This window comes from Oreochromis niloticus, unplaced genomic scaffold (genome assembly GCF_001858045.2).
Source record: "Oreochromis niloticus isolate F11D_XX unplaced genomic scaffold, O_niloticus_UMD_NMBU tig00002624_pilon, whole genome shotgun sequence".
In the NCBI taxonomy this organism is placed as follows: domain Eukaryota; kingdom Metazoa; phylum Chordata; class Actinopteri; order Cichliformes; family Cichlidae; genus Oreochromis; species Oreochromis niloticus.
The window spans coordinates 6,745-72,493 of NW_020327679.1; the positions used below are offsets into that span (position 1 = coordinate 6,745).

The 65,749-nt window shown below is 40.4% G+C and overlaps 2 protein-coding genes and 1 long non-coding RNA gene across 3 annotated transcripts; 1 reads left to right on the forward strand and 2 right to left on the reverse strand.

Annotated features, from left to right (window-relative positions):
* Nucleotides 1-23,985: 23,985 nt before the first annotated feature.
* On the reverse strand, nucleotides 23,986-25,905 carry LOC109200747 (uncharacterized). The gene is made up of 3 exons (XR_002060882.2): nucleotides 25,380-25,905; nucleotides 25,222-25,241; nucleotides 23,986-25,133 (listed from the first exon to the last, which is right to left on the reverse strand). It is a non-coding gene; the product is annotated as an uncharacterized LOC109200747 (long non-coding RNA).
* A 10,935-nt stretch (nucleotides 25,906-36,840) lies between these two features.
* On the reverse strand, nucleotides 36,841-40,812 carry LOC109200746 (uncharacterized). Its single transcript, XM_019356347.1, has 5 exons — nucleotides 40,744-40,812; nucleotides 38,068-38,109; nucleotides 37,758-37,813; nucleotides 37,280-37,662; nucleotides 36,841-37,182 (listed from the first exon to the last, which is right to left on the reverse strand). The coding sequence occupies exons 2-5, from the start codon at nucleotides 38,091-38,093 to the stop codon at nucleotides 37,042-37,044; spliced, it is 606 nt and encodes a 201-aa protein (XP_019211892.1). The 5' UTR covers nucleotides 38,094-38,109; nucleotides 40,744-40,812; the 3' UTR covers nucleotides 36,841-37,041.
* A 7,205-nt stretch (nucleotides 40,813-48,017) lies between these two features.
* LOC109200748 (uncharacterized) lies at nucleotides 48,018-54,297 on the forward strand. Its single transcript, XM_025904596.1, has 6 exons — nucleotides 48,018-48,466; nucleotides 48,566-48,705; nucleotides 48,841-49,045; nucleotides 49,123-49,224; nucleotides 49,310-49,500; nucleotides 54,220-54,297. The coding sequence occupies exons 1-6, from the start codon at nucleotides 48,250-48,252 to the stop codon at nucleotides 54,295-54,297; spliced, it is 933 nt and encodes a 310-aa protein (XP_025760381.1). The 5' UTR covers nucleotides 48,018-48,249.
* The last annotated feature ends 11,452 nt before the right edge of the window (nucleotides 54,298-65,749 follow it).

The window sequence follows — 65,749 nt, forward strand, 5'->3', positions numbered from 1 at the left end:
GATTTGTAAAGAAAACAATTTTCACTAGCAGTCAAAAACGAATGTGTACGTTTTTTTGCCTTTTTATTTTGTTAGATATGAACAAAATTATAGCAGAAGTTCTCCCACATGTCTGGCCAGAAAGAGAGTACCAAGCACTCGAGCACATACATGCTTGCTCATATTAGTTAATATGCTCACACATAGTCAGACTTATGGACCATCTCGCCACACATTTTTCCTCTCTGTGTTTACAAACAAGTGATGTATTTCCATTTTCCTCACCCGTGTAAGCGACACACGCAGCATGCAACATTAGCCATACACACACAACTTTGGACACACTAAGGTTGTCACATGGGATGTGTATGGAGCTGGCACCAGAGAAAAGAGGTTAAAGTTGTTTAGCCAGCTTAAAAAAGCTACAGGCAGACGTTGTTCTGTTACAAGACACTCATAGGCCTGCCACAGGTGTAAATGAACTTAAAACACCTGAGTTTTGTAATGTGTTCTCAGCCCCCTATAACTCTAGACAAAGGGGAGTAGCAATTTTAATACACAAAAAAGATCCAGAGGGTATATTCCTAATCCAACATGTTCTCACTCCTAACTCGTCAAATGTGCAACGCATGGTCAGGGTCCCTTTGCTTCACTTATCGACGTACCGGGTACCCCCCTCGCGTCAAGAATTAACATGCAGGGCACTCCTATTGGATACTGTAGAGCTCCCTAAACGTTGTTTATTGACGACAAGAGATTGCCGTGGAAGCGCCTGTGGTTGGGATATTTATATATTTTCAAAATCACATTGTAGTGACCTATAGTGAACACAATAAATTATATAAAGCAAACAACTACCTGAGAGAAAACTACATCAGATAAAATTAATTGCAGGCTATTATTTTTGTATTGCTTATTACATTGATGGAGTGAGTGATGTATGCTGGGTAATGTCACTGCTAGCAATTGGGTGACTTTGTTGTACCAGTTTTATTAACTGTTCTACAATCCTTTTCATAGTTGGAAATTCTTTTACATTTTTAACCATTTTTAACACTTTAACATATCTTCTCCAACTTCTCTGAATACATGCAGTCATTTTACCATTTACCGCTTTGGATAATCATTCTCTTATGTATTTTTTTTTTCAAATAAAATCATAAAAAAGAACAACTTTAATATATACAGCAAAACATTTTCGGTTCTGTTAAAGAATACACGACTCACTTTTTTTTTATTAAGTGTTTTTTCATAATAGATCAGCGGCAGTGACGTCATCGTGCTCGATCGTACCACAGGTAAGTAAGAATCTGAATCTGTAGATTCTGTTCTTTTATTTTTGTAATTTAAAACCCAAAAAACCCAAAAAGGGTCAGCTCACAAAGTTGCTTTTAGCAGTTCTAGAGGTGAAGGTTAGCAATTTCGTGGAACAGCGAATGACTTAAAACATTTAAGTGTATATATCTTGCCACACCACGTGCGGTAAGCTAGCTAAATTAGTTTCTGTTAGCCAATCAAGTCAAGCTTATCATATATCATCATCCAGGGTACAGTGACAGAGAAGTGTGTGATCATGTTTGCTGCTGTTGTCTCTTTGTAAAGTTTAAGGGTTCTAATAAGGGTCAGTGTTGCCAGATTGGGTTGATGCTCAAAATCAAGCCAGACGTTATCTATCAATCTAGCTCTCTCTTTCTGGGGCGCTCTCTCTCTCTCTCTCTCTTAATTAATAACTTAATAACAGCATTACATAATCATTAAATAGCAGACCAAGCATCTCTGCTGCAAATGCAAATGAAATACAAATGGACAGTAAACAGGGTTTATCTAAATCCTTACACTACAACAACCCTAGGTAGTTCGCAAAGGGTTTAATGTATATATTCATTTTTACATTTTATTAGTATACTGTACTACTTGTTCTATTAAGTCAAATTTGCATCAACACAACTAAAATCCTCTCCACCTGTCTATGGTAGCCAGTCCTCAAAATATCTCCCAATGTGGCCCAGCAGCCACCAGGCCCAGGATCCTCCAGCAGGAACCAGGCCCAGGATCATCCAGCAGTCACTAGGCCCAGGACCCTCCAGCAGCCACTAGGCCCAGGCTCTTCCAGCAATCACTAGGCCCAGGATCTTCCAACAGCCACTAGGCCCAGGCTCTTCCAGCTGCCACCAGGCCCAGGATCTTCAATCAGCCTCTAGGCCCAGGATCCTCCAGCAAGGCACCAACAACTAAACAGCAGCATCGGGTCACCTTCTGAAAGGTTGACACCGCCATACCGACAGTGACTTCAATGGGCCATCACAAGGTAACACCAATATTACCATTTTCAAAACCACCCAGAAAACCAAACCCAGGAGTTGAAGAGGAGTTGGAGGAGATTAGGAAATTGCTTAATTTCATGTCCGATGAGCTGAGCAAAGTGGCTAAACAACAAGGTATGCTACATGACAAAATGGATGAGATAAAACAACTAAAAAACTTGATAAAGGAGAAGGACAAGAAAAATAGATGACTTGGAACGGTGAATCGAGGACCTTGAACAATACACAAGAATGGATGACTTAGTCATAAGTGGACTGGAGATGCAACACCGAACCTATCCCAGAGTAACAGCAGGCGGAGGTAAAGACGATGAAGATGCCCCGGCAGAGGAGCTGCAAACGCTTGAACAGCAAGTGATAAAATTCCTTCAAACGAAGAATGTAAGTATTCAGAGCCATCATATCGCACCATGCCACACGCTCCCCAGAAAAGGCAGTAAAACAAAGCCAGCAATTATTCTTCAGTTTGTGAGTCGCAAAACAAAGATTGAGTTACTGAAACAGGGAAAGAAGCTAAAAGGGACCAGTGTGTATTTAAATGAACATTTAACGAAAAAGACTGCTGAAATTGCAAGACAGGCACGCAACCTGAGAAAACAAAATAAGATACAAGCAACATGGACGAGGAACTGCAAAGTAATGACAAGACTGAATGGCAATCCCAAAGAAGTGAACGTTGTGATGATAAGAGAACTCAAAGACTTAGAACAATATAAATAATCAGGAGTCTACTCTCTATCGGAAAAGTGAAAATTGGATAATGAACAAGGGTATGGAAAGTGTTTCTGGCCTTGGTTATTGGTTATTGTGGTTATTTTTCAACACACGTTGAGAAAACGAACTTCAAAACGTTTAACTATGCAGAGCACAACATGCATGACTCTGAAAGTAACATTGACCCAGTTAACCACTTCTATAATAACAACAATAACACATGTGACTACTATACAGACGACCAATTCAATATGAATATTAAAATGGAAAATGCATTGTCGGTCGTGCATTTCAATAGTAGAAAACTATTATGACTATGTTTCTAAAATTACAGAATGTTTAAGTGAGTTAAAAAGGTTAAATATAATTACAATATCAGAAACATGGCTTGATAATTAGAAAGTTAGTGAAATGGGACTGGAAGGATACAAATTATTTACAATGAACAGGGTGAATAAAAAAGGAGGCGGTGTTGCTTTATATGTAGATAAAGTTTTGAAATGTAGTCTGATTGAATGTATGTCAAGCACCATAGATAATGTATTGTAATGTGTTACTATTGAAATCCATGTTGAAAAAGCTAGCAATATAATTATAAGTTGCATCTATAGGACACCAGGATCATGCCTTGACATATTCAGTGAAAAACTTGCTGCAATGTTTAGCAATCTAAATGGTAAAAAAGTGCAAATAATTTGTGGTGATTTTAATATAGATTTGCTAAACCCAAACGGACATCAGAAAACAACAGATTTTATCAATACAATACAGTAACTGCCTTTTGCCTATAATTATAAAACCAAGTAGAATAACAATTGATACAGCTACACGGATAGATAATATATTCACAAATAAAATTGACTATGGAATAGTAGGTGGAATTCTTATATAAGCGATCATCTTCCTGTTTTTGTCACGGTACTGGGTCGTGAGGCCCAGTGTTTGAGTTCTAATGCATATTTTTGTATTCACATGTTGTAGTTAACGCATTTAGTTGATTTCTAGTTTGCAGTTTAGTCCTTGGTTAGTCACTTTTGTCATCTCTCCCTGGTCCGTGTGTCTACCTGTCTTGTTTCATGTCTGTGTGGCTCTTGTTGTCAAGTTCGTGCCATGTCTATGTCTCTGTGTTTCCTGTTATATTTTGGAAGAGTCTGGTGTTCTTTGTTCATTGTAGTTAATGTTACTCTCCCCTGTATTGTCATTATGTTTCATTCTAGTCAGCTGTGTTCTCATGTGTCTCCACTTCCCCTGATCACCTCATGTGTATTTAAGTCCTCAGTCTTCCTTTGTTCATCGCCGCGTCGTCTGTTCAACTTCCCCCATGTTACGCCAGGTTTCAGGACTCTGTGCTGGTCATGTCCATGTTGCTTACGTGTATACGTTTCATAGTTCTTTGTTGTTCCAGCAGAGAGTCCTGTTCGTAGCTGTCTCCGGTTCATAGCTGTCTCCGTCATATGCATCATTGTCACCCTGTCTTAGCCTTCCCCTGCTGTCTGAGTTAAGTGTCAGTTCTTACTTTTCCCAGTTCAGCTTCTAGTTCAGTCTTGCCTCAGTGCTTTCTATTGTTTGCCACGTTAATCAGCCCAAATAAAGGCTCGCTTTACGTTTCAAATTCAGTAATGTCTCCTCGTCTGTGTCTGCACCTGGAACCTCGCACTCCCACACACGGTCCGCCCACCGCAGAACGTGACAGTTTTTGCAATTTTTCAAAATTATTTTGGGATCAAAACTAAACAAAAGAATCAAACATTTGACATGATACGACATAGAAAACAAGAGCCATTGCTGCCCTCCAGGTGGACTTTAAAGAACACAATTGGAATGAAGTTTTTGCAAATGAAGATCCTAAGAATGCATCATGCATTCTTAGGGTCTCAACTGTAGTCTCACTAAATGAAAAACATTGTCCTTTAATGAAAATCACTATAAAGCATCACAGATCAAATAAGACATGGATCACATGGATAGACTTGATAAATATATTGAAAAGCATAATCTCCTAAGTGATAACAAATATGGCTTTAGAGCGAAAAGGTCCACTTCGATGGCAGTGATGGAACTTGTAGAAGGGATATCTACTGCAATAGATAATAAGGAATATACTCTTGGTGTTTTTATAGACTTAAAAAATGCATTTGATACAATTGATCATTCTGTATTAATGAATAAACTAGAGAGATATGGTATAAGAGGGATAGCAGGTAAGTGGATGAAAAGTTACCTGAATGACAGAGATCAATATGTCGAAATCGATAATGTAAAATCTAATCAGTTGAAGGTAACTTGTGGTGTTCCTCAGAGCTCTGTGCTGGGCCCTAGATTATTCATATTATATATAAATGAAATATGTAGTGTTTCCAAACTGTTAAAATGTGTATTGTTTGCTGATGATACCACTCTGTATTGCTCAGGTAAAAACCTAGAACAGCTTCTGACTACAGTGGAAAAGGAGTTAAATATATTAAAAAACTGGTTTGATATAAATAAGTTATCATTAAATATAAACAAAACCAAATGTATTACTTTTGGCACTAGACAAATGAAAAATGTATCTAAAATCAGGGTTAATGGAATTGAAATTAAAAGAGTATACGAAAATAAACTTCTTGGAGTGATAATTGATGATAGGCTCAGCTGGAAGTCTCATATAAACCATGTGAAAACAAAAATGTCGAAAACCATTGCTATTCTCTACAAAACAAAGCATGTCCTGAACAAGAAATCATTATACACGCTTTATTGTTCTCTGTTGCTTCCATATATGACTTATTGTCTAGAGATATGGGGTAATGCATATAAAACCAATACTCTTCCTATTTTTAAGTTACAAAAAAGAGCCATAAGAATTATAAATCAATCGAACTATATAGAGCCATCTAACATTTTGTTTATTAATCTGAATACCCTGAAATTCGATGATTTAGTTGAATATAAAATGGCACAGATAATGTATAAAGCACAAAATAACTTGCTTTGCTGCAGTACTCAGAACCTGTTTGAAGTCAGAGAGTCAATATGACTTGTCCTTCTCTTGTTTTTTTTTCAAAAAACAAAACAAGATAAGGACAAACATAAAGCAGAGATGTGTTTCTGTTAGAGGAGTTAACTTGTGGAATAGTTATGATAGTGATTTAAAAAGGTGTAGTTCATTTTCTTTGTTTAAAAACATGTTTAAAACTAGATTATTGGAAAAATATATAAATCAAGAATGAAAAGGACAAAAATAATAATACTGAAACTCTTGGCTGTTTTGCTTTGATTATTGTTATGAAATTTAATTCAATGTATTTACTTATCTAACGTGGAAGGGGTTGTTTTCTTTTGTTTTGTTTTTTTGTTTGTTTGCTTGCTTTGTTTTACTCTTTTGCTTCAAGCCCTATGTACATAAGCTGCATGCTAAATGATCTTTTGTTAAAAGATGTTTTGTTAAATCTTTTGATTAGCCTTGTCTCATGCTTTTGCGCTTTGTGGTAGATCTTTATTCGGTATTCACTGAGATATTTGAATGCTAATCAAAATAAAAATAAAATAAAAAACAAATAGATAAAGAGAACACTGGTGTATAAGGTGCTTCTGAATTCTAAATACTTTTTTTTCTCAACAGGTTCTTCATTAATCAGCCTATTATTGCTTTCCACATCTGCTTTTTGAAAAACTCCCAAAGGCACTTTTAAGAGCCACGTCAGTCTGTATGTATCTGTTCTTACTGCTGTCCTTTTCCTCTGTTGCAATCTGCCTTTTTGTCTCTTTAACTCTTCATCTTTTTTGTTTTTGTCAATTCAGTTCAATTCAATTCAAATTCTTTATTGTCCCAAAAGGGAAATTAGTTTAGCAACAGGATAAAAGTAAACAAAACAATAATATAAAATGACAATAATAATAATAGAAAATCCCAGAACAGTTATATGCCATTTAGGAGACAGGATGCAGTAGGGATAAAAGAAGCCTGGAGTCTTTTGGTCTTCCTCAGAGGTACTCTAAAACAACAGCTGGAAGGAAACAACTCAAACTCACTGTGAAGTGGATGGTTCAGACAATTAACAATAGAATGAGCCTTTCTAAGCGCATTTTATTGTAAATGGCCAAAAGTCCATCTTGCCAGCGCCCTGAAATTTTGCAAGCAGTTTATACCAAAAGACCCAATCGATTCTTATTCTTCACCGTCAGGTTAACAAACCCAGCAGCGATGCAAAAAGACATCACAGATTAGATAAACTTCTATAAAACAAAGACAACATCTCGGATGAGACATTAAAGGATGTAATTTTCCTTAAAAAGAACAGTCTTTGTTGAACTTTTTTAATAGTGGCATCAGCATGAACTTCAAAACACAGGTTATGGTCAAGTACCACACCTAGATATTTATAACTCTCAACGATCCCATTATCAGCAGTTTTAATGATAGTAGGTGATGAGCTATAAGAGGACTTCCTAAAATCAATAATCATGTCTTTAGTTTTTGACACATTTAGTGAAAGGAAGGACTCATCACACCAATCCACAAAATCATCTACAACCTGCCCATGGCCTGACTCGTCCCCCACCAGAAGACTGACGATCACTGTGTCATCAGCAAACTTCAGGATGTGTCTGTTCATGAAATTGCTGTGACACTCATTCGTGTACAGAATGAACAAGGGGAGAGAGGCAGCAACCCTGGGGGGATCCAGTAGAGGAGGAGAACACATCAGAAAATACATGATTCACCCTCACGCATTGTGACCTATTAGTCAGAAAGTCTGTCACCCAGCCGATCATACTAGTGTCAAGCTTAAAATGATTGTAAAGCCTGTCAGCAAGTAGGAAGGGTTGAATTGTAATGCCGATGAAAAGTCAGCAAATAATAATCTTGCATGGGTGTGAGGAGCCTCAAGATGCTTATACAAGAGATGCAGGAGTGTGACAACAGCATCCTCCACACCTCTTCCTGCTCTATAAGCCAACTGGAAGGGGTCAAGATGGTGTTCAACATGCATTAAAATCTTCTTTTTAATTATCTTCTCAAATGACTTCATCACTAAAGAAGTCAGAGCCACAGGCCTAAAATCATTCAGTGCCTTAGGAGAACTGTGCTTAGCAACTGAAACAATGACAGCATGTTTCCAAATCTTAGGTGCTTTCTGTAGCTCTAAAGAAAGTGAGAAAATGTGGTGAAAAATCTCACTCAACTGATCAGCACGTTTTCAGTACCTGTCCACAGATGTTGTCAGGTCCAGGACTCATACTCTTAGTGTGTCTAAAGAGATTAGCTACCCCTCTCTCATCAATACAAAAGAATGGGGGAGTGATAGTCTTTTCCCTCAGTGTGCTGGTCTGCCTAGAACAGTCAAGATTCTAAAAGCGCAGGTAAAAACAGTTAAGACTGTCTGCCAGATGTATGCCGGAGGTAAACCCTTCTAAGGTAATATTGCTTTTACCTTTCGTTTGCAGCCCTGTCATTGTTTTCATACCAAGCCAAGCTCTGAGGTTGTTACTGCTTAGTTCAGCCTCAATCTTATTTCTATACCTCATCTTGTCAATCTTTATTGCAGCCCTCACCTCCTTCCTCAATATTCTCACAGTGGAAACATCTCCCTTGTTGAAAGCAATTTTCCTTTTAAGTATCAGATCCTTTATGTCTTTAGAGAGCCACGGTTTGTTATTGGGGAAAGTCTTAAATTCTCTGGCTGGAATCACAGAGTCTTTGCAAAAAAAGATGTAGCTACACACCACATCAGTAAGTTCATCCAAATCAAAAGTGTTAAAGGTTAAATGGCCTGACTGATACTGAAAGGAGCTCGATGTCAGGAAGACACAACCACTCCCGCACAGTAAAATTATTCTCTGTCAGTCTGCCCCAGGGCAGCTGTAGCTTGCCTCCACCAGTGTGTGAATGTGAGAGTGAATGAATAGTAAAATTGTAGGAATTGTAAAGCGCTTTGAGCATTTCGAAAAGCGCTATATAAATGCAATCCATTATCATTATCTCCAAAGGTTGATTCTGTTCATCTGGACGTAGCGTTTTCAGTGGGAGAAACATTTCGTCACTCATCCAACTGACTTCTTCAGTCTCAGCTGACTGCAGGTTTTATTACATTTGCATAATGACTGAAACCAGCCCACTGAAGGAACAATGGGCTGGGAGGTCACCTTCATCATAATTATGCAAGTTTTCATGACCATTGATCAACAACCACTGATCAAGGCCCACTGATCAATGGCCATGAGTACCATTCACAGAGAGTTGGGGAATGGCTGCAATCACAGCACTGTAAGATGGTGAAAGATGTACCCTTAGGCCCCCTCCTCGGTTCAGAGATGGTCTTTCCCTTTTCATGTAAATGGCCTCCTTGACTCCGCGCTCAAACCAGCGTTCCTCCCTGTCGAGGATGTGTACATCCTCATCATTGAAAGAGTGTCCACTAGCCTGTAGGTGTAAATAGACTGCAGAGTCCTGGCCTGACGAGGTGGCTCTTCTGTGTTGTGCCATCTGCTTCGCCAGAGGTTGTTTGGTTTCCCCGATGTATAAATCCTGGCAATCCTCCTGGCACTTAACAGCGTACACTATGTTACTCTGTTTGTGTCGGGGACCCGATCCTTGGGGTGGACCAATTTTTGGCGCAGCGTGTGTTGGGGTTTAAAAGCCACAGAAACCCGGTGTTTAGAAAAAATGCGTCTCAACTGCTCCGATACTCCTGACACATACGGGATCACTACAGGTTTTTGCTTAGGCAGCAGTTGTCCTTCTCTCCTGGATCGGCTGGAGCTTTCTTTTGGTGCCTTTGCAGCTTTGACAAAAGTCCAGCTGGGATAACCACATTTACTCAGGGCCTTCTTGATGTGCTGTTCTTCTGCTTCCCTGGCCGCTGTGTCTGTGGGGATGGTGTTCGCTCTGTGTTGTAGCGTCCTGATGACACCCAGTTTATGCTCCAGTGGATGATGAGAGTCAAACCTTAAATACTAATCTGTATGCGTAGGTTTCCAGTACACATCAGCTTTTAGATGTGTCCCATTATTGATGGAAATCTCACAGTCTAAGAAGGCTAACCTGCCACTTTTCATATCCTCCCTGGTGAATTTGATGTGTTTGTCCACCGAGTTAATGTGATCCGTGAATTGTGGTACATCCTGAGATTTGATTTTCACCCAGGTGTCATCCACATACCTGAACCAATGACTTGGTGGTGTTCCAGGGTGTTTCCACTTCTTCCATGTACACATTGGCCACAATGGGTGAAACTGGGGAACCCATGGCACACCCATGTTTCTGCCTGTAGAACTGACCCTTGTATGTGAAGTAGGTGGACTGAAGACACAGTTCAAACAGCAAACACACTTGGTCAATGCTGAGAGTGGTCCTGGTGCTGAGGTTGGGCTCTGTAATCTCTTACGGACTACCTCCAACGCTTCCGTGACTGGGATGCAAGTGAAGAGAGATGTAACATCGTACGAGACCATGGTTTCATCTGCCTCCATCATGACATCTCTCACCTGCTCAACAAAATCCAGGGTGTTCTGGATGTGAATATGGGTGAATGTGGCATGTTGTATAAAGCACCTTCAGTGCTCCAGGAGAGTCGAAAAATGCTATATAAGAGTCATTTCATTTAGCATTTAACAACAGGCTGTATTTAACTAATTTGTACCAACAATTTCTTTTATTAATTTCAGGTGCGGAAACTTGAGGCTATGGGCTTCAAGCCTATTTTTTATTGGCAAAGAAAACAAGGTTTCAGATAAGTGGGTAGCAGATGTTATTACCCATTTGGACCCCACTTCTACTACAAGAAATTTCCTGGAGAAGATGCAGAGGGCTTATGAATTTATATTGACTTAGGGTAAGAGTGAAGTCTGTTGTATACTTTCAGTTCAGGTAATTAATGGTAATTAATGTAGCAACATTTCACAACAGGTCATCTCAACTTGCTTTCAGAATCAGAATACTTCATTAATCTCTAAGGAAGTTGTGTAATTCTATTGTAAGGTAATTAAATAACTATTGAAGGATATGTTCTTTTGGGGGGGGGGTTAAATTATTATTATAATTATGTAATTATTTTATTTTATTTTCGGTTGTTACAGACGGGACAGACATGACTGGGGGATAGGACAGGGAGAAAGAATGAAAGAAAGAGAGGGAGAGAAAGAAAAATAGAGGGGAGAAGAGACGGTGAGAAAGGGGGGAAGAGAAAAAAAAAGAAAAACAAACAAAACACTTGGATCGCCTGTATGGAGATAAGAAAAAACAGAAGAGAAAACAAACAAAAAAGAGCAACATAATAAATACAACACCATAACAATAAACTAGCTAACAGTAGATAACAGTAGATACTAAATATTACATGTTATTGTGCAGTACGCCAGATCGACAGCGCACAATGTGCTTTGAGGTAGCAGCCAAGAAAGGTGTGTGGATCAGCACGCTTGTATTCAAAAGGTTTCTCCATGTAAGGATCTGCTAGGGAGTGTGGGGAGCCATAGCCCCGTCCCCCAGGGCATGAAGCAGGTATGGAGGAGATCCAGGCCCCAGACATCCAGAGGCCCCAGAATACGAGGACCCAAGGAGGACCACCAGGTGGGCAACTGTGCCACCCTCCTGGGAAGAGCTGAGGAGAGCCCCAAACGAGGGGTCACCCAGCAGCAACGGAGCAGAGGCCAGAGGGGGTTGCAGTGACATGCCCGCGGGCTCTACCGACAGCCAGCTGAGCGGGAGGGAAAGAGAGAAAAAGAGAGCCAGGGACAACGACACATTAGAAAGGTATAGTAATCATCCACAACTATTTTCAGTTGCGGATGATAAAGGATTCAGAAAGTTTATTCATGCAGGCCCATATGACAGAGAATGTGCATCTTCTTTTTGTTTTCATATTTTAATTTATATTTAATTGTGTTGTGGTTTGCAGTGTTTTGTGTTGTTTCATTTTAAATTTGTTTAAAAGGAAAAAGCTGAAAATTTAAATAGTAAAAGTTGAACTGTGACTAGTTGGTTTTTGTATTATATGATTTATTTATTACATTTTATATGGAGTGAATAAATAAAAGTATATTTATGGTGGCCCCTAGAGACAAAGCACGTACAAACTTCAAAACACGTACGAACTCTGAAGCACGTACAAACCCTGAAGCACGTACAAACTCCAAAACACATAAAAACTCCAAAACACGTAAAAAACTCAGAAGTACGTAAAAACTCCAAAACACGTACAAAACACAACAGAAGTGCTCCAGGATGCTAGGCGCAGTGTTGAGCTTTTGTTACCTAGTGGCTACACAAGCCAGCAAGTACCAATGACCGGATTTGGTGTGTGGTAGTAACAGGTAAATGAACTTTTTTTTTTTTTAATTATTTGAATATATATGAGTGCTTGTGTATAAATACACAAACAATACACATATGCTTTCAAATCTGTAATTCAAGTGATCTAGGTAGCTCTGTTTTGGAAGTTCAGTTAACTCTAGGAATGTGTTTTGGAGTTTGTACGTGCTTTGGAATTTGTACGTGCTTTGTCTCTAGGGGCCACCACATATATAAATAAAACCACTTTTTTTTTTTACATTAGTAATTCCTTTTGTGCATAATTTTATATTATTGTTAATAATAAATTAATTAAAGCAACAAAACAACCTGAAGAGCCGGTTGGGAGCCGAAAGAGCCGGCTCTTTTTAGTGAGCCGAGCTGAAAGAGCCAGTTCTCTAAAAAGAGGCGGAAATCCCATCACTACTAAAGAGAACTAAAATGACTATGGTTAAATACTGCCAATCCCTGACTTAAGTTAAGAGGACTTTGTAATTCAACTTGATTTGATTGGGAAAACTAAAACTTACTTTGAGAGAACATTTTATTTTCACTCAAAAAATAGGATTTATATAAACAAGCTCTGGTAGCCCTAAATTGCAAAATGAAGGAGGAATGTTTTTTGGGTAATGGGTTGGTCTTAAATAAAACTAAGGTGTAACGCAGAATTGATTCACAATTCATAGTATGTACGTTAAAAAAAAAACCTCAAATGAGGTGGGGTCACTTTTTGACCCCAGAGGACAAAGGGAGTATGGCAGTTAACCTCATGGTAGTGAAACATAAGGGAGGAATGTAAAAATGTTCCGCTCTTCTCCCCTCTGCTCTTTTTCCCGTTTGTGGGAGGCAGTGGAGAGGTAGAGCGTACAGCCCGATCTGGCGGGGAGGAATGGGATGACCTTTTGTATCGCTTTAAAGAGGTGAGGCTCTTTAAGTATTAAAGAGGTAAGTATTCCTTCTTGTTTTGCAGTGAATTGATAGAAGAAAATAAATTGTAGAAACCTAAACAGAAAAAAGTAGAAGAGAAATAACAATTTAACATAAACCAGTGACACACCCCGGTGCCTGATCAACCCTGGCAGGGCCTCCATGGATGAGGGTGTCTAGTGATAAGGGCCGAAACACCCAATGAATCCAAGGTCCACTACTGATGATGTGTCCCAATATTTTAATATTATAATCTAGATTGGATCTTTAATCCCTAAAGCTAACCAAGAATGTTAAAAGAAAATAAAAAATGGCAAATGGTTTGTGATTAAAGACCAAAAGACACTGTGAAGTTGATGCACACAATGATTTGTCCTGCTGATGAAGCTTCTGGACTGCCTTTCCTAATAGCAGCCATCCCTCTAGTCCTTTTGTGGAATCAGTTTATGTGCTGTATGTGTCACAAATAGCTACATATGATCTTGTGTGGGCTGTAGTATTGCATAATAAGAAATTTCCACAAAAATTCCAAACCTTTTCCAGAAAATTCCATGACAACCAACACCTACAATAATAAATAATCCAAACAAAACAGCAACAGTCTCTTACTGAACAGCATACCCACTCGCACCAGAGTGAGTTAATCAACTCTGGAACTTCCTACAGAAGCATGCTGACCTCACCTCACACACCCACTACCTTTTCAAAGTTCCTCTGCCAATCACACGGCAGAAGGCAGCAAACTGCCAGGTCACACTTGTTACAGTATTACAATTCTAATATGAAATACTTTCAAGTTTTGCTGTTGTTTTTTAAATAACTTGGTAAACTTCAAGCTGCATAGAAAGGGTGTCTCTGTCACTGATGTTATGCTAACTAAGACTTTCTTGCATATAATAAATATTTTGCATGGGGGAGAAATGACATGCAAACTAAGTACAAAAAAGGAATTACAGTGGAAAGCATTTACAAATACCCATTTGATTACTTTCCATGACATTCCTCTGGACACAGAAAGAAACCCAAACTCATTTCATGGATCTAACCAGATCTTTGAACGATTGTGTCGGGAGGGAGGTATTCTGGAGTAAGTTCAATGAAGCAGTAGAGAATGTCCCCAGGGGGAGAGATCAGTAAATTATTTGCCATATCAAACATGAGGATCATGAAGAATGAGATTCTAATACTGGATCAGTCAGGGCTAAGGTCAACAACAACAGTATTGGGAGGGATTTGGCAAAGGAAAAGAATTATAGTTGGTTTTATGTGAGGCTGGACACAGAGGAAGAAGAAAATGACTTTAATTGATTGGCTAAGCAGAGAGATGAAGCTGGAAGGGATGTGCAGCCGGTTGATCAACGATTGCTCAAGAGCAGAAATCTAAATGTACTAATGAGTGAAGAGAGTGAGCTGAAAAGATGGAAGAAATACTTGGAGGAGCTGATGAATCTAAAATATGAAAGAGAGAAAGGATACTGTGTATACTTGGCATAGACCAATATAAATGTTTGATTCCTCTCACCAATGCTGTCTTGCAATACTTCATATTCTCACCAATACGTGATCCCAAATCCTGCTAGATGAAGTTTTTTTTTTTAAGGCTGCATGATATAATAAAAGAGACGGACTTTACATGTTTACCTGTTATGGAAATTTTAACAATAACCTGCAACATACCCAGCGAGCGTTCTGAAATAGTCTAATAAACATATTGCAATGTGGAGAGAAGCATCCCAGCCAGAACACTAGCATCATCTCTGAATTGTGGCCGCCGCCCTTGCACCTTTATGTAATAAAAACCAAGAGAAGCCGACTGTCACGGACCTGGTTCCAGGAACTCGGGGTCCGTGGGCAGTGTGGACTACTATTGTTGTTATTATTATTATTGTTATTATTATTATTATGGTTGTGTCTTCTGTACTGCTGCTGTCCTGTGTTCCGTGTTTGTGTACTGTTAGGCGTTTATGGGTGTGTGCGTGTGTGTGAGGGTGCGGTCGTGGCAGGCACTTTCAGACCTGGTGGGTGTGGCCCTGCCAGCAGACCGGTCACGCCCAGGAATCTCCACACACACCTGGCGCTGATCAAGCCTCGTCAGAGGAGCTTCAAAACAGTGTGGCTGAGAGCTCCTCGACGCTGGATCGTTGAGTGACTTCCTGTCAGTCTTAGATTAATGCGCAAGGTTAGTGCAAGTCTGCCGTTAGGTTTTGTACTCACGGTTGCCTTTTGTATGCGTGTTTCCTCAGGAGGAATTGTGGCCACCAGGAGGCAGCACACGGACAGTACACAGGGAACGGAGACAGAGCACGGGATAAGGGAGAAGACACGGAACGGGAGTCGGGATCGCACGGGGGATTTATTGTTGTTTGGATTTACACCACTGTAAATAAACGCACTGCCTTCATCATCAAGTCCTGCATTTTGGGTCCTCATTCCTCATATCCCCACGGTCTGCCACACAGACCGTGACAGAACGATCCAGCCAGATGGACCCAGCGGACTTTTCGGAGAGGTTCAGGAGGGAGGTGACAGACAAAGTCAATCGTCTCTGCGACCTATGGCTGGAAGCGCACGGGGAAGAAGTGCGTTGTGCAGTGGAAAAGCGGCTGCAGGAGACGTTGTCCTGCTTCCCCTGGGTAATGGACCGTCTCTTTCCAGTTGTCGCAGACTTCTTAATTAACACCCTCCACTCCCCGACCCAGGCTGCTCACCGGCCCGGGCAGCCGGTTGATTCGCAGCCTGGCACGCCGGCCCCGTCGTGTACAGGGAATTGACGTTCACGCTGCCGGTGCTCCTCACCGCAGCCAAATTCCCGGACTATTCCACAGCCGGCTGTGGTGAGTAACATGGACAATTTTTCATTACCCACCTCATCTGTGTCTCTGACCATGGACTGTGTGAATGCCAACCCTGTAGTTCCGTCTGTAGCTCCGTCTGCAGTAGCACAGCCATTAACTCACTCCATCACACCTCAACCCACTCCAGCGGCTTCAGCCGGGCCAGCCGGCGATGGTCCGACAGTGTTCATCACCGCTGTGAGTAAACTTGACTCAATTGTTTCTCTAGATCCTGTCATTAAGAATCTAACCGCAGATGAACAGGATGGGACAGTTTCCTTTAACACGGCCCCGCCTCCACGGAGGAGTCGGCGCCCGCACCGTCGTCATACCACCTTTCCTCTTACTCCACTGGCTTTTGAAGAACCTGCTGACTCTGGGCTAGCCGCACAAGGAGCCGCAGTGAGTAAAACAGAATCTGTTGGCAGTGAAAAGGTTTCTGCTGGAAAACAAAGAGTAGAGATAGTTTCTTCTGAACCCAAGGACCGCGCCCAGTCGGGGAATGGTAACACAAGGCCCACAATGGGGAATAAGCTTAAAGATTCTGATTGGCCAGAAGATAAAAATGAACTGACAGTTAACCCTGAGTCATTGGACTATGAAAGTGTAAATCTAAAAAATGTTTTTGTGGCTGCTGATCAGCTATAGCGTCCATTGCTAGAGAGCCCGGTGTTAGAGTTTTTTTCTGCTGCCCAGCTAGTGACTCAGTCTGCTGCCCAGCTACCTATAGCTCAGTCCTTAATCCAGTCAGCCTCTGATCTTCATCCTCAGTTGGAGGTCGATACACCGGCTGCACCCACTCCACCAGCGTCCCATCAGTCTGCAACCATCGCAGCACTCTCGGCTTCACCATCCACATCACCCGATCTACCATCATCTCCACCGCCTGCAGCTGCCGTATCACCATCTTCACCTCCGGATCAACCATCTGTAGCAGTGCCACCTGCTACGACGCCACCCGGACCTGCTCGGCCCGAGCTGGAGGGGCTCGCGTAGCCGGAGCTGGAGCTCAGCGACCCGGAGCAGGAGCAGCTCAGCGAGCGGGGGGAGCCCGCGCCACAGCCAGAGGAGCAGCTCAGCGAGCGGGGGGAGAGCGCGCCGCAGCCGGAGGAGCAGCTCAGCGAGCGGGGGGAGCTCGCGCCGCAGCCAGAGGAGCAGCTCAGCGAGCCGGGGGAGCCCGCGCCGCAGCCGGAGGAGCAGCTCAGCGAGCCGGAGCAGCCAGCGCCGCAGCCGGGGGAGCTCGGCGAGCCGCCACGTCCAGCACGGCCGCCACGTGTACGTCCTGCCCGGCCAGCACATTGTGGATCGTGTGTTGTGTTACATTGTCGCCCGCCGGAGCTGCCACACCGCCACCACCGGACCCGTGGCCGCCCGCCGGACCTCCAGCGCCGCCGCCAGTGGATCCGTGGCAGGCCACCCGAACCGTCTCGTCGTTGCTGCCGGACCCGTGGCCGTCCGCCAGCGTTCCCACCGGTGGACTAGGGGTAGGCCACCTGAACTGTTTTCTGCCTCTGCCTACCCACAGCAGGTCTCGCCTGTTTTGCCGTCCACTGGGTCGGCAGCCAGAACTATGTTTGCTGCCACTGGACCGGGGGGGGGTTGGACTATTGAACTGAGTTTTCCTTTTGTTGGTGTTGTCGGAGAGGTTTTTAGGGGCTTGTTGAGATTAAACAGAGATACAAAGCATTAAAACATGTTAACCCTTAAGGACCCACAGTGACACTGGTGTCACCGCCCCTTTACACTTAGAGAAAAACAATTTATAATGGTTTAACTTTGACTTTTAACTAATAAAGTCCCTAAGTGACGTCTAATGCACAAACTAGTTCAGTCATGTGACAAGTGAGGCACTCTGGGTGTTCAAGACACCATTTTCAAAGTCTTGGTCCACCTGGTTAGCTAATGAGACCACTCTGCTAATTTTAAAAACTTTCTTTTCTTTGTGCAAAGGTAAGCTTTAACTCATTCAGCAATTCTAAACTTTAGATAAGATGTCATAGGTCACTTGTAACCTAGTTTGGTAATATTTCTAAAACAATTTGATTTAGAATCAGTTTGTTAAATATCGCTGTGACAAATATGTCACATCGGGCATTAAACTCCAAATTTTCTTAAAAAAACTGATGTGACATATTTGTCACAAAAAGACAAAAACTGATCATTTGCTTAGTCAGTTTAGCTTATTCAGTTATTTTAAGTAAATGTATTCTTTGTTGTTAATTCTCAGTCATATTTAACCAAATTCAAGCATAACTAATTTATTAAATTACCTAAATTTGTGATGGAACTTTACTTTAGCTTTGTCGAGGCGTTTTTTAGTTACCCCCCCCATTTTTTGTCATTTTCACTCTTTTGTAGAATGGATAAAAAGAAAAAATATAGTGTTCAAGATGCGCTGGAGTTTATCACTGCAGAGGACAGTGAGTATGAGGGATGTGAAAGTAGCTCAGATGAAGATTCTGAAGACCCTAATTACATTCCCCACAAAGACGTGGAGAGTGATGAATCAAGTGAATCCAGTGATTCAGACAGTTGTGATTCAAGTGATTTAGAGACAGAGCCACATTCAAGCCATATGGACACTGGGCAGCCCAAGGCAGCTATCAAAGGACAAAAATTCTCCTGGAGAAAGAAAACGTTCGAAATCCCTGAGACCACATTCAAGGGACCCTGTGCCAAACCTCCAGATGAGATCCACACTCCACTGGAGTACTTCAAAAACTTCATCACAGATGATATGCTGCTGTTGTTAATGGAACAAACAAATTTATACAGTGTACAAAAATCCAACCATCTGAGAAATGTAAATACCACTGTTAAAGAACTAGAAATACTCATTGGTCTCTATCTGAGGATGGGTCTATGCCAAATGCCTGGCAATCGAGCATACTGGGAAAATGACACCAGATGTCCTATGGTAGCAGATAACATGTCCCGCAACCGATTTCAAACCCTCTTGGGATCTCTACATTTCACTGACAATACAGATTTATTACACAGAGATGCAGAAGACAAGTGCTGGAAGATCCGTCCATGGCTTGAAATGTTTCGCAAACAATGCCTGGATATTGTCCCAGAGGAGTACAACTCTGTTGATGAGCAAATGGTACCCTTCAAGGGGACACACAGCCCAATAAGGCAGTATGTGAAGGGAAAGCCCCACCCCTGGGGATTGAAAATCTGGGCCCGGTGCTCATCCTCTGGTATACTCCATGATTTTGTTGTTTATCAAGGTGGTACTGGGAAGAAGACTTTACTTGGGATTGGAGGAGATGTTGTGGTGAAGTTGTGTGAAACTCTGCCAGCTGAGCAAAACTACAAAGTTTTTGCTGATAACTTCTTCTCCTCAGCCCCACTTGTGCTCACACTTCTTCAGCGACAGATCTACTTTGTAGGAACACTTCGTGGAAATCGCTTAGCAGGTTGTCAGCTTGAAGATGAAAAAAGTCTTGCCCAGAGAGGCAGAGGATCTGTTGATGCCAGGGTGAATAAGGAGGAGAGCATGGTTATTGTGAAGTGGTATGACAACAAATCTGTTACCCTCATCTCATCCTATTGTGCAACTGAGCCTCAAGATACAGTCCGTCGCTGGAGCAAATCGGACAAGGCATTTGTTGAGGTCAAAAGGCCACACATTGTGAAGGAGTACAACACATTCATGGGGGGTATTGACCTGCTTGATGCCTGCATTGCAAGGTACAAGTACCACATGAAGTCACGGAGGTGGTATCTCCACCTGTTCTGGCAAACCATCATGCTCGGTGTTGTCAATGCATGGTTGATTTACCGTCGTGACTGCAAGCTACTTGGTGTCCAAAAGCCACTGAAACAAAGAAGCTTCCAGGCAGAAGTTGCCACAAGCCTGATCCTATGGAAATCACACAGGGGGCGCCCATCACAGAACATCTCATCACCACCTCCACCACCCAAGAGAGTTCGTGTCGGAGTTCCAGAGGATGTCCGGACTGATGAGGTTGCACATTGGCCGGTAAAATGTGAAAAGCGAGGTCGGTGCAAAAATTGCAAGGTGAATGCAACTACCACCCTCTGTGAAAAATGTGATGTACGTCTTTGTTTCACAGAGGAAAGAAATTGCTTCAAAAGTTACCATTACCAAAGGTAAACTTCTAACAACTGCAATGAAAAAAGCCATTTGAGCAAGTTATTGACTTTATGTAACATTCTTTTCTATTTTGGCACAATGTTTTTATATGGTCATGTTTTTAGTTCATTACACCTCTCTAATGTTAATGTTTTTTCAGTGACATTTTCAATTGTACCTCCAACATTGGTCTGATTTATTTTATTTGTTTCCAAGAAGCTTGTTGAAGTAAACCAAGAAGTGTTACCATCATTATCCATGTTAGAATTTGAAAATAAAAAGGAAATTCTGTTTTTAAAAGCAAGAAAGTGTTTACAGAATTACTTTCTATATATGGAACAAATGTACCTTGTATGCCCAATGTGACACATATGTGACATTTCAGATCTGGGGCAGTGGGTGGAGCTATTACAAAAAAAACTTCAGAAATGTGTTATATATGATTCATTTGATATAACTTACAACCCCCATAATTTTCATGAAAGTAGAAATAGGTCTGGGTTCTTAAGGGTTAAAAACACAAAAGCCTTATTAAATGCAGACTACTTTGGGCCCGGAAGCAGAATTCGTCACGTCATCACTTAAAGACTGGATACCATCAGCCCCATCTTTAAACTGTCCTCCCTCACAGAGAGAATTATGACCTTGTTTTCGGCTTGGCTGTCACCTAAGGATTTACATCCCTGATAAGCAGAAGGAGTCTCACAATCTGTTTAACATCTCCCATTACAATGGCCACACTGTGTGTGTAGAGCATAAAGCCTACTTGTAGTGCACATGCATACAGCTAATTGACGGGAGTGCTCTTGCTATACCAAAGTGATATGATGAAAATATGTCATTATTACATGAGAAAAGAAATCTGCCACCACATACCTCTTTAGTAACTTGTGCAACGTTACGGGTTGTATGAACACTGTGTGTAATGTTTGATAAGCAGCAGCCATTCAACCGGGCCTTGTAAGGCTGATGAAGAGAAGGTGCATTACAGGGAGTGCAGAATTATTAGGCAAATGAGTATTTTGTCCACATCATCCTCTTCATGCATGTTGTCTTACTCCAAGCTGTATAGGCTCGAAAGCCTACTACCAATTAAGCATATTAGGTGATGTGCATCTCTGTAATGAGAAGGGGTGTGGTCTAATGACATCAACACCCTATATCAGGTGTGCATAATTATTAGGCAACTTCCTTTCCTTTGGCAAAATGGGTCAAAAGAAGGACTTGACAGGCTCAGAAAAGTCAAAAATAGTGAGATATCTTGCAGAGGGATGCAGCAGTCTTAAAATTGCAAAGCTTCTGAAGCGTGATCATCGAACAATCAAGCGTTTCATTCAAAATAGTCAACAGGGTCGCAAGAAGCGTGTGGAAAAACCAAGGCGCAAAATAACTACCCATGAACTGAGAAAAGTCAAGCGTGCAGCTGCCAAGATGCCACTTGCCACCAGTTTGGCCATATTTCAGAGCTGCAACATCACTGGAGTCCCCAAAAGCACAAGGTGTGCAATACTCAGAGACATGGCCAAGGTAAGAAAGGCTGAAAGACGACCACCACTGAACAAGACACACAAGCTGAAACGTCAAGACTGGGCCAAGAAATATCTCAAGACTGATTTTTCTAAGGTTTTATGGACTGATGAAATGAGAGTGAGTCTTGATGGGCCAGATGGATGGGCCCGTGGCTGGATTGGTAAAGGGCAGAGAGCTCCAGTCCGACTCAGACGCCAGCAAGGTGGAGGTGGAGTACTGGCTGGTATCATCAAAGATGAGCTTGTGGGGCCTTTTCGGGTTGAGGATGGAGTCAAGCTCAACTCCCAGTCCTACTGCCAGTTTCTGGAAGACACCTTCAAGCAGTGGTACAGGAAGAAGTCTGCATCCTTCAAGAAAAACATGATTTTCATGCAGGACAATGCTCCATCACACGCGTCCAAGTACTCCACAGCGTGGCTGGCAAGAAAGGGTATAAAAGAAGAAAAACTAATGACATGGCCTCCTTGTTCACCTGATCTGAACCCCATTGAGAACCTGTGGTCCATCATCAAATGTGAGATTTACAAGGAGGGAAAACAGTACACCTCTCTGAACAGTGTCTGGGAGGCTGTGGTTGCTGCTGCACGCAATGTTGATGGTGAACAGATCAAAACACTGACAGAATCCATGGATGGCAGGCTTTTGAGTGTCCTTGCAAAGAAAGGTGGCTATATTGGTCGCTGATTTGTTTTTGTTTTGTTTTTGAATGTCAGAAATGTATATTTGTGAATGTGGAGATGTTATATTGGTTTCACTGGTAAAAATAAATAATTGAAATGGGTATATATTTGTTTTTTGTTAAGTTGCCTAATAATTATGCACAGTAATAGTCACCTGCACACACAGATATCCCCCTAAAATAGCTAAAACTAAAAACAAACTAAAAACTACTTCCAAAAACATTCAGCTTTGATATTGATGAGTTTTTTGGGTTCATTGAGAACATGGTTGTTGTTCAATAATAAAATTATTCCTCAAAAATACAACTTGCCTAATAATTCTGCACTCCCTGTAAAGGATAACACTGTGGAATTCCCAGTTCCAGTGTGATTGTGTATTCTTTCAACTATCCTGCTAAGTGTTTCTACCACTCCTCTCAACCACTGAGTACAACCCAAAGTTAGAGTGTAACTAGCATATTACACAGAGCTGAAGAATAAACAGTTTGAGCATGCTAGTGTTAGTGTGTGTGTGTGTGTGTGTCAATACAAAAAATCCACATTCATACTGTAAGAACAGACCATCTTTTATTCATCAGAAACAGATCAAATCAGGTCACCTCATGCAGATGATTTCATGAAATCTCACTCTGATTCTGGGTTGTAAAATTTACGTGTCCATGTCTTAAACTGAATCCTTCTCAACACATTCATAAGATCCCTACGAACCTCTTCCTCAGCTTTCTTCCTGTTTTCAGCTGACTGTTTGTTCACATCTCTTTTCTTTATAACTTCTTCCTCATATTTAAAAAAGTTGCTCAGGCTCTCAGCTTCAGCACACTTACCATAAGACCACTCTTTTGTTTTTTGTGTGTGTTCAAGCCAAACATATTGTGACATGATCTGCAAGGAGCTATTTTATTTCCACTCTTGATGTTAAATGCTTCACACCTGATATCTCCAGGTACTTTAAAGTTTCCATCAAAGTAATTATTTTTGAGAATTTCTGGATAATAGGTCATCACTGCTCCAGATACATATTCGTGCCAATTGTTAAGACAGGAGGAAGCAATCACAATGTGCCCCAAGTCACGACCTTTGGTAGGCATGGAGACTCCTTAGTACCTGGCAGAACTGTTATTGTTCTGAGGAATACAGATAGGTGGATGATACCAGATAATTTGGGTCCAAGCTTTTAATAAAATATTGTAGACGCTACTTTATTTGTTCTTCATTCTCAGGATTTTTCTGCAGGACGTTCTGGAAATGGTTACAGATATTGATGTTACAATTCTTTTTCCAAATGTCCAAAGCTATTGCTATTTTTTTAATACTGTCAATATTTTTTTTACCACAGTTATCGTGAAATGAAACTAATAGTCTGACAACCTTTGTTAGATTGTGTCATACCCACAAGTTTCAACTTCAAGCTGAAATGATTTGCTATGGCAAAACTGGTCTTAAAAAGAAACAGTGTGAGAGGAAATTGATTAGTTGGCATTTTAAATGCTTTGGTCACTAAGACCAGAAAAAGAGTTACAAAATTTATATTAATAAAGCTTACTTTATTTGAAGGCAGGAAAGAAAACTAGCAAAAATGCAGGCTGTGTAACACAACCCTGTCATTAAAACGATGATCGAGTTATAAATGCTTGATTAAATTAATGTTTAAAATACAGTTTTAGGTTTTATATTTTCTGCTGTAGCCTCAGTGGGTCTGAGAGTTTTGATTAAATATAACAAACAAATTCAAATGTTAGTCTATTTGCAAACTTAATTTAAGGTCATCAAATCGGCTACATATTGTAGTATTGTAATTCTCACCAGAGGTTGGTAACAACCCATCTAAATCACACATGCAAAGAAACCAAAGTATAGATGTCCATAAATTATGTTAATAATGATAAATGACACAGGGAAAAAGTATTGAACATGCTTACTGAAATTTATTTAATACTTTGTACAAAAGCCTTTGTTGGTTACAACAGTTTCAAGACACCTCCAGTATGGAGAAACTAGTCACATGCATTGTTAAGGTGTGATTTTTTGGCCCATTCGTACAGTGCGTTTTGACCTTGTACCTGCTGATTCCAGGAGTTTCCCACTTCTCAGTATAAACAGCTCTCCAATTTTTCCAGAGTTGTTAGCTAAACCCTCTTCCTTAAATGGCAAAGGAGTTGTTATTTTGTCCAGAAGAATGTAAGATCAATACTCGATCCTTTAGCTTTGTTTTGGGACTTTTACAAAGTCTAAATATTTAGACTTTTACAAAGTCTAAATAAATGGCCTGGCTCGTAGTCTGTGTAAACCTTCTGTTTGGAGCTGAATAATAATGACAATAAATAATAATGACAATTTTATAAATGAATTTTGAGTGAAAATGTATCATTACAGAATGAAAGTAGCAGTAATATTTTCTTACCATGTCAAGCACACAGGAGAACGGACTCCGCCTGGGAAGATGAGCCTGATAGCATCGAAAAGGCCTGGGATAGTATGTTTTTAAGTTTTCCAACATCTCCTCGTCAGCTATGATGTCCTCTGGAGAAAAATCTTCCAAGATTTTTCCCAGAAAACAGATGCTCACAAAGAGAAAGAATTTTCCATCCGGTATAAAAACAGTGTGTTCTAAACATCCTGACAGTACATTATGTCACCATCAGATAAAATACCTCATCAATCAGTGCACTAGTGTCTTCTTGAATCTCTCTGCTCAGGTTCGACATTTCACAAGTCATTTTTACAGCGTTCGACTTGAAGAAATGTTCTTCTGTTTCTTCGTGTTGTGTTCTAAAATAATTAACAACAGTTCATTTGTTTTATACTAAAAAAGCATATTGCACTGATAAACTGTTAAGAAAGTTAATAGATAATTCACCTGTCATTCTCTCGAGCAGTCTAAAGTAATGAGAAATAAAACACATTACAAAATTACATATTTCAGTAACGACACACAAAAAGCAATGCAGAAATTACATATGAAGACAATTGTTAAAAATATGAATGAAAAAAGAATACTTAAAACCAGCAACTCACCATTGTAAATGCACAGTAAATGAAACTGTAAAGTAAACCCTTCCACTTTAGTCAAACTATTCCCTCCTACCTATATTCTTTGACGTGATAGTGTCACATTACCGGGTGTATCACTGTGCAGTGCATGGCGGGGTAAACAAATGAACAAAGACACACAAATGTGTAAGTTGCTCATTTTTAAAAATAAGTAGTGATTAATTAGCTTTTTTAAAAAAGAAAAAGAAAAAAAGCAAGAAAAAAAAGCTAAAGTGTAGCTTCTGTTCTTCTTGCATGTGATGACTCAAATCACAAAATCAAACTCCAACTCTTGTTTTCCATTTAAAAAAATGCGTTTCTTACCCTATAGTTTTGACACAAGCAGTCAACATGAATCTGAAATAAGTGTATATCAAGTAAACCCTTGTTCTCTACCATTTAACAAAAAAGTAAAACTGGATGAAAACAACAGAAACCTCTTCATAGTAAAAACATGTTTGACAGGCAATACTGGTTTAATCAGTTTTGGTTTCTGTTCATCAGATCATCAAATAAGAATTCATTGTTCATATGAATGATGTGACAAGTGGAAACAACACACACACGCACACAAGTTGCTAAACCAGCTGGGGATGTTTTTTCTCTTGTGTAACAGACAGTTTGTTTGTTAGGATGTCCTGACATGCTGCTACAAGTCCTCGCACTTGTGCAAAAACAAAGAAACCAGAGCATCATTAGGCTAGTAATTCATTTGTAGTTAAAAACTACAAATGTGACCTTGATCTTTAACTTGAACACAACATGGGCAAAGACTAATCAGGCATTTGAGTGAACTGATTGACTGAATTTTGACCAATACTAAAAGCAGAGTAGCGATTCATGTGGACTGTGAATGAATGGACAGACAGGTTTTATGCCTTGCTGTAACATAAGTTTATCAGACCCTCAGCCCTCTGAGCTAAAAGGAGTTGGTTAAAGTGGTACCTATGGGTGCAAAGAAAAAACTGTATGTGTTTCTATGTAATTAGAAGCATTATAATATACATTAAAAGTATAAAAAAAGATGTCAGATTTAAAATAGAACATTTCAGCTCACCACTGAGTAAGGTTATTTCTAGTTACTGACAGACCATGTGGTGTAGAGAGTAGAGGGCCCAAATGCAGACACACAAAGGCAAACAGACTTCATCTGGGAAACATGGAAAACATTATAAACCCTCATGTTGCAAGGCAGGTTCAAATGAACACTAACAGGATTGATAATGGACTGAATTTCAAAGGAGCCAACTGGTGTGTTAGGTTTTTATATTCAGTTCATAAAGGAATGTATTTGGAGGAGAGACAAACCTTCTTACTGACTCGGTAGACAGGAGCCTGAACACCCCTTCTCAAGACTGTTCCACTGTCTTGAGAAGGGGTACTCGTGTGGTCCACCATGCATGACGGCAGTGGCGCATGTGATGCAGCATGGAGGGTACGGCCAGTTCTCCCTCCGTGATGGACAGAAGAGAAGATTGGTATACCAGGGACATCCCAAATGTAGAAACTCCAGTGGCCGCTGGCATATTGGAATTGTGGGTGTACTCCACCCACACCCACACTCCACTGCCTGTTGAGCAGAGGGAGACCAAAGAAAAGACACTTTGGGGGATGTTAGTTGAGTGAGAGGGGTTACCACTGCTAAAGTCACTGATGAACAACTGATAGAAGTTTGTGAAGCCTAGGAATCTTTGGAGCTCCAACTCAAGAAACCTGCTCTTGATCCTCATATTACTCTAAATTATAGGTTTATTTCCAAACTGCCTTTTATCTCAAAAAATTCTTGAAAAGGTAGTTTACAAGCAATTTATGTCCTTTTTAGAAGAACATGGTATTTTAGAGGTTTTTCAATCTGGTTTTAAAGCTTTACATAGTAGCTTTACAACTGCGCTTTTAAGAGTTTTTAATCAGTATTTTTAGCAACTAATTCAGGTGACTGTGTTGTTATTGTGCTTTTAGATTTAACTGCTGCCTTTGATACAGTGGATAATAACCTTTTAATTTCTCATTTAGAGCAGTTGATGGGTGTCAGGAATACTGCACTGCAGTAGTTCAGATCTTCAGAGTTCAGAGTGAACTTTCTCTGTGAAACTTGGTGAGTTTGTATCCTCTGCTGCTTCTTTCCAATGTGGGGTCCTACAGGGTTCAGTTTTAGGCCCCGTCTTTTCTCTCTATATTTGCTACCCTTTGGCTCTACCCGTATGGAGAAGAAATAGAAAAAACTTATAAAAAACTTGCATCAGACTTGGCCTACTTCATATAGTGAATCATATAAGGCTTATATGATTTACTCATAAAAGTGGCCACTTTCATATATTGTTTTAGTAAGTATCCAAAACATACAAGTTTCATTTATATAATTTTTCAAGGGATCTTATATCTGTTTTCACTCTTGTTTGCTTTTCATACAAGTTTCACACAAGACAGATACAAACTTTAGATTTATATATATCTTTTCCATATGGGTATTTTCGGGAAACATTGGATTTCTTCTCATTGTTATGCAGATGACTCACAGATTTATTTACCTCTTAAAAAACATAAATGGAACTCAGTAGACCTTCTGCTCAGATGTCTTGATGAAATAAGGGCCTAGATGGCTTTGAAATTTTTACATTTTAATGAACAGAAGACATAAGTGATGGTTTTTGGTGTCATGAACCAAGGTTCTCATGAAGACTGGAACCAAAACAGACTCAACACAACTTTGCAACAAACTATGTACAAAGTTTATTTCTCTTGCTAGGAGACAAGAGCAAACTAAGAAAGTGAAAGTATAACTCAGGCCAGAGGAACCGGGAGCAATAATGGAGATGAGTGCCAAGAGAAACCGTGATCGGGACCGTGGGAAAACTGCAACAGAAGAACAAACAATTACTTAACTGCGGGAAACCAGGGACGTGAGGACAAAACAGGACAATGATGATGCATGCTTACTGTTGGAAGCAGACCGATCGGAGGGGGAAAAACATCAGTGGGTAAAGGTTATTTCTAGTTACTGACAGACCATGTGGTGTAGAGAGTAGAGGGCCCAAATGCAGACACACAAAGGCAAACAGGCTTCATCTGGAAAACATGGAAAACATTATAAACCCTCATGTCAGTGGGAGAATCAGAGAGCTAAAGCAAAGGGGAGTTGTAATAATAATGAATTGCATTTATATAGTGCTTTTCTAGGCACCCAAAGCGCTTTACAATTCTACTATTCATTCACTCTCACATTCAAACGCTGGTGGAGGCAAGCTACAGTTGCAGCCACAGCTGCCCTGGGGCAGACTGACAGAAGCGAGGCTGCCATATCGCGCCATCTCTGGCCAACACCAGTAGGCGGTAGGGTAAAGTGTCTTGCCCAAGGACACAACGGCCAGGACAGAGAGAGCAGGGGGATCTAACCAGCAACCTTCCGGTTATCCAGCGTGCAGGGCAGGCAGGAGGACAGGCAGGTAATAACTCCAGCGGACAGGAAGGAGACCTGGGCACAAGGGAGCAGAGTTAAACATGAGCCAAACCAAAAAGAGAACAGAGCACAGGCAAGACTTAGTTACCACTAAAAGTGACTGAACGGATTGGCGTGGAATAGCAGACCGTGCGGCCTGAAGTAGTTCTCCCATGATTCCCTGTAGATGGAGTTCAGGTGTGACGCTGGTGGCACTGCCCAAGGGCGTAGCGGGAGAGCCATCCAGCCGGTCCATGGGAGCAGTTGTGCTCCCATGGACCATGACATTTGGTGGCATTTCTGAGACCACTACTATTGATCTAGGTCCTTGGCACAGTATGTTAAATCAATCATCACTAATCTGGGAGTTAAAATGGCGGCAGATCTTAAACTTGAAAGCCAAGTCAGAGCTGTTGTGAGAGCTAGCTTTTTTTTATTTGAGCCAGTTAGCCAAAACAAAGCCTATCTTATCAAAGCAGCTTTTTGAGACGGTAATCCATGCCTTTGTTATGGCTAGGCTGGATTATTGTAACTCACTTTATTGTGGGGTTAGTGATGCATCTATTAGGGATCTGCAGGTTGTGCAAAATGCTGCAGCACGTCTATAAACTGAAACAAAAAAGTCTGAGCACATTACCCCCATTTTAATTTCTTTTTTTTTTTTTTTTTTTTTTTTTTTTTTTTTTGTTAACCTGTCCCGTTTGGTTCTTTTGCCATCAGAATTATTGTCTAAAGGCGAAGAAAGATGCCCAACGGATTTACTTTACCAAATTGACCATCCCAGCCTTGCCGTAATGGTCCATTTGATTCACCTTTTATTGTTTATTTTATTTTCACTTGCTGAATACGGGACAGACTTAACTGGGGGAAAGAAAGGGGAGAAAGAAAGAGGGAAAGAAAAACAGCGGGGAAGAGGGACGGGGAAAAAGGGCAAAAAACCAAAAACCAACAAAATAAGCAGACAAAAAAAATACATATATTGATCATCTGGTTCACCTGTTGAGAAAGAAAGAGAAAGCAAGCAGAAGAAAACGAGGGTAATAAACAACATCACAATGATCTATGGGAATATGACAGTAAATACTAAATGTTAGACATTATTGTGCAGCACGTAAGATCGACAGCGCACAGTGTGCTTTGAGGTAAGAGCCAAAAAGGGTGTAGTTTGTGTGTGATCACCTGTGTGTACACCTGTGAGCATGAACGCGCTTGTTTTTAAAAGGTTCCTTCATGTAATGATCTGCTAGAGGGTGTGGGGGGCCACTGCCCCGTCCTCCAGGGCATGAAGCAGGTATGGAGGAGATCAAAACTCCAGACATCCAGAGGCCCCCAGAACACAAGAGACCAAGGAAGACCAACAGAGGGGCAGCCGCGTCACTATCCCAGAAAGAGATGAGGAGAGTCCCAGATGAGGGGTCATTCAGCAGCCGCGGAGCAGAAGCCGGGGGGGGTTGCAGTGACGTGCCCGTGAGCTCCCCATTTTAATTTCACTCCACTGGCTTTCTGTACATTTAGGATCCTTTCTAAAGTTCTTTTGTCTGTTTTTAAATCTCATAATGGCCTTGCACCCTCCTACTTCTCTGAGCTACTACATCCATATACACCCACCAATCAGCAGCTCCTTAAGGTACCAAAAACTAGGTATAAATATAGAGGTGAACGTGCTTTTGCTATAGCTGCTCCAAAGTTGTTTAATGATCTGCCCTTGCAGTTTAGGCAGGCCTCTTCTCTTTCTGAGCTTAAAACTCATCTTAAAATACATTTTTTTTGCTAAAGCCTTTGGCTTTAAGGGGTTGACTCAATTTGACTTTTTTTGACATGTTTGATTTTGTTTTTTGTTTATGTTATAGGTATGTGTACAGCACCTTGTGAAGCCTGGTTTTATTTATTTTTAAATTAAGTCAGAGGTGGACATGCTGGTGTGTTTTGAATCATTGTCCTGCTGTAGAACCCAAGTGGTCTTAAGCTTAAGGTCGCAAACAGATGGCGAGACATTCTCCTTCAGGATACTTTGGTAAACAGCAGAATTCATGGTTCCATTTACCACAACAAGTCTTCCAGCCCCAGACCATCACACTACCACCACTATATTTTACGGTTGGTATGTTGCTTTCCTGAAATACAGTGTTACTTTTAAATCAAGTCAAGTGGCTTTATTGTCATTTCAACCATGTCCAGTGGTACAATACACAGTAAAGACAATGTTCTTCCAAGACCATCGTGCTGCATATAACATATGATAGACAATCAACACAGGATTACATAAAGTGCAAGGGTGCAAAATTGTAAATAAACAAAACCAAAAACAGTTCAACACCAGAAAGAAGATAATGATGCAGACACAACACAGTGCAGATACAACAGTGCAATAGAAAAGTGAAACAATGACAGTGGATTGTGCAAAAGACTGAGTATTGTCCAAAAAGTAACTTAATGTATGAAGTAGGGGTGCAACGGATCAAAAATCTCACGGTTCGGATCGGATCACGGTTTTAAAGTCACGGATCGGATCAATTTTCGGATCAGCAAAAATAGAAAAAAAAAGACAAAAATTCTACTCGCCGTTTACTTATTTAAGTATTTTTTGCCTATTAAAAAACATTCAACTGAAGACTCATTCCACGCACCTATATAAAAACAAATTAAGGTGCAATATGGACATTATGGACCATGCTGGGCAGCCTCTGCATCATCTGCACATGGCCATAAACAACCAGAGGAGTCTGTTCAGTGACAGGTTGCTTCTCCCAAAGTCAAGGACCAGCAGACTTAAAAAGTCCTTTGTCCCACATGCCATCAAACTGTTTAACTACTCGCTGGAGGGGAAACGGGGACAGAGGAGGGGGGAACAAGTAAGCTGTAGTGCCTTTTCACTGTGCAATAGTTTTTGTTAATATCCAACGGTGCAATAGACTCACAATACTTGAAATGTGCCGTTCCCTTGTATCCTTATTCCTATTTATTCTATTTATCCCTTTTGTATACTCTGTATTTATATATGTGTAAACATTGTATATTTCTGCTCACATTCTGCAACTTCTGTGGGTGCTCAGTTTTCAGTTTTCAGTTTTATTTGTCATATGCAAGTTAGCACAGGGTCAACATCGCAATGAAATGTGTTTGACGAGCAGCGGTCTCTCAGCAGCATGATACAGTAGGAAAAAATATAATAAAATATAATATAATAAAATAAAATAACAAATAGAAAAATAGTAAAGAACAAAATATTAGAGAGACATGGTAAAAGAGAAAAGATGACTAAATATATATGTATCTATAAATATAAATATATGTACACTAGTGATTAAATAAGAAAATCTTGAAAAGAAATATGACGGGAGGGCAGATGGGATATTGCACAGGAATGAGCAGCAGAAATTTACAGTATTGCACTTTTTAAATATAAATTACAATAACAATAAAGTGAAGTGACCAGTGCAGATTAATCAGAGTACTTGTGAAGCTGCAGGGTAGCTTCTGAGTCCTGTGTTGTGTGTGTTTAAGTGTTGTGGTTGAGGTGTCGTATGGCTTGATGGTAGAAACTGTTTTTAAGTCTTGTAGTCCGAGCAGACAGACTCCTGTAACGTCTGCCAGATGGTAACAAGGAGAACAGCTGATGTGCTGGGTGGCTGTGGTCCTTGATGATGCTGTGTGCTTTACGGAGGCATCGCTGGAGATAAATGTCCTGAATGGCAGGAAGCCTCGTGCCAGTGATGTGCTCTGCTGCCTTCACCACCCTCTGTAGTGATTTACGGCTGCTGGCAGAGCAGCTTCCGTACCAAACTGGTGCTGTGCTACTGGAAACTGAATTTCCCGGAGGAACCCACCCGAGAAATAAATAAAGTTTCATCTAATCTAATGTAATCTATAGGGCAGTGCAGGGCTTTGTATCTACCTCTCCGCTGTGATATAACGGGCGGTCACGGTCACGTGGCTTTCCGTTGCCCTGGAGCTCCACCCATTTGTAGTTGGAGCAACAGAAGATGCCTGGGACAGTTCAGCCATAACTTTAAACTTCTCCTGCTCATACATGCTTGGAACGATCTTGTCACTGAAGTGGACGCGCAACGAGATATCATAGCGTGGCTCAAGCACGTTCATCACAGTTTAAACCTTGTTTTGCACAACAGACGACGGCCTCCCGTCTGCAGCTAAACACCCCATTAGCTTTTAGCTTTAGCGGTCGGACTGGGCAGCAAAGGGCTGCTTAAATGCCGCAAACTCCTCTGCTCCGCTACTTGGACCGCTAGCGCTACCGCTTGACAGACTGACGACGCGCACCATACACATACTTTTTTTTCTTTTTCGAATCTTCGGATCACGTGCGTACCGAACCGTGGAGTGGGATCGGTTCGGATTTCGGATAAACCGTGATCCGTTGCACCCCTAGTATGAAGGTATGTGTGTGTCAGTCCAGTCACTAAGTGTTCAGGAGTCTGGCAGCTTCGGGGGAAGAAACAATTTCGCAGTCTGGCAGTGAGGACCCGAATGCTCCGCTACCTCTTGCCAGAAGGCAGCAGTGTGAAGAGTGTGTCAGGGGTGTATGGGGTCTGTGCATTGCTGCATTGCTGTGGTTTGTATGTTCCCTATAAGCTGCATTGTGGATGATGCGAACTGCTTTTTTTTTTTTTTTTGAAGAGTAAAAGTTGAATGTAACGTGGTTTTATAGTTGTTGCCCCAGACCTCTGCACAATAGCTTAAGTATGGTGAAACCAGTGAACAGTAGAGAGTATGAAGTGATGTTCTGTCTAATACCTGCTTTGCCTTTTTTAGTATTCCAATGCTTCGTGATACTTTGGAATGAATATATCTTAAATGAGCTCTCCAGTTAAGTTTTTCATCTATTCTTACCCCCAGAAATTTATTTTCACTCAGTCTTTCAATATCAACACCATTTATTTAAATTTTAGCATTTGTATTTAAACTACTATTTCCAAATAACATAAGTTTAGATTTATTCAAATTTAATGACAATTTGTTTTTATCCAGCCAGAACTTCACTTTACTTATTTCATTAGTCATATCCTCCAATAAATTCTGCAGATCATCACTAGAACAAAAAATGTTTGTATTGTAAGCAAAGAGTACCATTTTTAATACTTTGGACACTTTACAGATGTCATTAATGTATAAGTTGAAGAATTTTGGACCCAAAACTGACCCTTGGGGTACACCACAAGCAATGTCCATACATAAGGAGCAACCACCATTTAATTTCACAAACTGCTTCCTGTCACCTAAATAACTCCAGACCCAATTTAAAAAGTAGTTTTAAAGAAAATACAAAAGATTATATTAGATTTATATTTCAAATATGACAAAATGCTGATTGCTTTGATGCGGATACAGCAGCAAAATTATTGTATCTCTACAGTTTAAACATTTATTAAGCTGTGTGCCTTGCACAGAGTTAATAGTGAAACTAATTGAATCATCTTAAATATATTATTTTATATTTATTACTTTTTTTTCTAATTCTCATTACTTTATTCTCATAGCAGTAGGAATAAACAATAAGGGAAGGATTCTGGATCAGCACCATGATGCAAACTTGTGGCCATAACATATACAGTATTCTGGAGAAGTTGTAAAATGTCACTGTATGTGTGTGCGTGCGTGGGGGTGCATGTTTTATGTGTATAGATTTTTTTTTTAATTGTTACTCATGATATAACATTATCCAGATATGCCCTATAAGGGCATGAGGAGGAAACAGTGACAAAAGGAGCTGTATGAGGCAGTGGACCCCTCACCAGCTGGATTAAAAAGAGCACAGGTGATAATACAATGCAATGCAGAGGTATTCAAGTACAAAAACAACAATTAACACAATTGCAATGTTTTGGTTCTATAACATTTTACTATTATTATTTATTATGGATTAGGTTCAAGAGTTGTTAAGTGTGGATAAATAAATAATAGATTAATGCAATAGCATATTGTGCTTTGTTCTCAGATGGGCAACAACTGGAGAGTGATAGCTGAGATGAGGAAGAGAGGCAAAGAGTGATTCACAGGCAGACCCTAGTTTATTTCCCACAGCTCTTTAAAATATTTTGCCTTATGATTCCAAGTGCTGTCACCAATCTTTGCATTTTATTACTATCTCTTCCGGCACTATCAGCAGCAGGGGCAGATCGTACAATAATAGATAAGAGAAAATGACCCCCTATGAGCAAGCACTTTGGTGACAGGGAAAGAAAAACTCCCTTTTAACAGAAAGAAACCTGCTGTGACTGGTTGGGGTGAGAGAAGGAAAACAGGATAAAAGACATGCTGTAAAAGAGAGACAGAGTTTAATAACAAGTATGATTCAATGCAGAGAGGTCTATTAACACATAGTAGGTAAGAAAGGCGACTGAAGAAGAAATATTCAATGCGTCATGGGAATCCCCCAGCAGTCTACACCTATTGCAGCATAACTAAGGGAGGATTCAGGGTCACCTGGTCCAGCCCTAACTATATGCTTTAGCAAAAAGGAGAGTTTTAAGCCTAATCTTGAAAGTAGAGATAGTGTCTGTCTCCCGAATCCAAACTGGAAGCTGGTTCCACAGAAGAGGGGCCTGAAAACTGAAGGCTCTCCCTCCCATTCCTACTTTTAAATACCCTAGGAACAACAAGTAGGCCTGCAGTGCGAGAGCGAAGTGCTCTAATAGGGTGATATGGTACTACAAGGTCATTAAGATAAGATGGGGCCTGATTATTTAAGACCTTGTATGTGAGGAGCAGGATTTTGAATTCAATTCTGGATTTAACAGGGAGCCAATGAAGGGAAGCCAATACAGGAGAAATTGCTCTCTCTTTCTAGTCCCTGTCAGGACTCTTGCTGCAGCATTTTGGATTAACTGAAGGCTTTTCAGGCAGTTTTTAGGACATCCTGATAATAATGAATTACAGTAGTCCAGCCTAGAAGTAATAAATGCGTGAGCTAGTTTTTCAACATCACTCTGAGACAGGATATTTCTAATTTTAGAGATGTTGCGCAAATGGAAGAAAGCATTCTTACATATTTGTTTAATATGTGCGTTGAAGGACATGTCTTGGTCAAAAATGACTCCAAGGTTCCTCACAGCATTACTGGAGGCCAAGGTAATGCCATCCAGAGTAAGAATCTGGTTAAATAACATGTTTCTAAGATTTTCATGTCCAAATACAACAACCTCAGTTTTATCAGAATTTAGATGCAGAAAATTAGTGGCCATCCAGGTCACTGTCACAGCTATGCCACAAATTCACTCCTCTAACAGAAACACATCTATTCAATTCAATTCCATTTTATTTATATAGCGCCAAACCACTACAAAAGTTGCCTCAAACCTGACCTCCTTTATGTTTGTTAGTTAGTATGACTCTGTTGTGTTGATTCATTTAAACCGACCGTGGTCCAGGTCAGCTCATCTTGTAACCGGAAGGTTACCGGTTTGATCCCCTGCTCTGTCTGTCTTTGTCGTTGTGTCCTTGGGCAAGACACTTCACCTACCGCCCACTGGTGTTGGCCATAGGGGCCAACGCCAGTAGGCGGTAGACTGTGCCAGTTGGCCCCAGAGGGGCTCTGTCTGTCTTTGTCGTTGTGTCCTTGGGCAAGACACTTCACCTACCGCCCACTGGTGTTGGCCATAGGGGCCAACGCCAGTAGGCGGTAGACTGTGCCAGTTGGCCCCAGAGGGGCCAACACCAGTAGGGTTCTAAGGGGATGGGGTTTTGGGGGTATAACGGGAGGAGATAAGCTGCAGGGGCGATATGGCAGCCTCGCTTCTGTCAGTCTGCCCCAGGGCAGCTGTGGCTACAACTGTAGCTTGCCTCCACCAGTGTGTGAATGAATAGTGGAATGCGCTTTGAGGGTCTCGAAAAGCACTACATAAATGCAATCCATTATTATTATTATTATTAAACTAACATAACCATCATGCTGTAACCAGGTTTCTGTAAGACAGGGTAAATCAATTTGTTGATCAATTATTATTAAGTCATGTACTAACAGAGACTTGGAAGAGAGAGACCTAATGTTTAATAATCCACATTTCACTGTTTTACTCTTTGGTGCAGATGTGGCTACTGTATTGTTCTTTCTTTGTGATTTTTTATGTTTAAGTCGGGGGGGATGGTTTTTAGCTTGTTTTTTGTCTGTTTGGGAGCTGGCAGAGTCTCTAAGGAGATGGGGTTTTGGGGGAATAACAGGAGGAGGAAGCTGCAGAGAGGCAAGCTACATGATCAACTTTGAATCATCTGCTTTCTGCTGTGCTTCAGATTTTCCAGGATGGCAGGTTTCATTGCTGCTAGCAGCTTCTTGTACTCTTTGTCCAACTTCTCCCCGAAAGGGCTAATGTTCTTGTCTGTTCGATGCTTTCTAGGCTACACAAAACAGACAATAACATAAAATCACTGTCAGTGCTTACAGATTTTCATTAATAAAAATGATCAAGTCCAGCAAACAAATGTAACTTCTCACCATGTCTTTAAAGGCCTCTCCCCTGTAATAGGTCGTAGATGCTGGATACTCCATTCCCTCATCACGTAGTTGCTTCTTGGTTGAAGCCACCAGATGCAGCTTCTCTTCATCATAGGCATAGACCTTTTGGTCCTCACAGGTCATCAGAACGAGCTGCTCACATGGGCATAAGATGCCCTCGACCACACCAATAACCTGCATGGTTACAGCCTTTGGAAGGTAGAATTTCCCCCAGCCGTTCACCACAGGAAAATTATCTTTGTAAATGGTGTCCTTAAGCTCTGCGTTCCTGAATGTGGCACCAGCCGGCTTCTTTAAGGGGAAACACTCACCTTTATTTGCAGATACAATCTGTGAAACACCTGCTGGGGAGTTGTCCACACCTGCAACATATGGCAAACACATGCAGTTTCTTTAAGGATGGAAAATAATTATTTCAATTTTCTTTTTACATGAGACAGAGATGATTGTACTGTACTTTTTTCTCTTTTGGCAGGTGGGACATCAGACACAACAGGAAGGTTATGTTTCAAACTGAAATACACAAAAGATTATGATTGTAATAAAGTTTAAAGGAACAGTTTTTCCAATCCATTGTCATTGTTTCTCTAGTGGTCCTGTAGCCCCAGTCAGTCATCCTCACTGTATGGAGCCTAATGCCAAGTATTGCCAAACAAAAACAAAAAAAACAAAAACAAAACCTTACAGCTGGAAACATAAACAGAGCTGAAGTTTAATCTGACAAATCCAGGTGTGTACACTGTAAATATCAGAAAACTGCTTCTTACCTGTAAGACATCACAGATGTAGCCATTCTGATTTTCTGTCACCTAAAAAATTAATTTAGATCATAAAAGTAGTGGTGGATAAATATTTCAAAACTGTATTGGTTTACTAAGACCACCGTGGAATAATATACCATTTTTAAAGCTTTTCTGCCTCTCTCTCATACACACACATACACACACACACTGATCAAATGCAGTTAATTACTTTCCTGCTGTTTGCATTAATGTGGCTGTGATACATTGGTTTCACATCTCCAATCGAAACACAAACTCACAAAAAACAGCAATCAACAATCAAGGCAACAGAGTTTAAAGTTGGGAACTGCAAATGGTCAACAGAACATCAAAGTAAAATATTTTAAAACCATCTTACATAATAATAATAATAATAATAATAATAATAATAATAATAATATTATTATTATTATTATTATTTATCAACAAGATGTGAGGTATACAGGAATCACAAGAACTGGTTTTCCATTAATTTCCAAGATGTATGCACTCCCCACTTACAGTTTTCAACGTGCTTTGTTGCACATTGGAAAGGTGCCACTCATGATTCCCGGATTTTACTTAACTCATCACTATATGCTCAGTTTGAAAGAGAAAATCACAGTGGATTATTGCTTGGTGAACGTGGGTAGGCTCAAAGGAATTTTTTGTTTACACTATACGTGCACCCAATTACGCTTGACCAAAGGTCTTACAACCAAGCTCATATGGGCACTAAGGGCCTAGTGGAGCACATGTTTGCCTGGAACTGGAATGGGTGTAGGAGATGGCAGTGTCCGAGCCGCCCGGAACAGAGTGAGGCACAGGTGTGAATATAGTTACAGGACCAAAATAATGAGACATGGAAAGTAGAATTGAACATATTGCACACAGACACAAAGCTAACACAATAAAACAGGAAACATACATGGAAACTAAACAAAACACAGGGTCAACACCCAGGAATCCTGACAATTTAGATGTAACACTAAAGCCTGAAGTTCATGTTTTACAAGTTTTACATGGGTTTACTTTCATATTTGAGGCCAATTCATCCTTTGAAGAAGTTTATATTTTTAATCTTTTGCGCACATTATTTTAAAAATATATATGTATAGATTATAAGTATATATAAAATACATTTTAAAACATTTTAGTACAATCTAAATTTCATAAATGGTCTCTTTTATATTTTTGTGTTTGCAACTTGTAACCATAATTTCTGTTGTGCATATTGTGAAACAAAGAGCAAAAAAAGTCAAAGCGTAGCTTCTGCCTTTTTGGTTCAATCTCGCATTTTACGATTTAAATAACAAAAACAAACGGTGTGTGTTTATAAAAGTAAATAAAAACAACAACATGTGTTTCTTACACTGTAATTTTGACATGAGCAGCCAACACGAATCTGAAATAAGTGCATAAACAAACAAAACCCTTGCTCACTACCATTTAACAAACAAGGAAAAGTTGCTGGGAGGGGTGATCAGAGATATTGCTTTGCAGGAAGAGGCACGCGGAAGGAGGGGGTATTTTCCGAGGAGGTCCAGGTGAGTAGCTGTATTTCCAATCCGAGAGGCTTACTGTGTGAGCAGGCAACAAGGGGAGGCATACAGGTGGAGTGCGTGAATGCGGAGGAGCGGAGATGGTTCGGCTGTAACGAATATCTGCGAGCGGGCAGAGAGCTCGGTAATGAAGGCTGGATATTCCGTGAATCTAAAGATGATTAGCAGAAGTTCTGGCGGAGAGTTGTCGTCAGCGTAAGCTTAAGGCTTAAGTGTTGACTGTGGAAAAACACTAACACTCACCCGGACCATGACACATAGCTATTGCTGCCTTGATCAATATAACGATATATTTGACACAGTTCATGAAATGCTAGAGAATGTATATGTATATGTATTTATATATGTCATTTATGGAAAGGTTAGGGTAGGGGAGAAAGACAGAAACTGCTCGGTGAATTACACCGAACTGCACTGTAAATTCATTAAATGATTTCAGTAGTAACGACATCTGACTCAATGAGAAACATAAAACAGGCTGAAATATTCAGCCCTGACACCCGTCTTTTCTCTAGTTTTTCTCTGCTTTCAACAGCAAACGTCATCAGGTGATTTCATCCTCACTCAGAAACAACCGCCGTCTCATTTTCCAGGTATTCACTGACTTCCCAGTGTCACTGCTCGCAGTTTTGTTTAAATCTCTTGTCGCTTCAATCCGTCTCAGCTAATAAATCTTTTGAACTGCGGTTCATATATAATAACATTCAGACATTATTCTCACACATTAATTAATTAATAGTTACATTATGAGCGCCCCTTTAAATTGGTTTGTAACATACCTGATACCATAAAGAAGTAAAACTAAAGTCGCTCGTGTGCACTGTTCAGAAAAGATAAATTTAGTTCAGGTAAGTCCTGCTCTGTTCCACCAACATATCAGGGCTCAGCTCTTACCCTCTCCCCCCTTACAAATTTCACCCTTTAAATAGTTAAAAATGTGTGTTTGGTCTCAATTGATCTTCATCACAAAGTATTTGCAAAGTTATAGAGGACACACAAACCAGATCGTCATTATTGTTGTTTCAAATAGCTAATTGAAATCTGAAAGCAAAAAACTTCGCAATGTGATCAAAGTGATTGTTTACTCAGGTTTATCAAATAAATAAAAGTAGATATTTACCACAACAGCAGAACTGTGTGCTTGGCTGTCCTCCTGGAAAATGATACAAACACCGTTTGTGTTGGTTTTTTTTTACTGGAGCCACTCCCAGTTAGCCTACCGTCATGAGTGTATTTACAGATATAGAACAAGATGTTCAAAATTATCGACTACATATACGTTGTTTTTTTAATTGCTATAACTGGAGAAAGTCCCAACCCAAAGCCTTGGCAGACTTCATCATATACTTATTGACAACTCATGTCATAAAGCATAGCTTTCTTCTTTCTCTTCTCTTTCACATTCTGTAAAGCCTTGGACTTAATTGTGCTTCATTCCTTTATTTCACTATGAAGAAGGGAAAGTAACGCATATGCCCTTTAACTAGCTGCACAGCGTGACCTGTACCGAGATGTAGCCCACTGCGCACCACCTTAGAAATAAGCAGCTGCACCAGAGCGCACTGAGCAGTGTATGTGTGATTATATATACATATATGAATCGAAATTAATTTAATAGTTATGTATCTTTCGTTTTTCTATTATCACAGGTTTTTGTATTTTCCATAGTCTTTGTAAATATCACCCGTCCACGCAAAGCAATAGCACAATGATCGGTCGTGTTATCTGAGCCGTCATTTGTAAGCGAAGTGAAGCCAGCCGTATCTTATATGCCGCATAAATTTACTTGCGCTTTTACACTAGGCTTTAAGGTAGCGCCTGTACTCCTTCATTGCTGATCACAAACATATGCTGTGTCCGAATTCAGGGGAAGGATGCTCATAAGGACACTACCTACGTGACGTAGGTAGTGTCCTTAGACAGACGGGTAGTTAGGAAGTGAGCAGCTGTGGACAGCCCCCTTTTATTTCTCCATAGAAACTTTATTGAACAAACAATGAGTATACAACATAACAGATGGGCTGTGGAAAGCCTTCTAGCCTTCAAGTCCGCCCTTACTTGCGTGTTTTTCCGGTCGCTAGCGCCACAGCGCGAAAACTTTAAAATGGACCCAGAAATGTCGCTCTGTTTCTTGTACATTTCTAATTCTCGAGGAGCTAGAAAAGCCTTATCGTCGTCGCCCGCATGTTTTGTACCTTAGGCTCATTAGAGACAATCATATCCAGGTAAAATAATTTCCTTTAATCTACACGCATTTAGGAATTACTTAGCTAATTACACGGATAACTGAAATATTGCCGGTATTGTGCCAAAAAAGTGTTCGTCTGCCAAAACTGATTTCCAATGTTTCCGTGTGTAATATGTGTAATATCTTTATGTATGTTGGTAAATAGACTTCAAGATTCAAGAAAACTTTATTTGTCACATGCAAGTTGCCCTGCAGTGAAATGGAACCCCCCCCCCGACCTTACATACACAACACAGACATCACATGGGGAGACAGGTTGGAGACCGGTAGTATTACGGAAAAAACACTGAAATGTACAATACAATGGGAAAGTCAAGGAGGGGAAAAAAGACCTCTACTCATGCTGGGCTCCTATGGGAGGACAGCATGAGAACAGAAAACAAAAAAACTCCTCTGCACAGAGAGCACATAAATGTCCACATCACAACATTATGAAACACGTGACAAGCAACAGGGTTGGGTAGGGGGTGAGGAGTAATCCGAAGCAAACACAGCAGCCATCCTGCCCTGCAGCTATTTTTCCAGCGCTGGGCCCAGACCCGCCGTGTTCTCCGGGATGGGACAAGCATTGAAGGCGTTTGGAAAGGGAGGAGGGATGAGTGCGTATCAGTGTATGTGTATGTGTGTGTGTGTGTCCAGAGTTCAGCTGAGACAGTGTCCTTCGCCCTGCCAGGCTAAGTAAATAGTCTTCCAGCCAACCCAGGTGGCCTTGCATAGAATGGCAAGAAACAGTCTAAGCACAGTCTGTTATCAGGGTGTTTTTGTTCAGCTCCAGCCTTGAGACCACAGCTGGCGCCGAAGGGATAGCCGCATGAAGTGATGGTGATTTTTACTTTAGTGCAAACAACTCATGAGAATTTCAAAGCTGTTCTAACAGTCCGACACTGGTCTCTCAATCTCCCGTTGGAGAGCCGTGAGCTTCTCCATGATGTTATCAAATTTACACTCCGTGATGTTGTCATTCTTATGCTCAAAGAGCAGATTCTGAGAACTCACGACCGCAGTGAGCTTCTCCAAGATGTGATCCAATTTGCACTCAGAGGTGTTATTCTGAGTGAGCTTCTCCAAGATGTAATCCAATTTGCGCTCAGAGGTCTTATTCTGAGTGTTCACGGCAGTCGCAAGCTTCTCCAAGATCTTATCCGTGCTGCACTCAATGAGCCCATTTTGAGAACTCACGCCTCGTCCCATCGTTATAATCCCAGCGGGCAGCCTTGTGGGGTTTGACCAGCCGATTCCGCTTTCTTAATTCTTTGATAAGCCAGGGCCAAGCCAGCTCCGATCAGCAAGAACCCTGTTATCATGGTTCCGAATAGGTAGATATCTTCAGCGTCTTCCATCGACAGTCCCGCCAGGCACACGACCCTCCAGTTCTGCCACCCGTCCATCGTGTATCCGGCAGGGAAAGTACCTCCAGGACACTCAGGCTCACCCGAGCCCAGACTTCTCGTTGAGAAAAGGGTGTCAATTGCATTCAGGGACCAGTTGATCAAATCCATAATTCCTCTTTTAGGTTTTAGAGAACAGACTGTGAGAGAGTGTTTCAGGGAAAAGTAATACATAAAAACACGAGACTAGACAAGGACATAAGAGGCTAAGCAGGGAAGATAAGGGAGAGGAGGAGAGGAGGAGAGGAGAAAAGTGTGACCGCCTTCGCCAAGAGCCAAAACTTCGGTGAACATGCTTTGCAAAGGGTTTTTCTATATATATATAATAATTACCTGTTTTTCAAGTATCTTTGTAACTCTGGTCATAATGTAGGTACAATTGATATATTTGTTGCATTGTCTACTGTCCTCTTAGCCAGATTTACTCTTAAAAATAATTTTCTAATGTCAATAAGATTTTTTTTTAACTTGATAAATAAAGGATATATAAAAGTCACTGCCAAAAACTGATTGCAGCTTCTACCTTGTTACAGGAATGTTGCTGGTGGCTCAAGGTGACTTGATATCGTTAATGAGGGATACATTTAACATATGTTTCACAAATTATAGACCAACAAGTTATTTATAGCAGTTTAAATACAAGCAATCAGTTCAGGGCAAAAACCAGAAATCAGTTTTTGGCAGATGATCATTTTTTGGCACAACACCAGTCATTCTTACACATGTACTGTATTATATAAAATATATAAACTAAATATCTTTGAAACTTATAGAATCTAATCTTTTGTTTGTTTGTTTTTTTACATGGCACTTTATCAAACTGTTGTCTGCCACAGAGTTACAAGTACTGTACTAAATAAAAATGGTAAATGGCCTGTATTTGTATAGCGCTTTACTAGTCCCTAAGGACCTCAAAGCGCTTTACACATCCAGTCATCCACCCATTCACACACCGGTGATGGCAAGCTACATTGTAGCCACAGCCACCCTGGGGCGCACTGACAGTAGTAATATAGCATCCACCATCTCCTGCTTGCATATTTCTGAAAACATCTTAGTGGTGTGGCAGCCGTCTACTGAGCCAGCCCTGCAAAACCTGTGGATGGATGATGCAGTGGACAGTAGGAGGAAGCATCCTAAAGCTCTCTTGGCAGACCACCGTGTGTGATTCTCCACTCGGCGACCAGAAAAGACAAATCACAGGTCTCAATTGCAGCACTCCATCCATGTCAGATTCAGCAACACTGCCAGAGACTTCCTGTAATCTATTACAGTTGTTAAAGAAACGGTCCAGGAACAGGTCATTCAGGTTAATCCTGTGTGAACAACTGTAAATATTGTTTTTTCATCTTTACATACTGTGTATTTGAAATATTCTTGTTTAATTGTTATTGTTATTTACTTTATTGCTATCAAATAAATGTCCATGTAATATTGTTCAAAGTTAGCATTATGTTCACACATGTTAAAAATGCCTGTAAATCAAATTGAGTTCAGTGACAATTACTGTTTGTTTTAATGCTGAACTCAAAAAAACTAACAAAACAAAGACTCCAAATAAACTCAGGCAAGCAGACAGAACACACAGCATATAAAACGGTAAATCATGACACGGACACAGAGAAACACAGGGCTTAAATACACAGAGGGAGCAATCAGGGAATGGGTAACAGGAGGGAAACACAGCTGGGGCAAATCAGGCCTAACGAGACAAGGGGAAGCGAAACAAGATACATTAACATCAGACATGGACCTTCAAAATAAAACAGGAAACATAACACAGACTGAACTAAAGACACAGACTCACACGCAGGCACTGCAACAGAGGGAACAGAGACGTGGCACCAGGACAGACACAGACACTGACTGGACACGGAGATATCGCAGACAGGGGAGACAGCAACTAAGGATGCACAGAGACATAAACCATAAAAGAGAACTCTAACAAAGAAACCCAAGATTAGAAATGATAAATAGTATAATAAATTCAAAACCCTGGGTCAACGACCCAGGCATCCTAACATAATCTTGATGTAATTATGATCAGGGGTTTTGTTTAATAAGGGTTCTTTGGGTGTGACAGATAAAACCCACAATCTTACAGGGAGCACACTTAATTCAAACTGAAAGTCCAGTAAATATTCAGGAAATTTATGTTAAATTACACTTAAAATCTAAATTTACATGTGATATTATGTAGTATTGACAGTGAATTGTAGTTTTGGAGCCAATATCTGGTTTTTTGACATGTTTTGACAGATAAATCAAATTATTTTGTGCTGTATAATGTAGTATTACATCAAATATGATTGAATATACAACTTTTTTTTTTTTACATCAAATAATGTTATTTAACCCAACTGTTAACTGTATATTTCTGTGGATTTAAGCATTATTATTCATATTGCCACATTCATTGACCTTGTTTGTAGGTAATTTCATTGTGTGATCACATTAAAATGTTCCTAGTTTAATGTCTAACAGCACTTGGACAAGGCAGAATCCCATGTAAAATTAGCGCAACAAACTCTATTTTCATTACCGAAAATAACCGTATTTTTATGGGACAGTTATTTTCTGTTATTTTCTGGTCATATTTTGGCGCCCCAGCTGCCGGAATATTACCGTTTTTTTAAGATGTTTTTTTTTTTCCTATTTATAGATGATTTCATTGTTTAATCACATTACCATGTTCCTAATTTAACACTAGATTTACTATCCTGCGCAAATTTGCGTAACTTCCCTAAACCCAATACCCCCTAGAATTACTGGCTTTTTTATTTTCTGGTGCAAGTCCCGAGGTGTTAAGCACCCCTGCTGAGATTTTCACAGGTCGTCAGCTTGTTTCTCCTACAGCTTTTGTTGTGCAAACCACCCATTGTCCTTGAGGCCTGGCACATTTGCATTTGCTCACTCAGAGTTGCTCAGATCCAAGGCAGGCCAAACCTCTGTGTTACAACTTTCAGAAATGCCTGATAGAAATGCTTCAACTTACTCATGAGATTTTGACCACATTTTTTGCGGAAGTCACAACTATACTGAATGCACGACCGTTGTTGCCAGCTGCAAGAAATGCTTGGTAGGGAACAGCTGTTCCCTACCAAGGTTCGTTTCAAAGTTTGAAAGACTTTGAAATAAAACAGACTTGTGTACCCATATATTGTGAATGTCTGTCTTTTGTATGTAGGTTGTAACACAGAGGTTTGGCCTGCCTTGGATCTAAGTAAACAAATGCCAATGTTGCACAAACACACACACACACACAGCAAATCTGCATTTATTTCTCCCACAAGTGGAAAATCTGCATTGTCATTGCAAAAAAGTGGACAGAGCACAGTATAGAAAGTGCACTATACAAACAATCTGGAAACATAAATATGGACACGTGTATTCAAAAATATTGGTGTATGTATACACACACACACACCTATCTATCTATCTATCTATCTATCTGTCTATCTGTCTGTCTGTCTGTGTGTGTGTGTGTGTGTGTGTGTGTACACACACACACACACACACACACACACACACACAGACACACACATATATATATATATACACACATATATATATATATATATGTGTATGTATATATATATGTGTGTGTGTGTATGTATATATATATATATATATATATATATATATATATATATATATATATGTGTGTGTGTATGTGTATATACACACACATATATACACATATATATATATATACACATATACATACACATATATATATATATACACATATACATATACACATATATATATATATACACATATACACATATATATATATACACATATACACATATATATATATACACATATACACATATATATATATACACATATATATATATATACACATATACATATATATATATACACATATACATATACATATACATATATATATATACACATACATATATATATATATATATATATATATATATATATATATGTGTGTGTGTGTGTGTGTGTATATATGATATAGATGTGTCTGTGTGTATAACTAGACTTTATGCATATTATATAAGGTGTGGCTATATAAATATATAAATATATGTACAACTCTGTGTATATATGTTTATGGACAGGCATGCAGGCAGGTAAGGAAGGAAAGTAGCCTTGCAGGGAAGGAAAAACTTGAATCTCTCATGGTTAGGGGTTGGGGGAGGGTGTGTTTGCACAACAAAAGCAGGAGAACAATGGAGCTGACGACCTGTGAAAATCTCAGCGGGGTGCCAAGAGGTGTTAAGGTCGGGGGGAATTTACGCAAATCTGCGCAGGCCAGTAAATCTAGTAGTAGGGACTTGCACCAGGGAAAAAAGGCTCAGTAATTCTAGTGTTAATGTTTAGAGGCACTTGAAAAAGGCGAGATCCCATGTCAAATTAGTGCAACTAATTGTATTTTCATTACTGGAAATAACCGTATTTTTATGAGGGAGTTATTTTCTGTTATTTTACGGTCGTATTTTGGCGCCCCAGCTGCCGGAATATTACCGTTTTTTTAATATGTTTTTTTTAACAGTGTAGGCTTCAGTTTATGTGAGCACCTTCGCTCACTAGATTACTGCCGAGAAACTGTAAAGGAGGTTTTTCTTCAAGAGCACATCGTGATGGAAATGGTGGACCTTAAATTTTTTGGAGAGGCCAAAGCTGCTACATGCATAAAGAGACAGTAAGTTGCCCAGATGGCACATGCTCCACTTTGTGTGAGGGTGGATTTTTGTGGATCCTCAACACAGATCTGTTTGTCTGTATTTGAGCCGGAAATACACAGCTTCTGCCGTCTTGGCAGAATATTTGTGACTTACAATGCTCTGAGGAACACCTGGCATTGTGCTTGTGCAAAGCCACGAATATCTCATAAAAACATAGCTAAATGGCATTCCTTCCAGACACAGAGAGACATCTTCAAATCAATCAATATCATCAGGCACCCCATCACAGATGACTCAGGAGAGTTCTTCCTTTGAGGACAATGCTGCCGTCGAAAGGAGTATACGCTATATTTTTAAAGAGAAAAAAAATTCCTGGATTTCTTCCAGAAAATGTCATCTCACAGAAAATGGATCATCAGAAACAGCTCTTTCCATGTGAAACGTTGTGCCAGGTGTGCCCAGAGCACCCAAAACTTGATGAGGCTGTTGTAATTACCAATAAAGCGAGGATTGTCAGCATGATAGGAGTGATTGAGAGTAAGTTTTAATGAATAAGATTAAATATCAGTGTGAAATAATTAGTTATAATTGTTCCTATACTAATGTTTTGACATTAATGTGATTTGTCTTTAACAGATGTTTCAACACACCATAGATCGTGTCCTCAGTGCCACATGGTCTACAGATACCAGGAGTGGACAGATGGGCTTCACAACTTTGACAACCACGTTGTTTTGTCTCTTGAACTCTGCCTTTTTTTGAGAGAAAATCTGCAGGTGAGGATCGCAAAAATAAAATATACTCATCTGAAGATTGCTTTAAAAATGTGTTTGTGTCATTATGGTATGTTGGTGCCCAAATTTAAATATCTGTGTAATCACAGTCTTCTTCACCCTATTGTCATATTACAGAACCATGTATCCGCTTCAAGGGTCATTGACTCATTGGAGGGCTTAAGAAGAGTGAAGTTTCCTTCTAGGGATACCATTTTTCATGCTTATTGCCATTTTGAGGCTTTGACTGACGCAGAATACATGTACTCCTGCATAAACTGTGGGTTTCACCTCCCTGTGGTAGTTATGGACTTACACAGAAAAGGGGTGTTCAAGTTAGCAGGTAAGTTTAATGTACATTTGTGTTTATAGTTCATTGTGTACATTATGTGCATGTTCTTATGAGTCAATTTATTATAGTGAGTGACCTCAAAGCCCCGGAAGACTTCAATGGTGAACATGACATTGAAGGTTTTTGGCACTCTATTCACCTGGAAATGATAAGCCGTGGGTTTTTTCCAAGTGAGTGATGGCAAAAACTTATTGAAAGTCATTCAGTGTTTTAAAGTAATTTAGATTGTAATTAAAAACATGCCATTTTCTGTAGGCGGCGTGAAGAATCCATTTTCAGTTCCACCAAGTTACACGCACTGGGCACCATGGATCGGGAGTGAAACTCGAACAAGTGACATTGTGCTTAACACAGAGTTTCAAAAAGTAGGAACAAGCTCTTCACATGAAGCAAAGCTTAGCAGTGTCACAGAAGACCATCTGTTGGATGAACTCGCCAAACAAAAGGTAACATTGCTTTGAATTTTTCAGAATATGTGACATAAATTTCTGGGGTTGTTCCATTTACAGTTTTCCCTAATTACTGTCAGGTTTGAGTGGTGAGAAAATTCTGTAAAGCATGCAACATCGACTCCAAAGGCTCCCGCTTTGATCTCATCACCAGTTATCCTTTTATTGTCTCATTAGTTTAACGTTATTGTTTGTTTTAATTTAATTTGTATATTTCCTATTTTTCAAATTTTAATTTTGTTTTTATGTGTAACTTTTGATTTCCAAGTTATGTCTTGTTTCTTTTTTGGAATTTTTACGGTCATTTATTATCTATTCATTTTCAATCTTTTATTATTCATTGTTATTATTACGTTTTCTTTTTCTTTATTTTTATTGTATTATCCTTTTATTGTCTCATTAGTTTAACGTTATTTTTGTTTTAATTTAATTTGTATATTTCCTATTTTTCAAGTTTTAATTTTGTTTTTATGTGTAACTTTTGATTTCCAAGTTATGTCTTGTTTCTTTTTTTGGAATTTTTACGGTCATTTATTAATTGTCATTTATTATCTATTCATTTTCTTTTCTTTTTCTTTATTTTTATTGTATTATCCTTTTATTGTCTCATTAGTTTAACGTTATTGTTTGTTTTAATTTAATTTGTATATTTCCTATTTTTCAAATTTTAATTTTGTTTTTATGTGTAACTTTTGATTTCCAAGTTATGTCTTGTTTCGTTTTTGGGAATTTTTATGGTCATTTATTATCTATTCATTTTCTTTATTTTTATTGTATTATCCTTTTATTGTCTCATTAGTTTAACGTTATTGTTTGTTTTAATGTAATTTGTATATTTCCTATTTTTCAAATTTTAATTTTGTTTTTATGTGTAACTTTTGATTTCCAAATTATGTCTTGTTTCTTTTTTGGGAATTTTTACGGTCATTTATTATCTATTCATTTTCTTTTTCTTTATTTTTATTGTATTATCCTTTTATTGTCTTATTAGTTTAACGTTATTGTTTGTTTTAATTTAATTTGTATATTTCCTATTTTTCAAATTTTAATTTTGTTTTTATGTGTAACTTTTGATTTCCAAGTTATGTCTTGTTTCTTTTTTGGAATTTTTACGGTCATTTATTATCTATTCATTTTCAATCTTTTATTATTTATTGTTATTATTATGTTTTCTTTTTCTTTTTTTATTGTATTATCCTTTTATTGTCTCATTAGTTTAACGTTATTGTTTGTTTTAATTTAATTTGTATATTTCCTGTTTTTCAAATTTTAATTTTGTTTTTATGTGTAACTTTTGATTTCCAAGTTATGTCTTGTTTCTTTTTTTGGAATTTTTACGGTCATTTATTATCTATTCATTTTCAATCTTTTATTATTTATTGTTATTATTACGTTTTCTTTTTCTTTTTTATTGTATTATCCTTTTATTGTCTCATTAGTTTAACGTTATTGTTTGTTTTAATTTAATTTGTATATTTCCTGTTTTTCAAATTTTAATTTTGTTTTTATGTGTAACTTTTGATTTCCAAATTATGTCTTGTTTCTTTTTTGGGAATTTTTACGGTCATTTATTATCTATTCATTTTCTTTTTCTTTATTTTTATTGTATTATCCTTTTATTGTCTTATTAGTTTAACGTTATTGTTTGTTTTAATTTAATTTGTATATTTCCTATTTTTCAAGTTTTAATTTTGTTTTTATGTGTAACTTTCGATTTCCAAGTTATGTCTTGTTTCTTTTTGGGAATTTCTACGGTCATTTATTATTTATTATTTATTGTTATATAATTATGTATTTATTTTATTTTATTTTCGGTTGTTACAGACGGGACAGACATGGAGAAAGGGAGAAAGAATGAAAGAAAGAGAGGGAGAGAAAGGAAAATAGAGGGGAGAAGAGATGGTGAGAAAGTGGGGAAGAAAGAAATAAAAACAAACAAAACACCTGGATCACCTGTATGGAGAAAAAACAAAACAGAAGAGAAAACAAACAAAAAAGAGCAACATAATAAATACAACACCATTACAATAAACTAGCTAGTAGTAGATAACAGTAGATACTAAATATTAAATGTTATTGTGCAGTACACAAGATCGACAGCGCACCATGTGCTTTGAGGTAGCAGCCAAGAAAGTGTACACCTGTGAGCATGAACGCGCTTGTTTTTAAAAGGTTCCTACATGTAATGATCTGTTAGAGGGTGTGGGGAGCCACAGCCCCGTCCACCAGGGTATGAAGCAGGTATGGAGGAGATCAAAACTCCAGACATCCAGAGGCCCTCAGAACACAAGAGACCAAGGAAGACCAACAGAGGGGCAGCCGCGCCACTGTCCCAGAAAGAGCTGAGGAGAGTCCCAGATGAGGGGTCACTCAGCTCCGCCGGCAGCCAGCTGCACCAGAGTGACGGAGCCCCAGGCCGAGAGGCCGAGGGCACCCCAACCCGAAGTGGCCCGAGCGAGCCCCAGGTTCCAGGCCCCGATAAGCAGCCACCAAGGAGTGAGCCGGTGTGTACCTGGACGCCCATCCCTGGACACAAAGACCCACCAACGCACCGATGTCTGAGGGCGTCTGCCACTGGCAGGGGAAGTGGTGGGGGGAGATAGGCCTCCATACCTTGGAGGGCCTGAGATGTCCCCAGAGAGGTGGCGTCTGATACCCGACCTGAGATATGGACACAGACATACAGGCACACACAGATACAAACATCCCCACCCTCATGCTCTCATATGCAATTACTCAACACTCACCCAACGTGGAGACAGACATAAAGAGACACTGTACACACAATCACACTCCCCAAGCGTACTCTAAGCCCCGGGTCTAGGTACCCTTGCCCCTGGAGGGGGAAACTGCACCCAGACCCAGGTGGTGTTACCCTTTTCCCTGCGGTGGGGAGATGCAGACCGCCCTGACTCTGCAGCAGCAGGGAGGCCCCACATTCCAGACCCCAGTCGGACGGCCAACTCCTCCTCCTAGCCCCCCGCTCCAGCGGACCGCAGAGAACGGGGGTGTGGGAAGACTCCAAACCTCCCTCCACCCGCTCATATGTAGTGTTGATGCATGTGTGTTCTAGGGTGCATTTAAAACCCAGGAGGGCATGGAGCTACCTGCCAGAGAGCAGCAGGTAAGCGCATAGCCCCTCCTGATAGCCCTCAATGTCTACGTGTATTTAAAATTGAGAGGTGGGCAACGACGCAAGGGGTTAGGTGTACACCCTGATGGTAATTTGGAGTCCGTGTAGCGTGCCCACCCCAAGATCCTCTATGTATGTGTTATGAGAGTGTGAGTAATGTGAATGTCTAAGTTGTGAGATAAAATTGAGGCACAGGCAGCCAGAAGGGGACAGAGGGACGGGGGGGGGATGCCTCCCCTGCACCCTGGTGACACACCTTTACCCCAAGGCCCTGCATGTGTGGGTGATTGTGGTGGAGCGGGAAGAGGGAGGCAGCTAGAGATGGGGAGGGAAGGAAGGGAGGGGCAAGTGACCCCTCCCTGGGGCCAGCTCCCCCGCTGACCCCAGTAGGCACCCCCATACTCTGCAACCCGCCAGGGAAAGGGGGCCCAGGCCCATCCAGACCAGGGCCCAGTACAGCAGCGCCGCCTGGCCCCACAGAGCCCGGGACAGCCCACCCGACCCCACCACAGAGAAAACTGGACCCACCCCGTCATCCACTCATCTTCCAGACTACACGAGACAATAGACGCCCAGGCTGAGATCTTCCTCCACCTCTCCTGTATCTCCCCCTCCTGCAGAGTGAGTTCCTGAAGAGAGGAGAGCTCCTGCAAGATGTAACAACCTCCCCCACCAGTCGAAGAGCCCCCAGGTGGCTCAATGCACCGGCGGCACCCTGCGCCAAGGCTGGGCCCCATACACCCACCCGCCCACAACCCCGGCAACACACCAACCAGGACCCAAGCCCCCGAGGCCCAGCCAGGGCCCCAGCCCGGAGACGGAGCACCCCACAATCCCACGCCCGTCCCGGACCCACCCCGGGGCAGCCAGGCTACCAGGTCAGTAACCCACGTCCGTCAGCACAGACCCTCCCCTAGCCCCGCTGCACGCAGCCACGAGGAAACCGTCACCTAAGAGCCAACAGAGCCCTTAATCGATTTATTAATAACATAAAACCTTTAAACTAACACACAACACATATAACAAATATATTCAATTAAATAAATGTCTTAATGCATAACTCATTTTGGAACTGATCTTTCAAGAAGTGAAAACAGTCTGTCCATCCTCTCCCTGCTGTCCTGCGCTTTCCTCTCCTCAGCCTCTCTTTGCTACCTCATATGAGGTCTGATGAGGTCTAGCAGCTCATCATTCCTGTCTCTTTTCCTCTTTTTCCCTGTTGTGGGTAGCTGACTCACTTCCTCATCGCTTTCGTTTTGGTCACCCACTGCTGTGCTTGGCCCTGGAGTGTCCTCAGGGAGAGAGGAAATTAGGACAGGAGGCCTAATGGAAGGTATCTGTCCTATTACCTCATCCATGAGGGCAAACCAGGCCCAAGTAGCACTGACCCCCTCTCCTGACCCTGCATACTTGCAATCCTAAAGGCAGAGGAAATCAAAAATGACAGTAGACAAATAAAAACAACACAAAAACTCTTAGTAATTGTACATTTATTAACGTGTGTTCTTAAGAATTATCTTCTTGATAACACACATACGTACTTTGTATTTTTTAAAGTTAACCCATGTCTTCGGGCCTGCAAGGGGGTGACTTTCACCAATTCGTTGCGTCACTGTGACATCATTGCCTCCAAATATGGCATCGAAGCATCCTTCCCTTGAATTCGGACACACCCCAAGTCTCATCTCTCGTGCGGATTTCAGACAGGAGAACAGCCATTTCACCCTCATTCTTGTTCCACTTTATCTGCTGTATTTGCTTTAAACGTTTTACTTCAATGCCGTGACCCGGATTCGAACCGGGGTTGCTGCGGCCACAACGCAGAGTAGTAACCAGTATACGATCAAGGCTGGTCAACTGCGGGGTGAACGGCCATGTAGTCAATCACCTCCAATCCACAGGAGTCCATTTGAAACTAGTGATGTGCGGATCGATCCTGAAATATCGATTCCTCCGATACCAGTCATTTATGTTCTAGAATCGATTCTCACATTAAAATATCGATATTTTAGTAATTTAGGGTAAATTTGTAGTTTATCATTAACAGGAACACAGTGGAAAGAAACTATAACATTCGGATTATCTACATTCAAAGGAACTACTTCCTCTTCCGCCTTTCATAGTTATGTGCGAAATACGGCTGTGTAAATGTCTCGCAGCCGCTGGCGCGCGCACTCACAACAATGGCTGAGCGTAATTGGAGTCATGTGCAGACGTATTTTACCTCCACAAACAGCTGAGACGTGGTTTGCGATACATGTGGCAAAAAAGTGCTCCAAGAGTGAGGTGTTGTGGCCATACTTGCCAACCTTGAGACCTCAGAATTAGGGAGATATTCAAAAGGGCTGTTGGGGGGGGGGAGTAAATACATTTTCAGTGTTTATTTATCGGATAAAATACATTAAATGTCACCGTTATTATTGGCCAGCCTGGAAACAGCGGGGGTGTCCAAATTCAGAGGCTGCTTCCACCTGAGGACCCGGCCTTCGCGGTCTAAAGAAAGCCGGGTAGTACGTCATGAGCTCCCGCCGTGGAGTGAAACTCTGCTGTCTGCTCCTTGCTATCTAAAATATAACCGGACGCTGACGTAAACTCTCGACCGTCTCACACTTCTGTTTAATCAGTTTCCTGTTTGACGTTTATTCAGCTGTGTGAAAACCCCGGAGGAACCCTCCCGAGGAATTAATAAAGTTAAATTTAATTTAATCTAATCTAATAACTTTAATCTCAGCCAAACCGATTTACTCACGAACAAATAAAACACTGAAAAAGCCAAACAATACAATTTTTAAGTTATCAAAGTGACTTATATATCATGTTTAACCCGAGTAGTGAAAAACCGCGGGGGTTTGAAAACGATGTGTAGATCGGCTCAGATATTTGAAGTGTACACAGCTACATTCTCACCTGAAAATATGTTAAAAGTTTTTTGTGACCCAGAAAGAGAAATAAGAGTAATATTAAAACTAAGTCGCTGCCGTCATTGTTGGAGACTGGAATTTGCTGGCCGCGCTATGAATTCTGCGATATGGTTTTTCAATTTTGTTGTCAGGGTTGTGGAGATTCAGAAATTCTTTTATTGTTGCTATATAACCTGCATTATTATAATTGCATTAATAACATGTTTTACAGCATTATTTGATTAGTAATATTTCTTACAGGGTTCATATTGCATTGAATATGTTTGTCATCACATTCATTCTATTCACAGGTAGTTTATTTTATACACATTGCATATCTGTGCTTGTTTAGAGTTGATGTTCCATCCAAGAGGGTTGTAAACTTCACTGGTGAGAGTGTCCAGGTGATACATGTTGAGGGAAGATGAGAACATAAAAGGTTAATTGCATGCATGCTTACAATACACAAATTAATCTAGTAGCAGGCCTGAGCGAAGGCCCAAGTATCTTCTGCTCCTTCTTGAGACTTGCTGCAATTTAGTCTACTTAGTGATTAATGACGAGTGTCCATTTTTAGCTCTTAGAGACCCTGTAGCTTGAAGTTGGTTACCTTAAAAGGCAAGTGTCTTTGACCTCTTTGTAACTGGCTGCCCTTTTAGCGACCTGGTACCAGATGACTGGAGGAGATAACCAGCCCTCAGATACTCTGAAGGCTTAAGACTATGATTGTGCATGGAAGGTGTTATGGAAAAGAGAAGTTATATGTCTGTGTCTTGCTATTAAAAAATGTACAAGATGTACCATTGTCTGCAAAACAATGACTGCACATAATGTATTTTTGACCTGTATTTGACGCCATGGGGGGGCGGATACCCCAATGCTTTAAAAGTGTTCTCCACATGTATTTTTAGCAGAGAGATAGAAAAGACTCATGCTGTAATTTTGTTCTGTATTAATAAACTCACCGTTTGATTGCACTTTTCTGGGGCCTCCGTGGTTTGTTTCACTGCTCTACATTGATCGATTTCGCGACAGGGTGGAAAATCGGGAGAAATTCGGGAGAATGGTGGCTCCAGGAGATTTTCTGGAGGGGCACTGAAATTCGGGATTCTCCCGGAAAAATCGGGAGGGTTGGGATGTATGGTTGTGGCAAAATCACTAATCTTGTCAAACACCTCAGAGTAAATCATATCACAGAATATGACGACCGTATGTTGAGGCGAACTGAAGATGAGGACAGGGACAGGTGCTGCTAGGGCGAGACAGACGTCTCTCACGGAGTCCTTTAGTGCTGCAGGCAGGCAAGGTGTTCAAATAGCGCACAACTTCAGTTTTTTTATTTCTGTATGAGGAACTCTGCATTATTAAGTGATAAGAACAAGTAGTCTGATGTCCTGTAATCATTATGACGCTATAATTTGAGATACAATAAATAAAATAAGTTTTTGTGTAAAGTATCGGTATCGGCAGTGGTGGTCCTAGCCTGTTTGGCGCCCTGGGCGAACACTCCCTCTGGCACCCCCCCCCCCACACACACACAAAACATATTAAGGATTGTACATTAACATAAAAATGTTGTACACACACACACATATGAAGAGAGACAGAGTATGCATAGTGCAAACGGCTACCAAACAGCCATCATAATTCGTCATACAATGAGAACAGGACAAATCAACAATTGACAATGACTAATTAATATTAAAATCTGTAACATAAGGTATTGTTTGGAGTTTAGTCTGTTACTGTTGCTATTTTTACCATTTCTTCTTGGAGCAACTGTAACCCACTCAGTTTCAACATGCTTACAAACCTGGTTATTCCACCAGTTCAGCTCTCATTCACATGACAGATAACTGGTATAAATATCTAGATATGGGAATTTGGCCGGGGTGGTATTTTTGGATTTCAGTGCTGCATTTGATTTGATAAATCATGATCTTTTGATAGATAAACTAAAATGTTAAGGATTTTCACCAGCTGCTTTGTGCTGGATGGAAAGTTATTTGTCTGGAAGAAGGCAAAAGGTTTATTATAATGGTTATTTCTCTGAGGGCTGTGAAATGAACTGTGGTCTACCCCAAGGCAGCTGCCTCGGTCCACTTCTCTATTCAGTCTTCACGAATGATTTGCCGTACGTCCTGGATAAATTTCATCTTGTAATGTATGCTGATGACTCCACCATGTTTTATTCAGCAAGTAGCTACTCTGAATTGACAAGCGTATTACAACAAGATTTGCTGAACGTGTTTGACTGGATAAGTAAAAACAACATGATTTTAAACGTGTCTAAATCCAAATCCATGTTAATAGGAAGTAGAGTACGCTTAGTCAACAGCCCACAACTAAATCTTTCCATAGCTGGATCGGTATTAGAACAGGTCACCCAGATTAAATTACTTGGTGTTACCATAAACCACCACCTTTCATGGTCTCAGCACATCAACTCTGTTATTAAGAAAATGGGACAGGGCATAGCTATAGCTAGGAAATGCTCCTTTTATATTACTTCTTCAATTATGAAAGATGTCATTAATGCACTAGTATTATCTCATCTAGAGTACTGCTCAATCATTTGGTCAGCAGCTAATAAGACAGATCTGAACAGACTTCAGTTAGTCCAAAATAGGGCGGCCAGATTAGTGTTAAGGTGTTCATATTATACAAATATTGATAAAATGCACGATAAACTTTCTTGGCTTTCTGTACAAGCTAAGTTATACTATGGCTTACTTGTATTTTTAAAGAAAGCAATACTGGTAAACACACCACACTTTTTTTATGCTCAGTTGCAGTATCCAGATGAAATACATAATCATGCTTCACGATTCTCAACTAACCACAATTTAGTAACTCCTCGAGTTAAAAGTAACTTTTTGAAAAACTCTGTTATATTTAGAGCATCTTTTCAGTGGAATAAGTTGCCTTATGCAATTAGAGAATTGGCTTCTATTCATAATTTTAAAAATCACCTAAAAGCCTATTTAGGCAGTTTTTAATTTATTTGTAAATATTGTAAGAGGGTAATGTCACTTGTAATGGAAATTGTGTATTTTGTTTGAGTGTTTTTTATATATATTTTTTTATATATATATCTTTACATGCTTATATTTTCAGAATTGTAAAACCTTACTGTGGATGTAAGAGCGAAATTATGTGGATATTTTGCATCCACTTCATTGTGTAACATTTTATTTGATGGTATTTGATGGTTTGGGCCCCAGGAAGACTAGCAACCACTGTTGTGGAAGCTAATGGGGTTCCTTATAAATAAACAAATAAACAATAAACATAATTTCCTTAGGGATTAATAAAGTATTCTGATTCTGATTGTTTCAGGATGACCTGCCATTATCCAATGACACATCTGCTTACCTGTATCTTTTGCTCGTTTCTCCTCCTCTTCTTTTCTATTTTTTCTAAACTGAGCACCTGATGGCTTTGAACTTTTCCTGTCCATCTTCCATTGGTTTTAATTTTGCACTCCAGTATGAACACCCATCCCTCAACCCGAGGATCACCACAACATTACCTAACAGACCTACACCTTAGTTCACAGATTCACTTTGTCTAAGGTGCATTTCTGAGATTTCACACAACCCAGGATTCAAATCATGAATCCATAATGGGCTTGGATTTACAACATTATAAATGAAATGTGCTCTATTTGGAAGCAGCCGACCCCCTCCCCTTGAGACTTTAAATCATCAAACTGTAAATTTTAAATTGTTATTGATCCCTTTACCCCGAGTCCTAAAGTGTATATTCATTTTCTTACTCTTCTTATATTTATTGTTTGTTTACTTGCACTGCTGTAACTGGAGCCTCGTCGTCTCGTCCCTCTATATACTGGACTGTATGTAGCGGAGATGACAATAAAGTTTACTTTGACTTCAGCAGCGAGCAGGTGCACCGAGGGCTCTTGCGCTCACTTTTCGCGTATAGAATTTTGAAAAAACATCGGTGCAAATTATAAGTCTGTATCATAATGTCTGGTGTTTTCGTGTTTGTTGTTTTGTTTTTATTTGTTTTATTTTGCGAGTTGGTTATTAGATGCTGCTCCAGCCAGCCAGAGAATCCCCCGCCGCCCCGCCCTCTCCTCCCTGTGCCGCAAGCAGCAGGCGCACCTCGCAAACGGAGGGCGCCTTTACTCCCAGCAAATGGGCGATAGAAAACCGATCGCTGCCTATGGCATTCCCAATATGCGCTGGCTGACGTCGGGGAGCATGAGTACGAGCATTTTTTTTTTTTTTGCCGATGCCCGTGATGCCGCCCCGGGCAACCGCCCGTGTCGCCCGTATCTAAAACCGCTACTGGGTATCGGATCAGTATCGTCGATACCACCCTGAATATTACTTGGTATCGGATCGGAAAGGAAATCAGTGGTATCGCACATCACTATTTGAAACCCACTAAGTAGGACTGTACATTTTAAGATTCACACGTTTAGGTTGTATCAACATTGGAACTACAAACATGTTGTGCTTTTCACTGCCAATTACAGTCTGGATGTTGCACTTTTTCTTAATCCACCGTAAAAACCCGGTATCTGCGTGTAACAGCTGACCTGTACGGTGTGCAGAAGAACACCAAAATGTATTTACCGTCAGACCACGAGACGTCCCTGTGTTAATGCAGATACTGTTACTGTGCATAAATGTGCGCATCGTTGACACAGATTTTTGAGATCTACATAAAGGAAAAAAGCACAATAAAGATTGTAAGTGCAACGAAAAGCCAGACGTGTTTTGATGATGTATTATGCAGACGATGGGTTGCTGTGCAGCCGTGATCATATAGTGGTTAGTACTCTGCGTTGTGGCTGCAGCAACCCTGGTTTGAATCCGGGTCATGGCAGAATGGTTGTGTTTGATGTTCAGTAATGATGCTGGATTCGTGATTTCTTGCAAGCTTTTTTCCTATGTAACTGAGCAGACATTACATGCAAGCAGCTCGACTCCCGGGGCGGATCCAGCATTAGACCTTTCTCACTTGGAGCAGGTATATGAAACCAGCATTAATGAACAATACTAGTCAAATGTTCTACATTCCCTTTCTTTAGCTTAGGACTGTATAAATGACTAACAACATCTTTAGCATAATGCATTAACAACATATACTAATCCATAACATTCTAGCCTGGACATTAACGATTCACTTCACACCTGGAACTGTGTCATTGGTAAGAACATAGTAAACATTTAACCTTGTCAACATCACGTCACATGTAGTGTCCATTAATTTTTTCTTTCTTTTTTTTTCATGTTACAGTCCATCTCTTATGCCCTGGTGTTCATACTTGGGGTTTAGCTTGCAAACTCTCAAGATCATGTAATTACTTGCCAGACGACAGGGGGACTGGACAGGGTCCTGTGCCAAGTCTTGTGTGAGGCTACATGTTTGTTCCTCAGTGTGTTGCACAGGTCTTTGGATGTGCTGTGGGGAACTTGCGGTTGGTGGTTGGGCCACGATGGAATCATCTTGGGAATCTCCGTGTAGTGGTGGTGGTTCAGGGACTGGGAGGACATGCCTGCGGTTCCGCCTGTATTCTCCGCCTTCCTTGATAGTCCCTAAGGAGTCATGTCCATGACGCATTTGCATCCTCACAACCTCACCTGGCATGAGGGGACATGGGGTCTGCTGGTCTTGCCATAGTATTTCTTTTGTGCATGGTGCTTATGAACTGGGTTTGTTTTAACAGCTCTGTTGCTTTTGGTGCTGGGAATGAGCAGACGTTTACACACAGGTAGGATAGTGCGTGTCTGTCTTGACATCAGCCTTTCAGCTGGAGAACCTAGTGTTTGATCTCGTGGAACATTGCGGAGATTGCGTAAGTTGAGGAAGACATCTGTTCCATCTCTCTTTGACCTTTCCATCAACTGCTTTGCACTGCGAACTACACGTTCAACCAGTCCATTGGCCTGCGGATATTCTGGGCTACTTGTCACATGAACAAAGTCCAAGGCCAAAGCAAAGTCTGCGAAGCGTTGGCTAGTGAACTGGGTGCCATTGTCTGATATTACTTTGTGCGGCCAGCCATGGACGGAAAAGTGTCTTTTGAGCTTCGTAATGACGGTGTTGGCAGTTAGGTCACGAAGCAAGTCTACCTTGAACCAACCTGAGTAAGAGTCAACTACAACCAGGTGATGTTGCCCATTCCACTCAAAGATGTCAGTGGCGACGGTTGACCAAGGTAAGTCCGGCACTGGATGTAGCTTGAGTGGCTCTTTTTGTTGATGTGGCCTGATGCTGTTGCACACCAGACACACAGTTGTTTCTTGCTCTATATCTTCAGTCATTGTCAGCCAAAAACACGATACCATGAGCCCTGTGTTTAGTAGCTTCTGTGCCTGGGTGCCCTCTGTGGAGGATGGCGATATAATCCTTTTGCAAAGACTTTGAGATCACTGTCTTTGGGCCTTTCATGACAATGCCATCTTCAAGGGTGAGTTCATCTCGATATGGGTAGTACTGACAAATTTCTGTGGGCAGCTGAGTTTGTCTGCAAGGCCAGCCTCTCATTATGACACACTGTAAAAAAGTCAGTAAAATATACAGCAAAACACCGTCAAATTCCAACGGTAATGGAGCGTAAAACCAAAAACTTCCTTTTACTGTATTAAATAGATTGAATAACCGTTAATTGTGAGACTGGATAAAACTTTGTTTTTTACTGTGATAAAATGTTGAAATTATAAATATTGTCTGTGAAAACAAATAAATATGCATACATTTTACAATTAAATATTGTAACGTTGAAAATGTCTGAAAAACTTAGATTTTACGGTATTATTTGAGTAAAACTACATCTTTTCGGGTTGTGCACATTGGAATTCACAGTATAAAGCTGTAGATTTTTAAGCAAACAAAAACATTCATTTTTACAGAAGCAAGATGTTAAACAATAGGGTCCACTGTAATAATACAACCAGTAAATACCATTTAAAAAAAAAAAAAGCAAATATCAGCAGTGAAAGACAATAAAATTGATAGTATTTTTTTTTATTTTAAAATTCAGATACTGATATACAGATTAAAAGTTAGGCCTGCAGTATATCATTGTTAACCTTCTGATAAAAAAAAATCAACAGCAAAAGAAGATGTTAAAAATAAAGTTCATGGTTGTGAATAAAATTGATTTCAATAATCTTTTTAATTATTATTTTAAACAACTTATGTTGTTGTGTTTCACGCCATATTATCAGACCACCTTAAGTGGGTCCGCCTTAAATTTTGAGTTTGTGTGATCGCTGTTGATTGGTAGCTAAACTGCTGGTAAACTGTGTACAGACGTTTTACGTTCGAATTGCAGAGAAAAAAAAATTCTGGTTGCAACATTGTGCAGTATAAGCGAACCATTTCACCAAAAAAGGGAAGCAAGGCAAGACGTGGCTGCAGCGGTCTGCAGACGTGACTTCTGATCAAATTCGAACCTCCTCCTAAAGAAACAAAGAGCGACATTATATTGCGGGATGACGTCACCTGAAAATGACCAATAGCGCGGTGCGCTGCTGAGCTGTGTGCCAACCGCTCTTTTTTCATGCAGGAGACTCAAGTTGGCTTCGCTATCGGACACAGTTTTGAACTCGTATATTAGCGCCATTTATTGCTGCTTGGACCACAGCATCTTCGGAATTTGTAGACATCCTGGCAGCATACAATTAGTTCGAGGTGAGGTGAGTACATGCAACTTCAAGTTATCTCTGTTATAAAATCCACCAGCCCAGCGTTTATAGATAATTTTAGCAGTTCGTTTTTATGAGTGAGGTTGTGAATTAGTTAGCATTTGTGAGTTGAGTTAGCATTACTGTCGCCAGGGAAGCATTGCTCTGGATTAGTTTCTGTGTTTGGCGTGCTTAATTCGCTAGGGAGGAATTACCAAAGTACATGGAGTTATGTTAACCTGTAATTTCTGTGGTAAGGTAGTTCAGTCATCAAGGGCTACGTGCTTCATTGTAAACTGCATCGGAATGAGCCACGTTGTTTCTTTCGGTGTATTGAAGCAGGCTGCAAGCAGACATACACCAGGTATGGCGTTTTAAGGCTCATTTTACCGAAGACACTCTGCCCCACCCATGTCACTGGTGTGGCGGTGGTTTTTCGTTTACATGTGCAATGGCGATGTGAGAACGTCAGTGTCAGAACTCTCTCTTTATGATTAAAAGGTTCGTTTTGTTCCTGCCCTTTTCAGACACTGAATTTGAGCAGAAACCATAAGGATACTCAAAGACCTGTGACTCTCAGGAAATGGTGAGATTTCAGGTCATAATCTTTTTTTCTTTTTTTCCATTAAATTCATTTCCTTTTTCCCTTTACAATATTGCTGTTTTGTTTTTGTAAACAGCATCAAATGAGAGGGACAGATGAAACAGTTTCAAGACAATGGCAGGAAAACATGCTGAAGATTGAAACAAACCTTGGCTGGAAATATTTGGTATGTGTTTTACCGTAAATCAAATTGTTGAAAAACATTCAGCTACACTGCAACACAGGGAAACTTGATTTGCACTTAATTTCTTGTCTCATTATTTATATACAGTTATTATTGTTTATGGTGTATGCCCTTCTGTTTTCTTTCTGAATGCAGAAAGTATCTAGCCAGTCCACAATGAAAAGCTTCGTTGCACCCATGAGTCTTCTGGCAGAAATGATGGCGCCTGTATTCTTTGGTTTCCCTAAACATCACACCCTGCCTGTTTATACAAGGCTCTTCAATTAAGTCTGCACCCAAGATCAATAAGAGGTAAGCAGTGTATTATTCAAGTTTGCTAAAGAAAGATGGACAGGAGACACTAATCTTAATCAGCCGAGCTCAGGTTCATGTCAGGTGAGCAGTTTCATACGCTATAAAATGTAGATTGAATGATAGGTCTCATCACCATGCATTCAGCCATTAACTTCAAGTTCTATGATAAATCAATAGGAAACTTAAATACGTTTCCAACAAATTATGATGTGATTAGGGCTGTGTGTCTACAGGAGTGCAGAATTATTAGGCAATTGTATTTTGAGAAATAATTTATTATTGAACAACAACCATGTTCTCAATGAACCCAAAAAACTCATTAATATCAAAGCTGAATGTTTTGGAAGTAGTTTTAGTTTGTTTTAGTTTTAGCTATTTTAGGGGGATATCTGTGTGTCCACGTGATTATTACTGTGCATAATTATTAGGCAACTTAACAAAAACCAAATATACCCATTCAATTATTTATTTTTACCAGTGAAACCAATATAACATCTCCACATTCACAAATATACATTTCTGACATTCAAAAACAAACAAAAACAAATCAGCGACCAATATAGCCACCTTTCTTTGCAAGGACACTCAAAAGCCTGCCATCCATGGATTCTGTCAGTGTTTGGATCTGTTCACCATCAACATTGCGTGCAGCAGCAACCACAGCCTCCCAGACACTGTTCAGAGAGGTGTACTGTTTTCCCTCCTTGTAAATCTCACATTTGATGATGGACCACAGGTTCTCAATGGGTTCAGATCAGGTGAACAAGGAGGCCATGTCATTAGTTTTTCTTCTTTATACCCTTTCTTGCCAGCCACGCTGTGGAGTACTTGGACGCGTGTGATGGAGCATTGTCCTGCATGAAAATCATGTTTTTCTTGAAGGATGCAGACTTCTTCCTGTACCACTGCTTGAAGAAGGTGTCTTCCAGAAACTGGCAGTAGGACTGGGAGTTGAGCTTGACTCCATCCTCAACCCGAAAAGGCCCCACAAGCTCATCTTTGATGATACCAGCCCAAACAGTACTCCACCTCCACCTTGCTGGCGTCTGAGTCGGACTGGAGCTCTCTGCCCTTACCAATCCAGCCACGGGCCATCCATCTGGCCATCAAGACTCACTCTCATTTCATAGTCATGAAACTTAGAAAAATCAGTCTTGAGATATTTCTTGCTCAGTCTTGACGTTTCAGCTTGTGTGTCTTGTTCAGTGGGGTCGTCTTTCAGCCTTTCTTACCTTGCCATGTCTCTGAGTATTGCACACCTTGTGCTTTTGGGCACTCCAGTGATGTTGCAGCTCTGAATATGGCCAACTGGTGGCAAGTGGCATCTTGGAGCTGCACGCTTGACTTTTCTCAGTTCTGGGCAGTTATTTTGCACCTTGGTTTTTCCACACGCTTCTTGCGACCCTGTGACTATTTTGAATGAAACGCTTGATTGTTCGATGATCACGCTTCAGAAGCTTTGCAATT

What these genes read in the sequence shown, in the direction of transcription:
- LOC109200746 (XM_019356347.1), bottom strand. Translation starts at nt 38,093, where the DNA reads ATGGCTACATCTGTGATGTCTTACAG. An exon ending in ACATCTGTGATGTCTTACAG is followed by an intron (nt 37,814 to 38,067) that starts GTAAGAAGCAGT and finishes TGTGTATTTCAG; the next exon opens with TTTGAAACATAACCTTCCTG. An exon ending in GAGAGGCCTTTAAAGACATG is followed by an intron (nt 37,183 to 37,279) that starts GTGAGAAGTTAC and finishes TGTTTTGTGTAG; the next exon opens with CCTAGAAAGCATCGAACAGA.
- LOC109200748 (XM_025904596.1), top strand. Translation starts at nt 48,250, where the DNA reads ATGCTGCCGTCGAAAGGAGTATACGCTATATTTTTAAAGAGAAAAAAA. An exon ending in AGGGGTGTTCAAGTTAGCAG is followed by an intron (nt 49,046 to 49,122) that starts GTAAGTTTAATG and finishes AATTTATTATAG; the next exon opens with TGAGTGACCTCAAAGCCCCG. An exon ending in AAGCCGTGGGTTTTTTCCAA is followed by an intron (nt 49,225 to 49,309) that starts GTGAGTGATGGC and finishes CATTTTCTGTAG; the next exon opens with GCGGCGTGAAGAATCCATTT.